A 72,089-nucleotide genomic window follows, 5' to 3' on the forward strand; every position below is an offset into this window, starting at 1 on the left:
TGTGTCTTGTAATAATTTTTTTGACTATGAGATTCTAAGATCATGTAACAATTTTTCATTATTTATTATTAGATATAAAAAAAAACTTAGATTAAGTTTCTATAGCCTTAACATTAAGTTTTCAATTTAAATCACGACCCGTGGATACTTTTTCTTTCTTTTTATTTTTCTAATGATAAATAACCTGCATTAAATATGCATTGCAGAATTTTCAGTAAACTGGAGAATTCAATGGTGAGGATATAAAGATTAAAGAATTTCCAAGGTTTGTCTTATTGGATATTTTGTAACTAATCTTTTGAACATGATGCAGAACCAACAAGAAGGTCAAAGGATGAGTGTGCAGTACTGAGGGGATCACTCAGAATGATTGAATATATTGGGCATGCATTTAGCCATTCACTAAAGTTCAGTTCCTTTTAATTCCATATCTCCTGCAATCAGGATACAACGTTCTTGCAATATAGATGTCAGTAAACATGCAAGACCTATTCGATAATACTCTTGATTTTAAAAACATTGTGTTTTTTTAGATAGATATAAATATACGGTTATAGACGAGTTGGATTATTAATCAATTATTAGAGTTTAATCAAGGGGATCTATACCTCACTTGATTAAGAAATTTGAATTATTATAAATCTCTAGGTATCTATTTTTTGATTGTTATGGATATTTTTTTTATTAGAGTTTAACTCATTAAAGTACTTATCAAACTTATTTGGTTAACTATAAAATAAAACGTTATTAGAGTTGAATTCATTAAGTACTATATCGAACTTATTTGGTTAACTATATAAATAATTTCTAGTTTAAAGTTAAGCTCAAACAAGCCTTGACATTAATAATTTTTGCAAACAGCTCGTATATGTATATATTATCTGGATAGTTATAATTTAATTTATTTATTATATTTAGTTGTCGTTTACCTAAGTTTAATTTTTAAAAAATATATTCCACAGGTGTAATTTTTCTTTAAAAATTGACTTAAATATGTTTTTATCTCTAATAAATATTTAATTTTTGTATTTGTTTCCTGATAAATTTTTACTTTACGTTGAATGCATAGTAAAATAATGATTTTATTTTTGGTTTTTGATATTTTATTTTAGTTATTGATAAATTAATGAACTTTGTATTTACTTTCTAATAAATTTGTAAATTTTATTTTAGTCCAGGCTAATAACAAGTGAACTTTTTTTATCACAAAACAAATACAAAATTCATTAATTGATCAGATATTAAAAAAAATGTCAATAATCAAAAATAAAATTATTACTTTATTAGTGATTCAATGCAACACAGAAATTATTAGGAAACAAATACAAAAATTAAATAATTATTAAGGATCCAAATCATATTTCATCCTTAAAAATATCATCTTGTTTGTGAAAAATTTATTTTCCGATATGAAGTTTTTTTTATAAATAAAAAATATTTTTAATATTATTTTACTTCACTTTCCAACATGAAGATATTTGTTGAATACTAATAAATTGGTAAACAAGATTTTATTCAAAGAGATATTTGATATAAAAAAAGACAATTTATACAAACTAAATGAGTCAAACTCAATTTTCGTAATTTTTAATAAAGGTAATCTCAAATTTTAAATATAGGGTTGGCAAGGAAATCCATTTGTCTATAATTCATTCATGTGAAATCCAATCCAATTGTTTGTAAAAAAAAATACTTATAAATATTTAATTTGAACATGAAAGTTATATCGTGACAATTTTAAAGGAGGACATGGCTGGAATATAGTTAGTTCATTCCTAATTAATACTCTGTATAAGAGACAAACAGTAAGTTAACAACAAATTCTACCTGTTATAGAAATAGGACAATTCAAACATGTTTAAAATGTAATAATAAGAATGTTTGTGAGAGTAAAAACAATAAGATTAGAGGTTTATCATTTACATCACATCCTCCAACAATATTTGTTATTGTTAACCTAATCTTCATAAGTACTCTAGAGATCTTATTAGAATCTCTTACAAATAAATCTCATTTGACACTCATTTTTGGTTCGAAAGCATTTCACTATTTCACTTAACCAATAAAAAAAAGGAGATTATTAAATCAAAGGACAATTAAAGTAGTCCATCTTCAATCAAAGAACATAAGCAACATCGCTATCCATACATAACATGTGCATTTGACATCAAAGTAGTTTTCACCCTCTTACACTTGGGCTAAAACTTCCTACACCTCTAATTATTGCTTCTGGCAACGGCCAGTGGCCAACAGGCCATGTACATGCTTCCTTCCCTATACCGGTCATAGTCATTTGGTTCCTCTAAATTCAAACCACGACTCTTTCAACTTTTGCTGGTGTATATATGAATATTATATTAGCTACATAAACTTCATTTATATATATAAAAAAATTCGAATTTTAAACGCGACTTCTAGATTGGAAAAACAACATCATGCAGAAGCATAGTTTTTCTAATATGGCTGCAAGCTAGAGTTTAACAGATAGGACATTTACAAATGTGAGGAGTTTTAATCTTTTAAGACAATATTTATAGGTTGGGGCACTTTGTCCCGAATAATAATTAATTTGATTTCCAAACAGCGTGGAAGGTTATGAAAATAATACCTATGTTTAAGATCTTATTCAATGACCAAGAAAATAGAGATACAACTAAGGCATAAAAAAGATCATGAAAAATTGCTTTGAGTTTAACTGTATAATTTTTTGAATTTTTTTTTCATTGTTGATTGATTAGGTGATATGTTCTATATGACTCAACATGTGAATCAAGTCTTGCAGAATTGTTCTAGTAGTTTGGATACATATAATTAATATAACTACGTTAAATATTTCAAAGTTTTATTACATATAATGATTTTACTTTACTTGAGCATATCTAAAAGATATATTAGGTGGATCAGAAGGTTAAGAGAAAAAAGAAGAAGACGAAATTTCATCCTTTATATTAATAAAACTAATAAATCAACACTAATCGATAAAAAAAATTATAACATGATTGTTTTGAGGAAAATATATACTTCTGTTCTTATAAAAAAAAAGTTGACTTCTATGAAGTTGATCCAAAACTGAAACATGATGGACCGCACAATATTATTAAAACTTAAACTTCATATTTATTTAAACACTGCACACCAAATTAGAGCAAGCTAGAATCAGTTACAAGTATCCTATAGTTAATATTGAACTTGTTTTGCAGAGCCATGGACCCGGAAATAGTAAAGAAGCTAGGAAGCTCTCTTCTGGTGCCTTCTGTGCAGGAATTAGCAAAGCAAGGCATCACCAAAGTCCCAGAACGATATGTTCGACCCAATGAAGACCCATGTGTTGAATATGACACAACATCGTTGCCACAAGTCCCAGTTATCGACCTGAGCAAGTTGTTGTCTGAAGATGATGCTGCTGAACTAGAGAAGCTGGATCATGCGTGCAAAGAATGGGGTTTCTTTCAGGTTTGGATGATTATTATTGGATTATTGTGTGTGTTCCTTTGTTCTATGTCCTTTTTTATAATCTACAGGCTTGACTGTTTTTATTATTTTAATTTTCGTACCTATTATAAATAATATGCAGAATCACTCACTTTTCAAAGACACATCATTATAATTAATATATTATATATTATAGAGATCAAAGTTTTGTTGTTCATAATAATTTTATCCAACTTAAATAAAATTATCCCTAAAGAATAATTGTAAAGTGTCTCAAAGGTAATCGACTAAGAAAAAATGACCATATATGCAACTGTGGAAAGTTAAATTGTGCTTCTAATCTTTTATAGAGTTAATAGACGTGTAATTTAAAACCTTGCCACCGTATACATTTTCCTCTTCGGTATAAAGTTTAGATTAAGGGAATACTCACCCTGAGATTGATAGTTATATCAGTTTAATTAACTCAGGTCTTATTTTGATATTTACTCGTACAAAACAGGGTTAATGATATGGTAATACAATAATATTTTGATAAGAATAATACAATAATATATAACAGTATAAGTTTTGTTCTGTTTTTTCTTCTCTAACTGTGTATATTAAAATTAAATAATCAATTAATGCCTTGCGATTGCAGTTCATTGTTCTACCCTCGATTTTACGTAGATATTGTCATAATTCAAGAAAGGATAAAACTTACATACAATACTTGTAGCACAGTTGGTGCTATTTTTCAATCAAATTTAGAGTTTTACCTCAATAATACGTGAAACAGAGGAATTCATTAAATGTCATTATGTATTATCGAGGTATAACTTCAAATCTGATTGGAGAACATCAATTCCTGCATAATAGCATATATTGCTTTTTCCAATGAAGAAATTGATTTTTATTTGCTTGTTAATATTAATGACAGTTGATCAATCACGGAGTTAATCCTTGTTTGGTGGAATATATGAAGAAAAATGTGCAAGAGCTCTTCAATCTTCCACATGAAGAGAAGAAGTTATTGTGGCAGAAACCAGGAGAAATGGAGGGATTTGGTCAAATGTTTGTTGTATCAGAGGAACACAAATTAGAATGGGCAGATTTATTCTACATTTCCACTCTTCCATCATACGCAAGACACCCCCACTTGTTTCCTAATATTCCCCGACAATTCAGGTTATTATACTTTTCTCTCTTTGTATGTAAGCACACTAATGTTTTTGGTATTTTCTGCTGGGAAAATCTCCAAATCATGGTTTAGGCAAAAACTATAAGATGAGTTTTTACCTCAACTATGTTTTGGGGGGTTTTCAAACTGAAAACCAAACATGTGTTTATCTTGCTTCCACCTTAGGTGCAACATCATTTGGTTACTAAGGTAATCAAAGTCTAAAACAAACTTTTTCTTCATTGCAGGGATAATCTAGAGAAATATTCTTTAGAATTGAAAAAACTTTGCATCCTAATCTTTGAATTTATGACAAAAGCTCTTAAGATCCAACCCAACGAATTGCTAGATTTTTTTGAAGAGGGAGGGCAAGCAATGAGGATGAATTATTACCCTCCATGTCCCCAACCAGAACAAGTCATTGGACTTAATCCTCATTCTGATGCTGGTGCCCTTACAATCCTTCTCCAAGTCAATGAAATGGATGGCCTTCAAATAAGAAAAGATGGAATGTGGATTCCTATCAAACCCCTCTCTAATGCTTTTGTCATCAATGTTGGAGACATGCTGGAGGTAACTTGCAAATATTCATTTCAAATATCCTTAAATCATGTATCATTCAAATAATCTTACAACAATATAAGAATAGGAAAAAAATTATCATAGCGAGTTGTGTCTAATTTCCTGTAATGTAGTGAATCAAGGTTTGAATCTACACTGAGTAAGGTATCTATATTTAGTTTTCAACCGTATCTTAAATATGATTGTTTCCAAAAGAAAATGTCCATGAGAACATTGGTATTTACTTAATTTTTTTATACATATCCTTAGTGATTTAATTTGGCAGATAATGACCAATGGTATTTACCGGAGCATTGAACATAAAGCTACAGTTAACTCAGAGAAGGAAAGGATTTCCGTTGCTACATTTCATAGTCCAAGATTGACCGCAGTTATAGGTCCAGCACAAAGCCTCATCACTCCTGAAAGACCTGCAACTTTCAATAGCATTAGTGTAGAAGATTTCTTCAAAGGGTACTTTTCACGCGAGCTGCAAGGGAAGTCATACATTGATGTCATGAGAATCCAAAATGGGTTATAGTAAAAGGATAATTGACTTTATGGGGCAGAAAAATAAAACAAGAACACAACAAACAATTGTGTGGCATGTGGTACCTATGCCAAATAATACGATATTCATCGTGCAATGATTGAAGCTGAACATCTTACCTTGGTAGGTGATTTGGATTAATACATTTACATCGTTGGTTTTAATGTTTGTTATTTGGCCACGGGTCATTACACTTTTAATATTATTTAACAATTCTTCTAAGCTTACTAATTCAGACTAGGTAATTTAAATTACGTATCTCACTTTATGATACTCAAAGTTGTGGCTTCCAAGCACTTCCATATATAGCCAACATTAATTTTGCTTTTTCTCTATCGACCAAATTATCTAACTTAGTCTATGTTCTGATGTTTGTACCCAATTTATTTGGTTTAGTTTCTCCCTAAATTTCCTAAACCTAGAACACTTGAGTTTATAGTCTATATATAGTTTAATCACTGTAACTCTAACATCTTAGTTTTCATGAATGTTAAGCTACCTGAAAAACAAATCTCCAACTCTAAATTTTGATCTTAAGCTTTATGTGCAATTGAAAGACGTAACTTCTCTCTTTTTCCTTCTCCTTCTTAGTAGTTTTCTTTGTCCCCTCCTCCATTATGTTTACATCCGAAAATTCAACTCTGACAAGCTCATTTATGTTAAATAGGCAGGACAAATTTATTTTTTGCATCTATGTTTTTAAAATGTTGAATTTGATTTTTATTTAATTTTTAAAAAACTTGTTGTAATCTTTTTTAGATGGATAATGACGTTGACAGTCAAACTGAACACGTGTCAATTTTTACACTTTTGTGCCAATAAGTGGTTTTCAAAACCATGGTTTTAAGAATGCCACTATAACAATTTAATAATTTTTAAGTTTAGGAATTTACTTTTCTAAATTAATTTATGAAATTAAATTAAAATTTTTGTATTACATAATATTTAAATTATATTTATTGATATATTATATTATGTTATATTTAATATACAAAATTTGATACTAATATATCATATTATAATATATCTATCTCTATTATATAAAAGAATAGGTGGGTGAAAAGTCTAAAATAAACATATATTATTGACACTTGGTATAAACAGAAATAAAATGAGAATTTTAAAAAAATTAATATTGAATGTAAAAAACGGGAGAGAAGAAGAGAACAACAGAAGAAGTTTGTTTATGGGACGCCGCGTATGCAGCTGGTGAGGAAAGGAAAATTGAAATGGAGATGCCTATTTTTTTTAGTAACGGAGAGAATTAAATTCTTTTTATTCACCAAAAAGTAGTTAAAAAATACTACAGATGCCCTTTTATATATTTTTTTACAATTTTTATACTTTTTAAAGTGTTTTACTTTTTAATCTAAGTGAAGGGTATGCACGGTATATTTAAATTATATTATATTATATTAAAATATTTTGTTATATTAATATGATTACATTGTATAAAATAAATATTAACATTTTTTATATTAAAACAATGATTGTTTTTAATATATTATATTAAAATAATAACAAATATTTATAATTTATTTTATTTTCTAATAATTTAATAAGTTATAGTAATTTATAGTTTAAATTATATAATATTTATCTTGTTATTAGCATTAATATTTATGTTTTACAAAAATTTAAATTTATTTATTTTTGGATTAATTATTTTTTAAATATAAATATTATAAACTTTGTAATAATTATTATGTTATGTTATATTTTTATAAAGCGTAATAAAATAATTTCTGATATATTTATTTTAATTATTGAAATTATAATTATATTATAATTATTATTATTATTTTATTATCATTTAAATAAAATAATTAATAAATAAATTCAGAAATTATTATTATGATTTATTTATAATTGTTCTAATTTTATTATAATTTATGAGTATTATTATAGTGACGGTTTAGAATTTTTGGTATATTTTATTATATTTAAAAAGTATAATTTTGTGATTTTTTTTATAATTTCCGTTTTATGTATATTGATTAGTTTGTGTTTATAATCTCCACAAAGTGTGTTGATATCACCGTTAGATGTGTATTCCCAAACACTTTTAGTTTTATTTAGACAGAAGGGTAACATTAAAACTTTTTTTTAAATAAGCGGAATAAATGGAATACTTTTTAAGACAAAAGGGGGGAAAGCAAAGACATCATTCACAATAATGAAAGAGATCCCAATTATATTGACATCAGGAATAAATTAAATATTTTAAAAATTTAAACACCAAGTTCAATTTCATAAAATGAATAGATGGACAAAAACATAATTCAACCCTTTTTTTTTAGAGAGAGAATGTTGAAATTTTAAGAAAAAGATAAAAATAAAATTAAAACAAAAGCCACTATTTTTATAGATTCTCTAATTTAAGTTTTGGATTTTTATTTTATAACAAACCAAATTAATAAATTTTGTATTCTATTAAGTTGAAGTAAATGGATTTTTATTCAAATATTATTATTATTCCTTTTTTTTAGAACTAATTTTAGAACTAAATCATAAAAGACTCAAAAGAAATAGAATTGGATTATATCAAACTAAATAGAAAAAGAGCTTTTTACCATTTTACTTTTGTCAGACTGTTTTTATCATATATTTTTTCCTTTTTTTTTGGTTAATTTTTGTACTTCATTTTTAACGAAATAGGGTGGTCACACTTGGATAAGACTTATAACAAGCTTGAAAACTGTCAACAAAATCTTTCACCTCCCATTTTATATAACTTTTGGCTAAACTAATACATCATGTAAGGATCTTTATTATGTTTTAAACTCGTTATAATTATCATCAAAATTATTTGTATCTATTTCAATAATTTAAGCTATATATATCAACAATACAAACCATCTATTTCATTCGAAATTAAATAAATTAACATACATTTCCCATTTACATGAATTTACAAGGACATATATTGACTACATTATGTATTTTTAAAAGTTTGAAGCTAGAACAATAATAAGCTTCCCATCATTTTTTTTCCAAGGACATCACTCAATTTTAAAATGCCCAGTCTAAAACAAATAAATTACAAGACACCAAAACTCAACAACTTGAGCAATCTAGTATTTTTCTAATTCACCATCCACTAAAATATGGGCTGCATTGCCATTCCTCAAGTCACACAAAAATATGTGGTAATTAATTAGACTTTGGGAGTTGGAGGAGGAAGTAGCCATTTGGAGCCTTCAATCATCCCAAGTGTTATGTAAGGTTTGACCTGCATTTCATTTAGTTGCGTAGTTATAGCAGCACGTCCTTTGGGGTCTGCACCAGGTCCCGTATTCTGATACTCTCCAAAACGAACATTTCTGTATGGATAGTCACGTATTGTATAGATGAGTACAACACCAAATTTAGTTTAAAAGTTTTATAAAATGGAAAGATGACAAGTATTGTGTGTAATGCAACATAATTATACACTTTTATGCATTAATTAAAGAGCTACATGTTTAGTATTTTTTTGTTCTAGGTCAGAAATCATGGATATTTCTCAATCCATTAAATCAGAGACTAATCTTGCTTGTAGTGTATAACTGTCCGTTGGTCTAAGAAAATTTTGCACACAATGAGACTCAAACATGTATTTTTTTCACTAAATAGATCGTTCTGAGTCACGTGAATTCATTGGATTGATGTATATGGTTAGATTGATCTAAGGAGTTAAATTAGAAAGTTACTTGTCATGTTCAGGATGATTGTTGTTACTCCACCCTTCTTTTTTCACAACGGCACTCATGGTGCTGTATGCAAAGACCACTCTAGGATGAGGCATCCATGCTCTGCCCAAGAAAGTGCCATTCCCAGTTCCAGTAACGTCACAATGTACAAATGAGTAGGCATTATCCTCTGTAGGACTTTTTCTTGCTTGCGCCACTATAACAGTAATCCCAGTGTCGCCAAGCGTTCTTAGTTCAGTACTCTGTATCATAAAATAAATCATAAAAACTTATTGCAATTATATTTAGTATATCTCAAATTAATTGAAATATACAAATATTATAGTTTACAAAGTTTTAGATACCAGATATAGTGACTTCCCACTTCCAAAAATATAATCCATGGTGCCTTGAATTAAGCAGTCTTTGAAAAAATGTCTATTCCTATCATCGCAAATTGTGTCCTGGAATCCAAAGAACTTGCAATTATAAAATGCTGCTTTGTCACCAGAAATTCGCAATGCCACTGCTTGACCTCCTTGTATTTTTCCATCAGGTCTTGGTGCAGAGTTCTATAGCATCAGATTCACAAACCACAAGCACAAAACATGATAAGAAAATACAAACCCAAAAGATAAGGCATTTTCATCTTTTAATTAACATGACTTTAAAGGAAGATTGCATACAAACCGAGATTATGATGTTAGCTGCCACAAAGTAATCTGATTCAACAATCAATGTAGCACTATCAACAGTGCCATATTTTAGTGCAGTTCCCCCGAATGTCAAGTTTGGCATTTTCTCTGGTACCCCATACAAGGTGATGAAAGGCTTTGTCTTCTCAATTTTTATTTTCTCATTATAATTTCCAGCTCCAATGTACACAATTACACGTTTAGTGTTCCCACTAGGTATGCTGTTAATGGCATCAGTGATGGTCTTGAATTCCCCACTTCCATCTTGCATTACCTTCACAACCTTAGCACCTTCTTCAGCTGCCACCAATGCAGGGTCCATAGTGCTTTTTCTTTGATCTAAAGGCCCTACATTAGTACTAAACCATGTGCCCAATTGTGCCTTGTTAGCAGGAATTGGCACAGTGTCATCAGAGAAAACAACCTGGGTTGTTAGAAAAGCTACTATGAGAGTCACCTGAATGGTAGTGCATATAGTTTTTGAGGCCATATTTCCAACTTTTTCTTTTTGGATTTGTCTCTTAGGTTATTACAATTGTAATTTATAAGAAATACATGATAGAGATTTCTAAATTTGAGACTTTGTTCATTTTGAGAGGAGTTAATTTGAATCAACAATCTTTTCCTAGGAAGTTAAAATTAAGCAAGGAATTTGAAGTTGATTGGTTTGAAGTTACAGTTGCATAAATATAGACTAATTTCAGTTGAGGATATATTTTATAAGGTGTTTTAGTCTATAATCATTCAAATGTGTAACCTAAAATAGAGAAGAGTTTTTCTACCGAAAAATTGAATACAATTTTAGATAATCAATTTAGGCCCTGAATCAACAAGGAAACATTGATAGGTAATTTAGCATGGATCCGTAGGTTGTGCTGACTTAGAAGATTTTTATTTTAATTAGGATTCATTTGTTTGTATTTTAACATTGAAAGATAAATACATTTTTCTTAAAATAGTAGGGTTGGAGATAGAGTATGTTTACTTTCAAATACAGTTTTGAGCTTTGAAATTTTGATTATAGTTTGAACATACAATAAAAGACTTAACTCTAGTATATATGGTTGATGATTGAAATTTTTCAAAGAGATTTCAAAATACATTTATTAACACATTTTTTTTCAAATTTTTGTTTATTGATTAAAATGTATTAAATTGTTAAGTATCAAGTGATTGAATCTTAACAAAGGAACTTAAGGATTTTTTTCTCCTAAGAAATTAGGGTATGAGCGATTTTTCATGATTGATGTCAACATTTTATTAAAATGTATTATTATGCTCAATCATTTCACACTAAACAAAAGGACTAACAAAGTTTTATTTTATTATATATATATATATATATATATATATATATATATATATATATATATATATATATAGAGAGAGAGAGAGAGAGAGAGAGACAAATAGGAGAGAGAGGATTGCTGATGCACACATATTTTTTATTTTATTGAATTAGCATTCGATAATTGTGAAATTTGGGTTTAATTGATAGTCAATTTTGACTAGGAATGACTATAATTTCTTTACTTTATTATTATTTTTTAATGAAATAATGAGAAATTTAATATCATGTTAATTTTTTACCAGCAAGGTTCAAAAGAAGAAAATTACAAGTGTTTTGGAGGAGAATTGATGCAAAAACTTGGAAGAAAAAAGATGAAGATTGGGATAGCTTGCTTAGCACACAAGACAGACCCAGCATGTATACTCGCTCAGCGATCAGCGCAAGCTTAACGAAAAGAAGACCCACGAAGAAGCTCCAAGGCGTGCTTAGCAGGAATCCCGCGCTAAGTGTGTGATCACTGTCATACTCGCTAAGCCCAGAAGGCTTGCTTAGCGCGAGGTCACATGAGTTTTAAGCTACCTTAGGCATTTAAAAGAGTACAAAGCAAAGGAGAAATACACACAGAGATTGAGAGCTCTCTAATAAATACATCCAAAGCCTAAGCATCTATAATAGGGGAAAACCTACCTTCTATAGCCATTTCCCCCTTCTCTTCCTTTATCCATCCATCTTCTTCTATCCACATCAACCCCTAGAGTGAAAAGACTCTCATGGTAATGAGAAATTGAACTCCATTATTGGAAACCTGACAAGCCAACTCTTGTAATGTAATTCTTTCCTATTATCTATTTAATGCAATCCAGTTTCTATTGCTCTTTTCTATGCTTATTTGTTTATTGATTATGGTTTGATCACCCATGTCTATGCTCTGCTCATGCATTGAAAAATGGTTATTTTCTAAGAACTGAAAAAGGACATCTAAATGAAATTATTGCTAGAAATAGAGTGAGATTTGTTTAGCCTATTTTATGCATCTATAATCTTAATGTAATTTACTATTTTTATCTTTGTAAAAAAAATTGAAAGAGAAAGATAGATAAATTAGGCTCTTCATGCAGGACACCAAAGATAGAGTATCATAGTAGATATGGGTGGAAACTTAAATAACATTAGATAGAGAAAAATTATTAACATTACATCACAAGTAGTTTTGGCATGCTAGGCCCCAACACATTTTAAATTCTGAATTTACCTTTAAGCATTCAAACGCATTATCATCATCTTTATCTTCTATCTTTATCATCTTTTACTTTAATTCTTTATCTTATCTTCTACCTCTCTTTATCTTCTATTTTAAATCTCTTATCTTTCTTATTCTTGATTTTTCTCCAAATTTTACATTTACAATTCTTCATTTATTGTTTCTTCTATTGCTTGAAAATTGGGTTAGCATCAATTTAAGTACAAACAAACTTCTTGTGGACTCGACACTCGAACTTTCATTTTACTTTGCTACTTGTGACAAATTGGTACACTTACTTAAAGTTTTGGACACAAAAATCAGCAACCTATTTTGTTTAAGGATATTAAAGTAATTTATTGTTTAATTTTAAAAATTAATATATATATATATATATATATATATATATATATATATATATATATTGCTAAGTCAAAATAAATTTATGTCTTAAAAGAGGAATTATGACTCTTAATTATTTTGATTAGATGTAAATAAATGCAAAATAATAAAAGTTGTGTTTGATATGCTATTAGATTATGATCTATCTTTGTGCATCTGAAGTTTTCAGACGATGCGAGACAATTTGATATGATATTTAAGTAATGTATTTAAGACTTTCATTTAATACTCTATGTATGAGATTCTTTCATGCATAAAATATTCTCTTAGGATCTGTCAAAGTCCTGTGAAGAATAAATGAAGCTAACAGTTTGAAAGACGCTAATCCTCATCAAAATGTATGTTTTGTTGTTGTCGACCTGCTATGATGATGAATGAAGTGACTTTCTTACTGAAATACAAGACATGCTATCTAGTCTTTGCATGAAGAAGAGGCGTGCATTTAATACAATCATTAAATGTTCCAATGGATGGACTCAAGACATCAGAGGAAAAATAAAATGGAGAATCCAACCGTTGAAAGACAACAAATACTTGAAAATAAAGATTATATATAGAAGAAACTTTGAAGAAAAAAAAAATCATCTTCACGAATCATTTCTTTCTTTTTGTAAAGCTTTCTATAAATTCTTATAAAGATACAAAACTCTCAAAACACCTTGTATAGAAAATAAAAGTACTAAGTGATATATCTGTCTATTAGAAAATTATACTTTAGTCAGTGAACAACATTCTAACAAATCTTGTTGATTTGTTTAGAGCCATTAGTGACTTCATAGGACAAAGAATATTTGATTTAAGGATAAAACTTGTAAGTGTAAGAATCATAAGGGTTGTCACTGAATGTAATCTTGAGGTTCAAACAATACTTATAACTTTTATAAATTAGTGAAAACTTAATGATTGTTACTAAATGTAATCTTGAGGTTGAAACAAATCAATATAAATTATCTATGTGTTTTTTTGTTTAAAATGATAAAGGATTTTTGATTTTTTTTTAAAATTATATTTTTTAAAGAAAATTGTTTTTCTCATCGTCTGATCTATTTATAATTATCAGACTATAAGAGTGTTTTATATATTTCTAAAAATACAACTCAACCGCTTCTTGTATTATTTGCTTTTATATATATATATATATATATGAGTACGTACCCTTTTAGAGGTTTTATTATTTTAGGTTTTAGAAAAGGTCTAGTAGGTCGTCCTTTACCTTTATTTCAGTAGTTGCTTCTATATTGAGCACATGTTCTTTTATATATGTGGTTCTATATATTGTTTATGTTTATAAGCACTAATTAATTACTAATATAGATTAAACTGATGATGTTATAACGAAAAGATAATTAAAGTAAGATTTGTTTCGAAATCACGTTTACAGGAAAAAAGAAGAAGTATAAACTAATTGAAAAAAGTAAAAGACTACAAAGAATTTTTTTAATTTAGCATAAAATTTAAATTAAAAATTGAATTCATATCCAACATTATATTTGCTGTTCCAGCTTAAGAAAATTATATTTACTGTTCTAAAAACTACAGTGATCGTGTGGATGACTAACATACTCGGCATTCATCATTCATGTCATGCATACAATTTCTTAAGAAAGAGTATATATTAAAATGGATAATTTATGTCAAAGTCTAAAAGATATTAATATGATTAATTTGCTCATAGGTTTTTGTTGAACTTGCCTGAAAATTAAGTAAGCTTGGACCATATCTGAAGCTTTTAATAAAAAGGAAGTTCATACTTAATACCACCTACCTAAGCTCATAGTCATTTTTAAAAAATTAAATATGATATACGTTGAAAATAGTATATTGAAAAATGCTTAGTTTTTGACTTTTTGCATGTATACATGCGTTATATATATATATATATATATATATATTATCGTACGATCGCGATTAGACTAAGAATAAGGACTAGTACTCTAAACGTGGATTTGAATTTTATTTTTGATTAAGCAGAGTCTTCAAATATATATATATATATATATATATATATATATATATATATATATATATGATGCCTTCTTGATATGTTACGTTAGAGGGTTGAAGTTTTTGTTGATGATGATGGTGATGAGAAATGACCGATATCTATAAAGATTTGACGCTCAATCAAATATATTTGAATTAGTAGACTAACAGTATATAAAATAGACTTATGATAAAAAAAAAAAAAAATAGTGTGTACTTGATACTTCTACTACCAAACTTTTACAAAGTTTTCTATGCGTGAGTCACGTACACCGAGGTCATATAAAAGTTAGCATAACATAATCCCCACAGAACGTGTGAACCTCCAACAAATAAATCTGCACCCCAGTGGCTTAAAGGATTTAACTGTATTCGGAGTATTGTCTATTTAAGTAATCGATCGATTGTTACAGTTTTATTTTTGTCATGGTTTTAAATGAATTAAGGTCGCGGTCGCAGTTATGGTTACATTGCGATGAGTCAAAAAAACTTATATATTGTGGAAAAATATGCAGGCCACAATCACGGTTATAGAGAGTCAAAATGTCTTAACGCTGTGAATGGCTATTTAAAGTCATAGTTCATATAAAAAACATATCAGTGGATTAAAAGAAGATGATGTTTATAAATAACTTTTAATTGGTGTTAACTCTTAAATGATGCAATGTAAGAATTTATGATGATGGGAATAGTTTATTTGAAATATATATATATATTAAAAAACGCATGTTGCATGGACCCGGAACTTTGAATTTGAATTGCGTTATTATATATAATTACAATGTTACTCAACAAATTAACCCAAGCAAAGCATTAATTGATAATTAACAGAAAGACAACATCAAGGTGTCTCTGTAATGGATCCCCAAATAGCCAATAAGCTTGGAACCTCTCTACTACTGGTGCCTTCTGTTCATGAGCTAGCCAAGCAACCCATGACCATAGTTCCAGAACGATACATTCATCCAAACCAAGACCCTCCTTCTGTTGAGTTTGCTACTTCACACCAAGTTCCAGTTATCGATCTTAATAAATTGTTGTCTGAAGATGAAAATGAGTTAGAGAAGTTTGACCTTGCATGCAAAGAGTGGGGCTTCTTTCAGGTTTGCTTAATTTATTCTCCTCCTTTATTTGTATTTTCAAAATTAAAAAGGAATATATATATATATATATATATATATATATATATATATATACACTGATCATTATAGTTATGAGTTCACATCTTTAAAAGTTACCCTGGCCATATAGCTAGCTAGCCATGGTATTCTCTTGAAGTTGCAATTAGGTATCCAAATATAGTTGTGATCTCATACAAAAGATTTTTTAAGAAAAGTTGATGCTGTGACGTTTATTTCTAGAGACAGGGCCATCAAAACACATGTTGTTATAATTATTCAATTTAAAGTTTAAAATGTGATGCTTTGTTTTCAAAGTAATAAATATTTTATTTTAGCTGAAAAAAAAATAATTATTTTATTTGCTGAACATTAATTGGAAAAAATTGAAGCTGATAAATCATGGAATCAACCCTTCAACACTGGAAAAAGTGAAGATAAGTGTTGAAGAGTTCTTCAGTCTTCCAATGAAAGAGAAGAAAAAGTTTTGGCAAAATCAAGGAGATTTGGAAGGATATGGTCAGAATTTTGTTGTATCTGAAGAACAAAAGCTTGAATGGGCAGATCTATTTTATATTTTCACTCTTCCATCGTACGTGCGGAATCCCCACTTATTTCCTTGTATTCCCCAACCATTCAGGTTCTCTCTCAAATCTCTCTGCAACTTTTTTGAGATTAATTAAATTATGTCTTTTTACATCTTTAAATTATGGTTTTAATCTCTATAAATATGATTAAATTATTTTTTCAGTCAATCTTTTCTAAAATCATCTTTATAAAAAACATACATTTATACATGTTATGTAACATATACTACTTCAAAATGGTCACTAATATGTTACACGCCTCATCATTATATGAAAAACAAAATCAATAATAAAAAAAAACTTTTGGATTACGAAAACCTAATATTTAGCCATATATTTTGGGACCAACAAACATATATTTTAAGAACATCTACATCTCTTAATTAATTACCACTATCACAAATATCATTAATTGATTATGAAGGTTAATTAGCTCAAACATAATTTTTCATTGCAGAGAGGCTGTAGAGAGCTATTCTTTGGAGCTGGAAAAGCTTTGCATGACAATCATCAAACTTATGGCAAAAACACTTAAGATCAAACCTAACGAATTGTTAGAGTTGTTTGAAGATGTAAGTCAGGCTATGAGGATGAATTGCTATCCTCCTTGTCCCCAACCAGAACATGTCATTGGCCTTAATCCTCATTCTGATGCTGGTGCTCTTACCATCCTACTACAAGTCAATGACACAGAAGGTCTTGAAATTAGGAAAGATGGAATGTGGGTTCCCATTAAACCCTTTTCTAATGCTTTTGTCATCAACATTGGAGATATCTTGGAGGTAATTGGAAGCTACTAATCACTTGACACACAAGTATGTTTAAATGAGAAGTTGAGACAAAAATTGAATTTTTAACTGTATTTAAAATACCACATATCAAGATAACTTATTTGGATATTAAAATCAAAGAACTTTTAAAAAGAAAATAATTAGGAGACTTTTTTCCAAGTAAAATAAAAAATTTAAATAATACTTAAGATAAAATTTATGTATGAGAGAAATTAAATTATTATATCTATCCAAATAATTTAAATTGTTTTATCCAAATAAAATATTTTAGAAATAAAAAGAATTCACTTAAAGTAATTAAATTCTCATATATTTAAATTTCTTTAAATTTTGAAATTTTTTTTTATTTCTTGAACTTTTGTTACTAATTAATCTCAGATGTTTGCAGATATTGACTAATGGCATTTACCGAAGCATAGAACATAGAGCAACGATCAACTCGGAGAAGCAGAGGATTTCCATTGCCACATTTCATGGGCCTCAAATGAACAAAATTATAGGTCCAACACCAAGTCTTGTTACTCCTGACAGACCTGCATTGTTCAAAAGGATTGGCGTGGCAGATTACTACAAAGGATACTTCTCACGTGAGCTAAATGGGAAATCATATCTTGATGTTGTTAGGATCCAAAATGCATAGAACTAATTTGCTTGGGATTGTAATTCAGGCTCACAACAAATCATTGTCACTTTATATATGAACATGAATAATTAGTAATAATAAGGGTTAATAGTTATTTTTATTTATGAATGTGTAATTCGATAATAAATGCGTTTTGGAAATATGAAAATATAAAATTTAATCTCCGAAAATGTAAAAAGTGTAACAAATATATCTGATTGATAACTTCCGTCCGTCACCGTTAATAAAATGGTCTACGTGACATAAAGGGGACAAATTTGTCACTAAAATAATTGTTAACTTGGTCATCTTTAATTGTCAACATAGAAACATATTTGTCATATAATATTTTCTTGACTTTTCGTATTCTTATTCCGCTGACAAATGCGTCCTTGAAAAATAAAAATATAAAATTTAATCCCCAAAAGTGTAAAAAGTGCAACAAATATATTCAGACGTTAACTTCTGTCCATCATCGTTAATAAAATAATCAAGATTTAAAGAAGTGAAATATGAGATATATTTATCTTTTATTTATAGTAGATTGTAACTAATTGTTATAATTTGAAAAAAATTGTAATGATTGATACATTGTTACAATGTTTATTTTGGTAAACTGGTATAATATTTATTTTAGATAATTTCTATTGTGACATATAAATTATGATTGATAATCAATATTATCGTTATTATTATGTTTGTTTTGAATTATGTTTGCCAATATATTTTTTAAGTGGTTATTGTAATGTTATATTTGTAAATGGAAAAAATTTATCCTAAAATTATATTTTACTCTTAAATAAAATGAAATTTTAGGTCTAATAAATTAGTCCAATAGAAATATACTAACATATAGGTTCAATAAAAAATTACTAACATTTTCGTCCAATAAGGGTAATTTATTGATATTTTGGTCCAATGAAACGTCTTGACATTTAGGTCAAAAACTTATTACTGATGTTTTTCTTCAATAAAAAATATTGACATTTTTTGTTCAACAAAAAATTAATAACATTTATGTCCAAAAATTATATCTTAGTGACATTTTCATTCAATCTAGTCCGCATGTCCACGTTGACATTATTTCAGTGACAAAGTCGTCCTTCTGTGTCACGTAAGCTATTTTATTAATAGTGACGGATGAAAATTAACGATCGGATATATTTGTCATACTTTCTACACTTTTAAAAACTAAATTTTATATTTTTATTTTTCAATGATACATTTATCAGTGAATTACACATTTATGAATAAAGATGACTATCTATGTAACATATTATCTCTCTTATAAGGATTGAATAAGAAGATTAAAAAACATAATTAATTAGGTATGAAAGTAATTAAGTAAAAATAATTTTAGCAACCAATTTTCTTAAATAGGGAGTAAATTAGTTTAAAAAAATTATATTTTGGAATCGAGGAGGTATACTTTGAATTATTATATTTACTTTTTCAAATCTCAAGAAATCCCGTGTTTCAACTTTTTGCTGCACTAGTCCTGGTTATCGTGTAAAAAGTCAATTTCGACAGTTTCGAAAGGTGACTTTTTGATTAATTGAATAAGTAAAGAAGGTAGATCAAGAAGTATATTTCTTGGCTTATGCAATGGGACGATATAGGTAGAATCATCGCACGACAGCATTTTAAACAATTAAAGCAACTGCCAAGATCATAGGTTACTTAATTCTTCACTCAAGGGTTATAAGAAAATATTTAAGTTCCAGTCTTGTGACTCAAACCTGGGTTCTCTAGCTTGTTGCCATCTACCACCATATATCATCTGACAAATTAATTAAGCTATTTTAACACTAATGCATAATTTTGACAAAAAAATTACATTACCTACTTATAAGATAATATATCTTCATTTACTAGGTTGGCTTAATGCTAAAACATTTGCAGTAATGAAAAATATTTTTACTAGGGTTTGCTTATTGATAAGAGGTTTGAATATCTTATATTTAATGGATTTGGGCTATGTAGCATAGGACTAGTGGGGGTTTTGGTACCAACATAATTGGGATGAGACCATCCACTTTGCTTAAAAAAAAAAGACAAGAAGATTGAATAAATTTTTATCAGTCATAGATTTAAATTTTATTATCATAAACGTACATAAAAAAAAAAGTTTAATGTTTATATATTATCAGTAAAAAAAATAATTCACATTGACAATAGACATGCAAATTGCAATGGAGGGGCGGGAATGCGTTTACCTCTTCTCATCTCTCTCTTCAAAGGAGGGACAAGCTAGCGCGAGTTCACAACTTAGAGTTTAAAATTTTAAAACCCAAATTTCCCCTTTATTGTATTTGATCAAGTTCAAGAAAATCCACCAAATACCCCTCACACATTTTTTTTTCTTTAAAAATTTAATTTACTTGTATATTTTATAATACATCATATATTAAGTTATTAATTGTATTTTAATTCAAACAATATATAAAAATTAATAAATAATGAAGTACTTCAAATAAAAATATTTTTTTACTTAAGTGTATACTTTCAAGTTTATTATTTAATTATATTTTTATATTATTATCATCATATTTTTCAATTTTCTCCTATTTTACTGTCGGTCAGATGTGTTCATAAATAAAGTTTTAAAAATAAAAAGATGTTTTTTTGCTACAAATTTTTGCAAAAGGATATTATTTTAATATTAATATGATGGTAAAATATGTAAAAATTAAAAAATATGAAGATAAAATATGCAAAAAATTTAAAAATATGGTAAAATGCCCAAAAATTCAAAAGCATTTCCCTTTACTATTTTTTAAATCACATTTTACTGATTTTGATTTGTCGATAAAAATGTTTTAAAAAAAGCAAAATGACATTATTTTGCTAAACGATCTCACTTTGTTACGTACTAACATGATGATAAAATACATAAAAAAAAAAAACAAAAACATGAAGATACAATGTGAAAATTGAAAAACATGATAATAAAATGCCCATAAATTTAAAAACATGGTTGTTAAATAGGCAGAAAAAAATGCTTAGGTGATAAAATTCACTAAATGATAATAATTTTGTGATAAAATATATATGCAAGTCCATAAAGTATTAAACTGAAACAAAAAAGATATGAAAACCAACTCACAAATTTTGTTTTTTTCAAAAGATTAAAATATATTTTCGATCCTTAATATATGTTTAAATTTTATGTTTATTTTTTGATAAAATTTTTTTATATTTAATTCTTAATAAAATAATAATTTTATTTTTGATTCTTAATATTTCATAATAAAAAATTCATTTGTTATTAGAATCTTTAATTTCAAAGAAACAAATAACAAATAATTTTTTATTAGAGAATAAATATAAAATTTACTATTTTATAGGGCCTAAAAAAGTGTAAGGTCAAAAATAATTTTTTTTACTAATTAATAAAAATGAATAAAAAATTTATTAGAGAATAAATATAAAATTTGAATATTTATTAAAAACGGAAAACAATTTAGTATTTTGAAAAAGGCAATGGGTTTGTCACTTCTGTGTAGCAAACGCAAGCATCTGACATTGACCCTCATCTTCATTTTCCTTTTATATACTTAAAGCACTAATCATTGAAGCCATATGATATTAAGCTGCAGAAGAGAATGTAAGTATACTATCACCCTTGTATCTGTTTTTCTACTTTGTTATGAATACACTTGACTTAATTAAATGGTGGAAAAAATATTAAGTGAAATCTAGCTAGCTACTTGTTGAATTCAGAACTTTGTCTGTAATTAAAAATCAAATCTGTGATTATGAAAATAGTATTATTAGATTTGCGTTGGTGAAAACAGCTCGGTGGTGTTATATATATGCACGATGTTTTGGATTATATATTTATATATAGATTTTGATAATTATTTGGTTATGCTGATCAACTGTTGAGTATCATTCATCCTTACATGATATTCTATGCATCGGTTGTTTCCATTCATATAGCTTTCTAACAAAAATCTAGAAATTTAATATTACAAATAAGAATCACTCAGCAAGTGTATCTCAACGATCTTCATTTTATGCAATTGAGCAAGAAAATTTTAAAGAAACTTTTTATATTTTTAATTCATATATAGAATTATTTAAATATAATAATTGAGGTAATTTGAATAATTATATATTCTGATTTGAAATAATTAAATTAATTATTGTCCGCACATATATATTTCTTAATTTTGATAATTAAGATTAATTTAAAATAGAAAAAAATTTATTGTATAAATGAATGTTGTCGGACATTATAATATATATATATATATATATATATATATATATATATATATATATATATATAATAAATATTTTTGTGTATTTAAATTTCCAGAAAATATACAGGGTTTCATAATTTAATGGGAGGTATATCAAAATTTATTTTATTTTTTTTTAAAATATAACTTGCATTTAAAATAATAATTTATAGACTTACTTGAAATCACTCCAAGTTTTCAGTCTCAAAATTGTGTTATTTTTATTGTATATTTTTTTTATGTAACCGTAATATAATATATAAGGCTAGGTCGTAATTTTTTTTAGAAAGGGATTAAAAATATAAAAAAATGTAATATTATTATTACTATTCAGAAATGAAAAATATATGATATCATTTATGATAAATATAAAAATATTGTAATATGTGATTAAATAATATAAAAAAAATTATATCACAATACATTCTAATTAAATTTCTAAAATAATTATTACAAAGTTTTATGATAGGATAGGATAATATATATTAAAAAACAATGATTAACACAAGGAATAACAATTTATATCTCATAAGAAAGTGTATAATTAAAAATATTTATTTGATATAAAAAAAGTTTAACACCTGTAACAAAAAAAAATGTTAATTATTTGATTTTATTCTAATGTTTTAAAATGGGCTGATACTAATGCAAATAGGTTAACTGGGCCGGGTTGGGTTGCAACTTAAAGTCTAAAAAACCCTAATTCTACCCTACTTCACAGCGTCGGAGACTTCACAGCGCCGTCGCAGACGAATCCAACTGCGCCGATCCTCTGAAACTGTTCGCCCGGCGCGTGAGGTAAGTCTGTTGCAACACTCAGAGCTTATTTTTTGTTTGAATTTTGATTTGAGAATTGTATGTAGTTCGTATGAATTTCATGTGAGTCAATAAAAAAATAATCCTGGTATACTATTATTTTTCTTCTCAAATGCATTTTATAATAATTTCCAACGTAAACAACAAAAATCAGTTATTCAATCATTCTTTGACAGAGAGTATTTGACTTTGTTGATAATAATGACATGTTTAACTTAAATAATGTATCAGTAAAAAATTAAAATTCCAAATGTGAAACAATAATAATGCATTCAAACTAAATTCCATTAGTATATTAGAAAATTCAACTATTTTGTTTTGTAAATTCAAACTTACAGTTCATTGTATTGAAAATTCACAGAATCCTCTCTCTGTATTGTCCAGAATATCCCGAAGTGAGACCAAACTACATAGTAAAAGAAAATGTTCGAGTTTGGAACTTCTGTACTTGTGCCTTCTGTTCAGGAACTTGCAAAGCAAGCCATCATCAATGTTCCAGAGAAATATCTTCGTCCAAATCAAGACTCTCATGTTATAGTAGACTCAACCTTAACACTTCCACTCATTGACCTTAGCAAATTACTATCTGAAGATGTAACCGAGCTAGAGAAGCTAAACAATGCATGCAAGGAATGGGGTTTCTTCCAGGTTTGAATTATTACTCATCCTTTATTACCTAAAATATCAAATCCAAGGCTGATCAAAAAAAAAAAAATATCAAATCCAAGAATTCAGTTCATTAAAATGAAGGTCAATGTAAATTTTAAGGAAATTATAGTTGATATGTAAGCTAGCTAGCTAGCATTATGTTATACAAGTGTCAATCTCTTAATGGTCTCATGAACATCACTGTAAGTAGCAACTAAAGCAAGGTTTTTAATGCTGCCATCACATTCACATGATTTTGGCTAGTAATTAACAACACACCATGTGATTTAAATTAAGAATTTGTGCACACTCTTGAGTCTTGACTCTTTAGAACATCTATACTTTCACGTACAATACAAATTTCTCCAAGAATTTGGCATTTCTGCCTATACAACAGGAAAAGAAGGATGTAGATCTAATTTTGCTAGATGACTATTTTGGTCTCTGAATATATAAACTAATGATAATTTAATTTCTAAATGTGTAAGAAATACGATAATTACGATCTGCATAAAACTTAATAATAAATTGATTCTTAAACTTTACAACTTAATATCAAATTGGTCACTAAAAAATATAATTTATTATTATCAAATTAATTCTTGAAAATTACAACTAAATAAAAAATTGGTCCCACAAACTTAATGGCACGACAAACTTATCGTACTTTTTACACAATCAATAACAAAATCCCATCTAGCACCAAAACAGCAATTTATTCTTTAATTTTATTGTTTTATATGATTTCTAATATAGAAATTATATAAAGGTGATTAATCATGGAGTCATCCCTTCACTGGTGGAAAATGTGAAGAGAGACGTTCAAGAGTTCTTAAATCTTCCAATGGAAAAGAAGAAGCAATTTTGGCAAACCCCAGATGAAATTGAGGGTTTTGGCCAGTTGTTTGTTGCATCTGAGGATCAAAAGCTAGAATGGGCAGATATGTTCTTGGTTCACACTCTTCCAATAAACGCAAGGAATCCTCGCTTATTTCCTAACTTTCCCCAACCATTGAGGTTATTTTCACTCTATGTGTATATATCCTTTTAACTACTACAATATTGAGTAATATGTTGATATATAATTCAAACAAACATTGTTTCATTGCAGAGATAATTTAGAGAACTATTCTTTGGAACTGAAAAAGCTTTGCCTCACAATCATTGAGCGAATGACAATAGCTCTTAAGATTGAACCAAATGAACTGCTAGACTACATAGTTGAAGATTTATTTCAATCAATGAGGTGGAACTACTACCCTCCATGCCCCCAACCAGAAAATGTCATTTGAATAAATTCTCATTCAGATGCTAATGCCCTCACCATTCTATTCCAAGTCAATGAAACAGAAGGCCTACAAATAAAAAAAGATGGGAAATGGATTCCTGTCAAACCACTACCTAATGTTTTTGTCATCAACGTTGGAGACATTTTAGAGGTAATTGGTGGAATATCATTCACAAACTAACAACATATATGGGATAATTGGTTGCTTATCTAAGTTGGAGCATTGGGAGAATGAGCCTAACTATTTAAATTCAAAATAAAAAGACATAATCTTCATCTCTATAAAGGATCATATATCAAATTAGATAAGCAACCAATTATCCCATATACGTTATTACAGTTTTTTTTTTACATCTAATTAGTTATATATATATATATATATATATATATATATATATATATATATGTAAGTTGGAACAGACAATTGTGGCTTAATTTACAACAAATTAATTGCATGTAGTGTGTGAGCAAATTGAATGTAGAAAGTTATAAAAGATAAAAGAGAAAATAAATTGATATTAATTTTATTATTTTTAATTTTTTTAATACTCTCTTAATAAAGCTTATATTATCGATTGTGTGAGAAAATATTATAATATTTTTTGTTCTCACTAAGAACATTTTTTGGATCCGCTATTGGGTGAGAAACAAATTAATGGAAAGAAAAATGAAGATAATTTTGAAAGAGCAATATAAATAATTGACAAAATTTAATGTGATTAATTACATTAACCAATTTACTTAAAGAATATGAATTAATTAAAATGTTGTTATATATAAGAATCAAGGTATGAGAAATTCCATGACCTTATCATTTAATTTATTATATCTACAAATGGAAGTTGCTAATATATATCCATTTGTTATTTAAAAGGAACATATTTGAAAGCTACAACTTTGAAATTATTTTAACAAATTCCAAGTTTTAACTTGGTAGCATAGTATTTTCTCTGTGTGGGATAATATTCTATGCATGGTCTATGTAGATATTGACAAATGGAATTTATCGGAGCATCGAACATCGAGTAACTATTAACTCGGAGAAAGAGAGAATTTCCATTGCCACATTTCACAGGCCTCATGTGAACAGAGTTATAGGCCCAACACCAAGTTTTGTTACTTCTGAAAGACCTGCAGTGTTCAAGAGAATTACTGTTGGAGATTATTACAGAGCATACTCTTCGCGCGAGCTAAATGGAAAATCATGCCTTGATTTCATCAGGATCCCAAATGAAATTAGTAAGTGATAAAAGTTCAAGTACGACTTTGCCTTGAGATGGAAAAATATAACTTGTATACTGAAGGCAGCTAGTGAATAATAGCACAATAATGCCGCCAGGTATAATAAATTTCTTTCCAAGGCTTTAAGCTGGTGATATCTATGGTACATATGGGCTTTCAACTCACAATCTATGGTGAAATCTATGGTACATATGTGCGGTTGTGTGTTGTTGAAATCTATGCCTCTCATAAGGCTTTAAGCTGGTGATATCTATGGTACATATGTGCTAAGAGTTGTGTGTTGAAATGTGCCTCTCATATGGACAATAATGCACACAATCATCCTTATATGTTGCTAAGAGTTGAAATGTGTATTCTTTCATTATACGATGATTGTGTGCGGTTGTGACATTGTTTTTAACTATACTTGATCAATTGATGTTTTTTAAAATTGGATTGATCATTAAATTAATTAAATATGAATTTAAATTTATATTTAGTTTTTTAGTCATCATGGCATTGATATTAATGTGAATAATGATTAATATCTGTTGAAAATTTTGATTAATTATCTTTATTAAGCTTGAATCCAAAACCTTTTTTGAGGACATTGAATCTAGTTTCACTCGATGAATGACATGTTAGTTGATTGAATCATACTTAAACTTATATGAACAATAACAAGTCCAAATGAAATATATCATAATATTTAGGTTAATTTAAAATTAAATAAAATATAACAATATTGTATCTATCGCCATTAAAAAAATCAACATCGAGTTTGAAATCGATGTTAAAATATACGTGATAATGCCAATGATCATGCATGTGAGAACGGATCCTCTCATGTGTGGAAAAAAAAAAAAACTTGACCATATCAAGTAAAAGGATCTTAGGGTGTTTTTTGTTTTTTATTTTAATTTTAGAATAAATTATGTTGATGAAATTTACTGAATGATTAGGATCTCATGCAGGTAATGCCAGCTTATATGGAATCCAATCCCTATGCATCTAATTACACTATCAAACACAAGCACAATTCTTTAAATTGGACTTCCTAATTTAAAGTCAATTCTTTAAATCTCATGCAAAGGTTTTTTGAGGCTTTTGATTATTTTGGTGAGAAAAGGTGATTTTAGGTAGCACTTTCTAACAAGGGAATGGAAGGCTTGAATGATTAGTGCGAGTATTAAAGGGTAATAAGGAGTGGAGTTGTTGGTACAGGACAAGAAGGAACAAGCCAAATAAGAAAAAGTGTAACAATAAATAAACAAGTAAATAAATAAATAAAAAATGTAAAAGAAAAAGTAAATAAATAAGAGAAACGTGTTTGCACCAGGAAAGGCTTGAATGATGGTGTGAGTATTTAAATACAGTCGTTGTAAAGCTATTTTTGTTTTGCTATATTAACACTAGCTAACTTAAGGGAGTTAATATTACCTATAAAATTGTATAATTATTGAAAACCTAATCGCAAATAAAATATATGGAGTCCTATTTCTTTTCTTAAAAATGTAATAAATTATAAACACGTGTAGAACAATTTAATCATCTTTGTAATCTGTCGTTGGATAGTGTAATCTTAGTACTAAGAACATTCTCAATAATGACGGAAACAGTGAAGGATACAAGCGGGATTGGAGATGAATTAATTCCTGTTTCATTTACATGCATAAGGATTGGTTTCCCACGGTGGAAGATATACCAAGGTCTTCCATCCTAATCAGATCCTTGTTTCATTTACATGTAGAGCATTCTGGTTCTTATACTTATAGCACATTCTTAATTTGATTCTTATTGTAGAGATCAGTCTAAAAATTAATAATGTTTTTTTTTTACAGGCAAACAATTTTGTATTATATATTAAAGGTACCAGTAGTACCATTAGCTTACATGTAACAAAAAATGATGCTCAAGGTTAATGAATATTTATCACACAACAAAAATAATAAATATCAAGTAACCAGAATCACTTCCCCTCATAACCTGCAGTTGTAAAGAAGTTACAGCATACTGAGCATAGTTCCCAAAAGAAGAAAAAATATTTATCTAATTCTAACTTTTCATTTCAATAAAAAAAAAAACCACCGAACCACCACCTTTATAGGAACTCTTCCCATCACTTTGTTACCCCTCCATTTATATTACTTGCCCACACCTCATTTAGATATGTAAAATTTTTAATTAGTATCCATAGCATATTGATTAAAGAATTAAAAAAATTACGATGATCACTGCCTCCCACGTACAACACCATATCGGCACCTCCCTATCGAGTTTCCCAGAGCATGACCTCTTTGCTGCATAACTATGACAAAATTAAGAATGTGTAATTGGGTTAACTATGGCAAGGATCAAATCGGTAATATTTACACATGTAAATTAAAGGATTGGTTTAATAAATCTTTAAGTATAAGAATTTGTGACACGGGTAAGAACCAAGTTAATTATATGTTTAACATTTTTTTTTAAAGAAAACAATACTTTTAATCTGTTCATAATATGAAATCAAATTATAGACTAGAAGTAGCAACTAGTGTTTGGTTCAAATTGAAACCAGAGTTATTCTTTTTAAGTGAATTTTATGAATGGAAAATATGTAATTAAATTAAAAGTAAATTTTTTATTAAACATGATTCGTCAAATTTTGTAATAGAGATTATTTATTAATAAAATTAATAAATATTATATATCAATATTATGATTGAAAAAATAGATAAGAAGTATCAAAATTTGACAAAAAAAAATTAACTAAAAAATCAACATAGAATGATTATTACGTTCCATACATATATACAGAGAATGCAGGATGAGTACAAAATCTGACCAGCATCATACGAGTCCCAAATAAGACAATCACATAGTACAAATGATGAGCGCGCACCCGTGAAATATTGGAACATTCAAAACAGCCCTTGTTCAGTTTATCTGTTGAATCCGTGATATTGTTGTCAGTGAGTATTCACCCCTTGTGTTATCCATCTTATTTTTTGTTTAGCAAGCGTATCAATTGATTTAAATACTATTTTAAAATAGTAAGATTGAATATGGAATACTCAGAATTTTAATTGTATTCAAAGTTTATGTATATATATTTAATTTTAAGCGATTAATAAATTGAATCAAATATTTGTAGCATCTGATATTAAATATAAATTTGACATAAAATTAAATTATAAAATTAGTATGTGTAAAGGCGAAAAAAAACAAATACTAAATAAAGTGATAATCAATGCAGAATTAATGACTGGTTGGGAACTCGACCTTCCAAAATTACTCTTGATGTAACATTAATGATTTTTTTTTTCTATTCAATATTATTTCAATCATTACTTACATCTACTTGTATACTTTAGCTATGATTGCTTACATAAAAGAGTCTAATCTATCTAATTTCTTCCCTAATCCCTTAATAGATAGACTACACAAATTACATTATAAACAAAGATGCATAAAATACGTTAAATAAAACCATTCTATTCCTAGAGATAAATTATTTAAATGTTTTTTTTTTCGTTCTTAAGAGATAAACATTTTCAAATGCTTAAACTCTATAACATCACATGAGCATGAGTGATCAAGCCACATACATGATAATAAGCTCAAAAAAGAGACAAAAATACTGAAATAACCTTAAATAGATAGTTAGAATCATTACATCGTGTTTGGTTGTTAAGTTTCCAGCAATGAGTGGTTTAGTCTCATTGTCATGAGAGACTTACAAATACAAAAAGTGATCAAGGTAGTGGAGGAGAATGGAGAGGACAAAGGAAAGAAAAACGACGGTGCCTTTTGGGTTTTCCATTTTAATAAATAAATAAATAAAATTAATTAGGTCATTAGTTCTCTCAATATATAAATTAACTTTTAACCCATAACAACTTTTACAAAAACACCTTTTGTTCCTTTTTTCTTCTTCTAACGCACAAGAACCCTAACAAAGCAATCGGAAGAAAAGCTCTAGAGAGCATCAGAAACGCCACAATTGCTAACGGAGAACGCTTGAGCGACTACATCGAGGTAAAAGATGAGTTACTCACGCTTGGGGATTAGAATGAACATGTATAGGGATCTCTAAAGGATCAATTATGGGTTATTTTTATAAAATTTTAATTCATAAACCCTTTCCAATTGAATATTTCATACGCTAAATTGAGTGTAATATCTATTATCATGAAATTGTATGATTCTGTTTAGTGTATATTGAAATAATATTTTTTTTTTATTGAAGGGGGTTAGATTTTTTTATTGTCAATTATTATCACTTGATTTTTTATTTTTATGTATATTAACGTGTATGATTTTCTTTGTTTTGCGCTTGTGATTTACCACCGTTTTTAAATGTGTCAGTGAATTGTTATCATTCGAATGAAAGATTTAACTCAAATAATTGCATTCCCTTTTGTTTGTAATTAGAATTTATGAACCACGCATATAGTATTACTTTGTTAAAATACAATATATATATTTCCCTTTTGCTTGCAATCAGAATGTATGAACCACACGTACTTTACTACTTATGAAGCTGACCATATATGTTTGCTTTGCATATATATATATATATATATTCTAAGAACATATAATAATAATAATAATAATAATAAATACAATGAGGTTATAGAAATTATTGCTTAATAGTGATTATTTTTGTTACTTTCTAAATTAATTGTTGTAGAAGTTTTTTTTAATTGAAATTAATATATTTCAATTCAATTTATACGTGTTTTGTGTCATGCAAATATTGCTATTGAATGATATATATATGATGCATGAGATGTGATAAATTATTTTATTGGCATTATCAAATTGCGATTGAGATTGTGTGTAAGTGATAATCATTTGGTATGTAATGAATTGTGAATTACACGAGTATTGAGATGTATGTATTGAGTTGTGAGCTATAAATTATGTGATCACACAATTGTAAGATCCTTTAAGGATGACGAGTTAATGTGTGATGAGTTGTGATGGGTTCCACTGTGGGAACCCGACGAGTTTAATCACTTGAGACGCGATGAGTTAAAATAATTTTGGAAAATAATTGAGATTTTGAAAACAATTAAGTAATTGTATGCATTGCATAGTTCATAAATAGAATATGTGTGTTAAAATATTTTTCTAGGTTAGACCTGAATCAAGAGGGAGAGACCCTAACGGACTCCTCAGAGTCTAGGCCTTGGGGTAAATACACCCGGTTTGAGTGCTCCTTTAAGCTTGTACTGATCCCATATGGTTGGAGCTTTCTCACAAAATAGAGTGACCTTGATTGGTCTCCCTATAATTTCACTTAGTGAGTGTGACCTGACTCGTCCATTGTGAGGCATGTCTCGTCATGTACTCCTAGGTGCCTGACAAAATTTTTCATTGAAAAATGGTACCACATTGCATGTAGGCTTGAGTCTAACATATTTGTTGCATAACGCTTGTGTTTGACTTTTATTGAGTTAACAATTGCAATTTGATGTTATTTTCTGGAGTGTGTGAACTTGAATGAGTGTGGATAATGTGTGTGATTTTGTGAAGTGATGTTATTTATATGAATTTAGCTTTAAGTATTATATGTTTCACATGCTCTAATGTTTTATTATATACGAATGTGACAACTCACTCCCGGTGTGTATTTGTGTTTGGGCTGATTGTCATTCTGTTTCAAGTGAGCCAGCATATAATGAGTTTCATGCTGGAGATTGAGAGACTTAGTCTATGATAGGGATATGCTCAGATAAGTGTGACATTAGGGCGTAGGATTTTACCTCATATGTTATAATTCCGTGAATGATATAATTGTGTTATGTTTTATGTTTTAGTTTTGTTTTATATTTATTCAATGGACGACCTTGTTTTGAGATGAGATAACTTTATCTTTTATTCAAACAATTTCTACTATGATTTCACTAAGTGGGTGTGAACCTTTTACCTTTTTGAATTGATTTAAATTAAATGTGTTTTAAAGAAGAAAAAAAAATTAATTCTGCACGATTTTATTTCCTTTTATTATGTATTTATATTTGTGAAGGTAGAGGGTGTCACATGCCTCAGCTCGTTATACTCTGTATAATGGATCATTCCTTTGTCCCCCCTCCCTCCCTTTTTTTTTAAAACGCAGCACGATCGTGTTTTTTTTTTACATTGACTATGCGCTGAGTGAGGGATGTGCGCTAAGCGTGGCTCGAAAAGGTCTAGTTGGATAAGTGACCATGCGCTTAGCGCACACCATGCGTTGAGCGCGCCTGCACGTGACAATTGGCTTCCCATGTAACTTTTAGCGCTAAGTAGGGGTGAGAATAGGTCAGGCCAGACCAGACTTTAAAAAGCCTGAGCCTAGCCTACGATTAATTTTTGAGGTCTGAGCCTGGCCTATAGCCTATCAAATGTTTTTATTTTGGCTCGGCCTGGCCTGATAGCCTATTTAAAAGCCTATTTAAAAGTCTTCTTCACATTAAATCTTTAATATTCCTAGTTGTTTTTACCAAAAAAAAAAATAACAAGATGAAAGAAAAAAAATGGCAAGGTTTTGAAGTTTTACCTTTATTAAAGCTTGAAGTGAAAATGATACGATTCTTGTTTGCTCTGTAGTTTTTGTTTGTTGTGTTCTCTATTTTACTTCAACAGAGCGAAACGTAATAGGAAAAGGAAACGTTAAAAGGAATAGGAAAAGGAAACGTTATAAGGAAATGAGAGAAAATTAGAGCATTACCTCGGTGGACTACACAGAATGTTAGTTACCTCTATCAAAAAACTTGAAGTGAAAATGATATGATTTTTGTTTGCTTAGGAACGTAATAGGAAAATTAAAAAAAAAAGGAAACCTGATAGAAAAAGGATATGATTTTTGTATAGGAACGTAATAAGATATGATTTTTGTATAGGAATGTAATAGAATATGATAAGATATGATTTTTATTTGCTCTAAAATACATGAACGTAATAAAAGAAAAAGGAAACCTAATAGGAATAGAAAAAGGAACCGTTAACAGAAATAGGAAAACTAATAAAAATAATGAGAAATATAAAGGAACACATGACTAACACCTTGTCATTAAAGTTTTACTTAATTATAGGAATGAGATTTGCTAGTTTTAAAAAAAATATTATTTGTACCCAAAAAATAATATATATATATATATATATATATATATATATATAGGCCGGCTTATAAGGCTTCCTAAGTCTTGGTCTATTTAATTTAATAGGTTTTTAAAAAAGTTTGAGCCTAGCCTTTTAATTAAATAGGTCAGGCCAGACCAGACTTTATGTAGGCCAGGTCGTAGGCCCTTGTAGACCGGCCTAGCCTATTCCCACCCCTAACGCTAAGCGAGGTTGTCACGCTAAGCACGACTCTTTAGTTCTTCAACTCTCTTTCATGCTTTATGTTATATCTCTACAAAAAGTATATCACCAAAACACTATAAATTCATTAGTTTTAGTACCTACCGGATAAAAACTTAGAAGATATTAAATTTCTAGTGTTTAACACAAAAAGAAGCAATAAAAGAGAGAAAAATTAGATAATTTACGTATACATAACAATTATCAATTGATCTAATCAAACATTATCTAGTCCAATTTTATTTTTTTTACTTTTATAATAATTAGTTTAAAAAGCATAGTAATAATAATTATAACTGGTTAATAATATACAAATTGTTTTACTATCGATCATGCATAAAAAATCAATTAAAAAATAAAATAAAACCTGTACATAAAAGAAAATAAGAAAAGATCCCTAATGAACAGCTAATTGCCAAAGAGTATTGACCCCTTTTGTATCGACTCATTATTAGGTGCTCCCATACCTAATAATTTCTGTTATGGTAACTTTCTTTTCACTACTTCTCTTATGATACCTTAAAAAAAAAAGCTAAAGTGGTTTAACAAATTTATGTCTTGTGATATTTGAAAAATAGGAACCTAGCCTAAGTTTTTTTATTGATTAGATTGTTGGAGATGAGAATTGTGATACTAAAAAATTTAGACAACGTGCAAGGCGAGGTTCATACCATTTATTTTAAATTCAATTCGAAGTACCAATAACCAGACGTAAATGGATACTGACAAAATTTTTGTAAGATATATGATAAACACTTGATACCACACTCTAACCCAAAGTCTTAAAGCTCAGGTTTATGGGTCTTCTCCTCACTTATATGGTGCTCAACCTTTCCACTTCTACTCGATGTGGGACCTCACCTCACATTTGTAACCCAACATTTTACACCACCGATCAAGACAAACATTAATAATATTAAGCGTCCTTTGATTAACTTAAAAGCGAGGTACTGCACCGAACAAAAATAATTGTTTTGGAATTAATTTGCAAACTGATTAAAGAATAACACAAATCAAATAAAAAGGACATTATAAAATCTTATTTAAATTTATTTAAATACTGGATAAGTATTAAAGTAATTAAATACATATTCGTTTCATTACAAGATTATAGAGTTCAAAGTAAGAGGCGATAGAGATTAAGTCCCTTAATCATGATTAGATCGTCAAATGATCTAGAGATGGTAATCACTCAAAAAAAGCTCAAGATCCAAGGTTCAAAAAAGTGTGTATAAATAGAAATCAGATTCTCGAAGTAACAACAACTATTCACCCTCATTTATTGTTGATATTAATTGTTGTGAGCCAAAATTTTACTTAGACTTTGGAATTTCCTTTACAAATACATTATCCATCGGAAGACTACTTCACCCAGCATCAAAGGAGGACACATTGAAGTAAAAGACACAACAAGTAGAGTGTTAATTCAGTCATCTTTAAGTCGATCGAAACAAATACAATTTTAGCCCTTACAAAATTATTTTATTATTTTTAATTATTACAAATTATATTTATTTTATTTTTTTCATTATAGGACCATAACATTTTAAACGATAAAAAAAAATATTATCTCAAGAAAAAATTACTCACTTCTCATGTATTTTCTCTCTTTCGCACCTCTCCTTTTCCCACTTTCTCTATCCCACTATCCTATTGAATAACTCATGATCAACTCTGCAACACATGAAACTGCTCTACACATAAAATTGTGTTTTACGGTGGAAGAAAGTGGCGTAGCATTAAGACTTAAGAGGAAATTGGAGAAGCAAAACAGTGGTTTGATTCGGGATGAAAAAGGTCAGATGAGAACTGATGAATTGCGAGAGGATACAACAAAACGACAATGTATGTTCTTCAAGCAACTTAGATAACTCCCCCTTGTCAATAGATATAGATTTCCTTAGATCGAATTGAAGTTGTACATTTTTTGAAAAAACATTAGGAAACTCTCTTTCAATTTCACCCCTTCTTTAAGGGCTTCAATATATTGAATTTGTTGATGTCACAAATAGACCTGACACTTATCCTTATGTTCAAAGATTTTCTACTATATCAAATATATATATTGTGTTGAAGGATCGTCTCTAGTGATTCCTTGTCAAAGCCTCTGGTGCATGTAAGTTCAAAAGAGCGAAAAATACCTACAAAAGGATTCTTACACTTAAGTTAGGATTTGGCTTACAGTTGATGATATATAGTAAATATTTAAAAATGAATTTGTGTTTTTACTTGGGGAGATTTACCTCTTTTAATACTAACCTTATTGGGTCTGAGGTTTATAGGTCTACATTTCTTGATTACTAGTTAAATAATACACCTTTTAATCATGCTTAGATAATTATAATCAAGTAATTATTCTTAAATGGATTTATTAGTGATAATTATGATTAAATGGTACTCGTCATTTGTATATGTCCAAAGTCAAGATGTGATGTGCAAAATATGAGTATGTGATTGAGAGGGTATTTAAAATATGAGTGCGTAACTGAGAGAGTATTCAATTTAAATGCATTAGGTGTCTCATTCTAATCAAATACTTTATCATGTATATTAGCCTTCCAAGTCCTTTTTTGGTCTTGACAAAAAAAAGAACTTTATAATGTGTCAAAATGGTTACCATTATTAACTCTTTTGATGAATACTCACTTTAATTATTAATTACTATTTGAATTAAGTTGTCAATATTTGAATTGGTTACAAAATGGAACTAGTATCATGCGTCCAAATATTTGAACCTTTTCAATTTTGAACATTACATATGAAGAGCAAAAATGAGCGGGAAAAAAATTTAGGATCACAATGCAACTAGCAACTGGAATGCATAAACATAATGTAAAAAATTTAAAAAGGGTATTTGCATAAATTTTGGAATAAATATCCAAATTTGTTCCTCAAAAGTGTAACTCGATGACGTATCCGTTTTAAAAAATGAAAAAAAAAATTAATCTCTAAAAATATAAGAATAACAACATATTAATTTTGTTATTAATTTAGTCTATGATACTAACTTGTTGGTTAGGTGGCAACTAAGAACTCAAATGTCTTGACAATAAACTGTCAACTGTGTAGTTGAGTCCGCAGGACTAATTTTGTCATTAGTATGTTTGCGTTTTCAATACTGACTGCTTCGGAAATTACTTAGGTTTCCCATGGTAAGAAACAATTTGAGACGGTTAAATTTGTCTAAATTTTAATCCAATGGTAAAAGAAATCAATTTTTTTTCCTTTTTTTTATATTTATTTTTACTTTCTCTTCCAATATTTCCCAAATTATCCCTTACTATCCCCCTTCTCTCTCACGGTGAAATCCCCATATCCTCCATCTTCATTGTTACCTCTTTCTCCATCACAAATGTAATTCCGCCATTGTCACAACTGCTACTTCACCAACACATCTATCGTCGTTCGCACCGTTGCAAAACCACAAGACACAATCCAATCTTCAAAGCAAAATCACCAAATAATAAAAGGAATGATCATAACCAAGAAAAGGAAAGACAGGTCTGAGGTTGTTTTGTTAGATCCAAGTTTTCCTTTTTCAGATTTGGGCGCATAGGTTGAAGAACGTTGATATCGCGTCACACAGAGACCCAATACCTAATAGAAGATCCAGCTTCTTTCAGATATGCTAAAAAAGAACGTCCGTATCGAAAGCAATTTCTAACAAACAAAATAGGTTTTCCGGCGAAGCCAGAAAGCGAAGGTTTTCATGACCTGACTTGTTTTATTGATGCAGCGTGAAAATCGTATGAGCGCCAGAGAAAACTTCGACAACACCATAGCCATCGTGAAGGAGGTTTTTAGTTTTGATATTTTGACAACAAATTAATCTTATCCATTTAACACTCCACGTGACACTCTTTTCCATCACAATTCAATTCTCAGTTGTGAATACCATGCACAAAACTAAGGACGTGATTAATATATTATCATTTTTACATTTCGAGACTATTTTTTTTTTTATCCTTTTGGAATTGATATGTCATCAAATCATATTTTCATGAACAAAATTGGTGCTTACCATAAATTCTGCTATGCATAGTTTAACATATCATATACAAAATAAAAAGTTGTCATCTAACTTGACTGGTTGTCGTGTGTTATTTTCTTTATAATGTACCTAGTAGGCATCAAACAAATTAAACGAACGAAAGAGAGTTATCAACCTTTCCAATTTTATCCAAAATTTAATTATGTACTTGTTGAATAAGTACTTATCATATAAGTTTTTATAAGTTATTTCCAAGACTGGTACAAGTGTTTGTCATAAAATAAATCTAAATAATTTATAAATAAGTTCTTTCAAATTCATTAATTTTTCATGCCAATTTCATATCATGGACAATAAATTGCCCTGTATATTGAATAACAATTTTCTTTCATTTCTTAAAAAAAAAGTCTATCACATTCTTTATATTTATTTTATTGTATTCTATTTCATTATCAGTTTTAATATATACGAATTTAATTAAAATGCAATGGCACTAAAAATATTTTTTTTTACGGTCATCTCATTGCAACAAATTATTATATATAATAAGTTTATTAAATTTTATAAAAATTAAATTAAAAGTTATATCAAGAATGATATCTCATTGATTAGTATGTAATTTTTTTTATAATGACATTGCATGACCATTACGCTTAATAATCATTTCTATAATGTCCAATTATTTTTTTTAAGTTTAATTTATATACACGGTGTAAATTATTTTTAGAATCAAATAAAATTTAAGGTGCCACCACATTATATTAATAAAATAGTGTGATAATAAATGAAACAGACAAATTATCTTATTAAACTAGAATCTTTATGGTAGCCCCACGAGTCTACGTTACAGAATAGGAAAAGATTTGTTGTAACTTGACACATAAGTGGGCCACAAGAGCAGGTACTGAATAATGAATATCTGATTCTTATCTCTTTAAATGTCCCTCTTCAAAGCAAAACAAGAATCGTATAGAACTCAATTGCAACTAGCTAATGGCTATGCATGGAACTTCTTGTTTGGTGCCTTCTGTTCAGGAGCTAGCAAAACAACCCATCATCGAAGTTCCAGAACGATATGTTCATGCCAATCAAGATCCACATATTCTTTCCAACACAATTTCTTTACCACAAGTTCCCATCATAGACTTGCATCAATTGTTGTCTGAAGATCCAAGTGAACTAGAGAAGCTGGACCATGCGTGCAAAGAATGGGGTTTCTTTCAGGTTTTGGATTATATTCTCCTCCTTTAATTTTTTTTTTTTTTGTTTGATTCAGGGAAATTCCCCTCCTTTAGTTTGTTGTGTGTAAAAGAAACCATAGTCAAATTTAATTCAAAGGTTGTAGTCAATAATAATAATAATAATAATTAACGCGGCAATCTCAATGTAGCACGATTGATTTTTCCGGATTCGGCTACTTTAATGAAAAACTCAATTTAGAAGATAAAGTAGCAAATCTTTGCTGTGTTGGAATATCAACTATTAGATTATTTCCTCTGCCTAAAAATAAATGTTGTTGTCCTAGTTGTTTTACTTAAATTAAGAAAAATTAATAAATAGATAAAAAAGAATAGTAATTTTATAAAATTAATCTTATTAAATAAAAAATAATAATATTAATATTATATTCAAAAACTAAAATAATATTATTAGGTTTGTTGATGGAAAAAAAACAATTAGTGTTATATTAAAAAGCTAAATATGACATTATTTTTTGATAAATTTTTTTCTAAATGCGACACTTATTTTTTAAGAGGAAGTATCTCAATGCACAATAAAGATTTGTTGGTTTATCCTTTAATGTAAGTTGCCGCTCACCTTAAGGGAGTCAAATCTGATAATTTGTAATTTGTCTAGGTTTTAAACTGGTTTCAATTGTAGCAAAATTAGCAGTTATTATGATTTATGACCTCGAATCGTGCAATTTAAAACTTTGCCATAGCATAATCTTAAATGATTTTAGATTGAAGTTGAATCAGGCCACAAATTTTGCAAAAAGGAAAATGTGCTGCATCAGTGTTCTACGTAATTAACAACATGAAATCTAACAAAAAAGCCAATGAACTGGTGCAATTACTTTTATAAAAAAAGATGTGTGAAAATTGAATTTGTGTATATTAAATTTATGGCAAAATCTATAGACTCTGATGCAATGCACTTTGGAGTATCTAATCCTCACACTTTTGCCAACAATTTGGTTTCACTTTCAAGATGAGTGTAGCACTCAAGGCATTGCTGCATACATGTAATTTTATTTGCATTATACGATTTTAATTAACAAATTAATTACAGCTTATAAACCATGGAGTGGACCCTCCAGTGGTGGAAAATATGAAGATAGGTGTTCAAGAATTCTTCAACCTTCCAATGGAAGAGAAGCAGAAATTTTGGCAAACACCAGAGGATATGCAGGGGTTTGGCCAGTTATTTGTTGTATCAGAGGAACAAAAGCTAGAATGGGCAGACATGTTCTATGCTCACACATTTCCATTACATTCAAGGAATCCTCATCTTATTCCTAAGATTCCCCAACCATTCAGGTTGCCTACTTCAATTTCTATGTGTTAACTACAACATAATTGACTTAATTTGTTATTACCTCAAGGAGATTCTGTTTCATTGCAGAGAAAATCTAGAGAACTATTGCTTAGAGCTGAGAAAAATGTGCATCACAATCATTGGCCTTATGAAAAAAGCTCTCAAGATCAAAACAAATGAACTCTCAGAGTTATTTGAAGATCCTAGCCAAGGAATTAGGATGAATTACTACCCTCCATGTCCCCAACCAGAACGAGTCATTGGAATCAATCCGCATTCTGATTCGGGTGCCCTTACCATCCTTCTCCAAGTCAATGAAGTGGAAGGGCTTCAAATAAGAAAAGATGGAAAGTGGATTCCTGTTAAACCACTCTCTAATGCTTTTGTCATCAACGTTGGAGACATGTTGGAGGTAACAAGAGCACAAAATCATTTTCATATCTTTTTATCATTTGGCATTTAAATAATCTTGGAACAATGCAAGTATAAGAAAAATTATAGTGTACACAATACACATTAAGTTTGATTTTCATACACCATTTTTTTTATACTGTCAATTAATCATAAATCATTTCTGATATGATTTTTAAAGTAATTATCATAAAAGTTAACAAACTTATCATACATGACAATATGTGATTTATTTGATGATACTGTAGAAAACCTTTATACTTACAGCACACTCTATTTAAATTAACATTTAGCCTTTAAGAATTTTTAACCATATGGTAAATGCTTTGACAGATACTGACCAATGGGATTTACCGAAGCATTGAACATCGGGGAATAGTCAATTCAGAAAAAGAGAGGATTTCCATTGCCATGTTTCACCGGCCTCAAATGAGCAGAGTTATAGGTCCAGCACCAAGCCTCGTTACTCCTGAAAGACCTGCATTGTTCAAAAGGATTGGAGTAGCAGATTACCTCAATGGATTCCTTAAACGTGAGCTAAAAGGAAAATCATACATGGATGTCATTAGGATCCAAAACGAGATTGGTAAATAATTTATGTTCATAGGACTAAGCCTGAAATTGAATGATAGAACAAGTACACAGAACAATAATGTCACAGATGGTAGCCAATGTGCAACCATTGTAGCAATAAAAGTTAAATCACTGTTCATGGTATCAAGCTGAACATATATACCTTGGAAGCTAATGTGGGTTAGTAAAAATATGTCATGGAACATCAAATGCATGTTCTTGAACTAATTGTCTGAATTGAGCTATAGGCGTGTCTCAAACATTTTAGTATCTGTATTCATTACTATATATAGAGGGCGAACCCTGGTGCAGCGTTAAAGTTGTGCCTTGGTGACTTGTTGGTCATGGGTTCGAATCCGGAAACAGTCTCTTTGCATATGCAAGGGTAAGGCTGCGTACAACATCCCTCCCCCATACCTTCACATAGCGAAGAGCCTCCGGGCAATGGGGTACGAAGTTTTTATTCATTACTATATATAAATTCTTTTAGTAATGAAGTTCAAGTAAACACTTATTCGATAAGTTGGTTGATTGTGAAGTTGAATAACTACATTTAATATGCAGTTTGAAATGCTTTCTTCTTTTAAAAAGATCTCACATTTTGCCACTTCTCGTTATAATTAGGAAGGAAAATGGGTCGTTGATAATCATTATGATGTGAAGAAAAACTTTATATACTTTGGAGTAATTTGAGAAACTCTTTTTTTCAGTGAATTCCTGAATATATATATGTATCTGTGTATGCTTGTGTGTGTGTGTAAAAGAGTGCTTTGTCCTTAAACTTAACGAAAATGTTATAAGATTTCAGGTTTTGAATTTGAATTGAATATGAGTATGTTCATATGAAATGAATGATACTAAAGCTAATCATCTCGTGGTCAAAGTTCAGCAACTTCACTTCTGGTTTTTGGCATAGAGGATTGTAATATGGAATTAGTTGAGCTATCTCTTCAACTTGTAGGCTTTGGTTTTAGCAAAACCAGCATAAATTTGGTTTAAGCTTCTACTTCCCCCAACTCTTTATTTCCATCTGCTCCTTCACTATCATTGCACATTAATTGTTCGAATACAAGTTCTTTAAATTGTGTCTACTCTACTTTCTTGCCTGAATCTACTTTTGTTTTTTATGAGAATTTCCTTGAACTTTCCTTGCTCTTTCTGTATCACTCTTCACTGTTTCATTGATCATCTTACCTAAAACTTTTATAGGCTTGTCAGCACTTAATCAACATTTTTTTTAGATAAAGATTGAAGTATTTTTATTTTATTTTGTTATTGTATTTATACGCCATCATCTCCACTGCTATACTTTACATGTTTTGCACTTCTAAATGTAAAGCATGAGAAAATTCTATGCTACACAATTTGACCTTGTGTCTGGCTGATTCCACCTTGAAAATATTTTTGGTGTTAGAACCTTGAATTTGATATTCAAAAGTCACATTGGACTCTGACTCTGAGTATGGATCGAACCCAGGAAAAAGGACAAAACCCTTCCACCACTTTTTTATTATTATTATTTATAACACTCAAAAATTCAAGATCCTAACAACTTGCACTAACAAGCAATGATTTTCGCTTTCTACCTTCAACATATATTATTTAATATTATAAACTTTTTTTTTTGGTTAATAGTGTTTACAGTTTCTAAAAGTTTTCCATATTTTGCTTTTACTCCCCAATTTTTAAAATCAGTAGTTTTTTCTCTGTAATTATTGAAAATACCCAAATTTTGGTTCCTAAGGCCTTTTTTAGGATGTTATAATATTATTATTGATTTTGTCAATAATTAATTTTTAAAAAAATTTAATTAATCATCTTTAATGAGATTTTTTCTTTTAATTATATTTTTTATTATTTACAAGACTCAAATTTAAAATTTTATTTAAAAAATCTAAGTCGAGTTTTACAGTCAAAAGTTTAGGTATTTGAAAAGAAAAAAAAAATAGAAAGAAGCTTTTTAAAGTTGGACTAGAATTAAAATTTGAGCACCATCGACCCAATGCTTTTATTCTTCTATATAGTATTAACTTGGTTTGTCATAATGTCAATAGAAATGGATTTTGAAAATGCTGTATCTTGAGTGGGGCAGGGGGGATATTACTGAGGCACTTGCCTCGATTGCAGATGGCCATGATTGGGAAACAGGTTGGGGGTATTTATGATGGACTTCATTAATCAGAACCCATCAAGTCATGTTGATTTGGATCTTTCATTGCCTAACAGATTTTGGTGTCAGCCCTGAGCCCCACATTAAACCTGAATTGAAATGGTCAGATATGCATGCCTCCCTACCAAATGTGCCAGAGCCTTTGTTTGGCTATGAAGTCATAATTCATTTGGTCTTTGATAAGTGTTGACCTTGGACTCATTGAACATGCAATCCTGGAGAACCATATAGAGATGCTAAAAGAGTGGTATAGGTGTGTCACTAGTTATATATGCTCATGAAAGATTGTAATAATTTTATGCATTTATCACTATGGGTTAGGTTATATATATTCCCAGATGTGGATATTTGCACAACCACACACCTCACATGAATTATGAGAAGAACTATACATCAACACTTAATATGCCAATAGATACCAAAAAAGTGAGAAAAATTTAAGTTTTATAGGTAATATAATTTTACATGAAGAAAGAGAGAAAGAGAATTGCTTTAAAAAAGAGAGAGAGAGAGAGAGAGAGAGAGAGATAAATAGTATTTATTAGGTATTTAAAAAAACAAGAATTTCCATGCATCGTCACTTTTATGAGAAACATTTCCGCTGTTACAAGTGTATGTATTCCTTTATTAAAGGAACTGTCTTTTATTAAAGTAACTGTTTTTTTCTCTCTTCAAATTGAAATTTCACTTCAGTAATATGTACAAAATAAAGATTTATATTAAATGTCAGTAAAACTTCATTTTTATTAGAAAACAACACTAAAAATATATAAAATTACATATAATTTTTTTTCCTTTATTAAAATGATGATACTTGACATTAAGGCTTTTCTCCCTCTCTCTCTATTCAACTATTTGAGATAAAAAAAAAAAACTGTCAAATCAAGAATACTAATTGTCAAGGTGTAACTTTTACTAAAAAATTATCTATGAACTGTTCTTACACAAGCCATTAACTAACACTAGTCCCGTTATTTATTTTCCTGAGTAGTCCCAATATTTTTTTTTTCACGAATAACTCATTATACACATCATATAATTTGTGGTAGTATTTTTTTCAAATAAGGCTGTTTACCTCAAAGCAGCCAGGGGTTCTATTGCAATTTTAATTTGTCAGAGGCTAAGGCAAAACGAAGTTTAACTTTTACAAGTAAAGATTTAATGTATGAGTACACTTAATATTTACCCCATATCGTGTACATATCCTATACAATACATATTAGATACGCATGACATGTACCTGCATGCTTATTCAGTATTCAAGTACATGTTATTTTTTGTAAAACACCAAGCTTTATTATTAATTAATTTTGATTTACTAATACCGGAAACAAACTCTTTAGTCGCTTCAAAAGTAGTTTTTTCTTTAAATAATTTTGCTTGAGCTAAAATAGAAACATTAGTATATCTTACTGTATCCTTAATAGTATCCAAACTTTTAAAAAAATTATTGTATCCCTTTACTCAAAGGCTGCCCCTCTATTCTTTATTCCCTCTCTTTCCACATGCAGGGTATTGACCAATGTCACGGATTTAAGCTCAATAGGCCATGATATAATAATTCTGAATGTGGCACTTGGTATCTAACTCAATGATAACTACAATGCAACGAAAGACTTTGAAGTTTGAACAAAAAGCTCCCTATATTGTATCCTCTAAAATCCCACCATGTTCCATGAAAGAATGTAACATAGCTAATTGTTGGGCAGAAAAAACATTACATTATGTGCAAGCAAGCACCTAGCAAGCATCAAATCAAAACCATGAACAGGTTCTCATAGCATTTTGTAGACTATGCCTCAGTCCAACTAAAAAATTTGCTTTAGCATTTCTCCTAGTTGATCAGACTCAGTGAGATCCTGTCTTTACATTCTTTAATATATTTAGTGCGCAAACCTATTTTTTGATAAAATAGACTTCCACTTCTAAACATATGATACATATATTCACGCTTGAAAAAAAAAGGAAACATTCATGAATACTGCTCTACATTCTCTAACCGAGAGTCAGTCCTCTGCAAGGATATGTGACTGCCCTCCAAGGCCTAAACACCAGAATATTACTCAGTAGTATCTCATCTAAAATATATTGCAGGGAATTGAGATTTGAGACCATGGCCTTCAAATTTGACAAGTCATGTGTAAAACTCTAAGCTTGGTTATTTCCATTTGACGAGAATGAAAGCCAAAATACGTGCTGTGGTGAAGATTAATGTATGAAGACTAAACATCAAAGTTCAACTTTCATCTGACTTGCTGGCCCAGTACCTACAGGAGCATGTAGCAAAAAAGGTTATTTGATTGAGAAAATGTAACTTTACCAAAAGGGGTTATTTGTTGGCCAATGCATACCATCAACATCTTGGCTAGTTGGGGGAGCCGTTGTTGCAAAGCTCATCTGTACAACATTGTGAAGCTCATCCTCCCATACATCAGGCAGCTATTGCACATGGTGTCATAGAATGAAAATAAAAGAATGCAAAATATAGTCAGGCAAAACATTGGAGAAAGTTAATTTCACATAAGCATAGGTAATTTGTTATATAACAGCAAAGGAAGGCCACAGAAACTCAAATGTAAGTTTGGAGGATGGAGGATTGAGGATTTTCAACATTCCTCATGTGCAGCAATCTACAGCAAAAATTATCCATTCACAACTTTGTCATTTTTAATTACTACTAATATATGGTGTAGCAGCCAAAGTGTTTGCTCACATGAACAAAGAAATAATGTGCATAGGAATTGAAATGCTTACAATTGCAATGGATCAATACCTGATTTGGTTCCTTGAATCCACCATTCAAGGGAGCTAACTGTGGATGGATGGTTCTTTGAAGAATATCAGATGAGTTTGTCATGTTGGGAATTACTGGATGAATCAGCCCTGGTTGAGGTGGATGTAATGGAGGAAAAGCCATGGACATATCTAGAGGAAACCCTAGTGCGGTTGAAGGATCAGGCCGTTGTTGAAGAATCTGATATAATGTTCAGAATGTACAAAAGTGAAATCAGGCATGTGTACTCAGTATAAGCCTTTTCTCATTGGTACATAAATAGATTAACAACTTACATCTTTAGCAAGAAGTCCTTCAATATTAAAATCCAGCCGTGGATTTACTGTAGCAAGTTTCATAGACAAAAACTGCCAAATGAAAAATGCAGTGTGTCAATTTAACTTGGAAGAGAATGCAGAGGTTTTCAAAAATATATGCCAATCATCAATTATATATAAAGAATAATTGGTAAAACAATTTATCTTGCATCTTTAATCAAAATGCAACAAAGATAACAGCAATCAGGAGTAATGATTCAAAATGAGGTCATTTCAAAAAAAGAGAAGAATGCTATGGTAGTAAAACATGCTAAATAATAAGTTCTATGGAAATAAACATTTTGTACTGAACTTAAGCAGAATCAAAATATACAGTGCAAATCAGTTACATGACTTAAGAATCACAAGTGGACAAATAGGGAGATAAGTTTTTTCATCCATACCTCAACCTGTCGTTGAAGTGACTGTACATAGTTGATGATTTCATCTAGCATTACTGCCTTGCCAGTGACCTAAAAGCATAGAAAGTAATAATAAACAATGTTAAAAGGAAGTGATACCTAAACACAAATAACAATATGACATAGTAAATTTTCTAGTTTCAAACTTAGAAGCCACCTTGCTGCATCCAGGTACAAGGTCTTGAAGAAACTTCATCCTCTCACTTATCTTTTCCCTCCTCACCTGCAGTGAAAATCCAATTTGAAATTCTTCATCCAAAAAACTTCATCTTCATCACAGATAAGTTCTCACAAAATCTTACTCTCTCTGCAAGGCTATGGCTATTTGTTGCTTGACCCCGGCGAGCCCTAACGTGTATGTATTCCTCCTTAGGTGGATCAGAAGCTTGAGACCCCAATTTGGCATTCTTCCCACAAGCCTTGTTGGCTGTTGAAATTGGTTGTTGGTCTCCCTTCTGTTGATTCTCAGAGTTCCCCTTTGCACCTTCACTAGGTAGTTCTTGAGCTCCATTGGCTTTATCATTATCACCATCCTACCACAAGGAAAACAATGAAATGGATAAGAAAATAGCATCACGGTGTAACACATAAAGTAGATACAGCTGAAAGTCTGAAACACAAGTTACAATCATACCCGTCCACTTCTTTTCCTTTTCTTTGAGTTTAGTCCTTTGCTAGAAGGTTCCCCACTAGTACCTTCCAACATTGGGGAATCATCCTGGCCACCACCATCATCACTAGATTCAGCTCTATCAGACTCATTAGCATTCCTAACAAGAGATTGCTTCCCTTCATCTTGGAATATAACATGACCTTCACTTCTTCTATCACTCTTGAGAGGGCTTCCTTTAGCAGCAACAAGATGCTCAACAGATGGAGGCACATCCTCAACTACATTCATATCACCTCCTTGAGATTGTCCTCCAGCTATTACTGATTTCAACCCATGGCCTGCAATAGCATCTCTTGCTCCATACAGCCCCATGGATTGAGCAATCCCATATGAGTTCACCATGTCACCAAAATTCCCTCCACTGAAGCACGAGAACCTTGCAGCTCTCTCAATGAATCCAGAATCAGTTGGAAACTGAGATAAACTGTGGGGAAACATCACTGGTCCATTTGGTAACATAGAATTAGCATGATTCCAACCCATTTCAAGTGTTCCATGATGATCCTGACCAACTCTTCCAAATCCAAATCCATCTTTTCTGATTGCAACTGTGCTTGAAGAGCCCCCATTGTTGTGGACATTATTAATGTCACAAAATCCCAACTTTTGGGAGCTGGTGGGGTTTTCCCAGTAATTTGGACTAAGTGAGTCCACCATTGAAGCAGAGGAACATGAAGAAGAACCAATCAAATCCCCTCTGCTGACATTCATAGAATTATTCCCCAAGCCAACAAAACCTACCGAAGAATTTGCAAGATTTGAACCCCCAAATCTCCAATCCGAGTGCATTCCGCTAGAATAACTCACATGATCCTCGTTTCTATCCACCTCAAACTTTTCTTTGTCACTCATAATATCTACCCCTCCTTAACAAGGTGATATCAAAACCACCCCACAAGCAGATTCTTTTCTATGGTCTCTTCAAAACTAAATGATAACAAAATCAGACAAAATTTAACCAAAAGTACCTCCAACAGTGGCCAAATGGTAACCACTAACCAGTACAGCATGAAACAGTGATCAAACGTGGGGGGAAATTTCAAAGAAACCAAACTAACAGATGAAGCCTGACAACCCCCAACATGAATTTATGACATTCATCAACTAGAATCCAGGACACCCTTGAGAAACTGAAGGAACTAGAAAACTTGTCCAAGTTAGTGTGTGAGGCAAAAAAAAAAAAAGAGAAGGCTAGAAGAAGCAGAAAGAAGGAGATAGAGCAGCTTCAGTTAATGATGCTGAGAAATTGCCAAAGGGCTAGAACAAATTCCAAGTACCCAAAAGATGGTACCAAAGGCTCTCACACGAGTTTCCAGCTACCATTTCCAAAGCCAACACTGAACTTGGAAGTACCAAAAATCATAAAGGCCCCCCCAAGAGAAAAAGAGAGAGAAAAAGAGGCTAAAAAAGACTGTTCAAAGAAAGAGCTGAAAAGAAGTCCATGGAAGCAGTCAATTATGCAAACAACATTGATTTCAGCATAATAAATACCCCCCATTCAAGCCCTAGTCAGAGTTACAGAACCCCCCAACCCTGCAAGACAGAGAAAGAAAAATAAATAAATAAAAAAAGGACCCAACTTCAAAAGTGGGAAGAGAAAGATACCAATTTTTGATCCTCCTACTTTTGGAACCCTGCCTTCCATTCAAGCTTTTCCCTCAAATCAAAACCACTTTATTCAATTTGGGGTTTCTTCAAACTCCCTCCTCCTTCCTTCCATAACAAACCTGCATTTCACTGTGCCACAGAGAGAGAGAGAGAGAACACAAAATTTCAAAGCTTTGATTTTTAGAGAGAGAAAAGAGAAAATAACATAAAGGGTGGTAGAAATTGGGGAAAATACAGCTAACAAACCAATGTGTACATGAAGGAGAGAGAGCAAAGCAAAAGGGTAATGGCAAAAAAGAGCCTCCATTTATATACCTCACGCTCGCATCAAAAAGAGAGCTTTTGATGATTAACCACCGCCACAGCTACGGTAAAATAATACTACTAATACAATACTAATATAATTAAAGACCTGCCCCTTAAGCTCCTCTTCCTCAACTTTGAGAAATTAATAATCATTGTTTTTTATCCCACTTTTTTTCTTCATTTTTTTTTTGGGCAAGTTGGTGTTTTTCTCTTATCTTATTGAATTGTCCTTTATTACACCTTTAAGGAGGGTTTTTTTTTAAAAAAAAATTTTCCTTTGTTGTTTGGTCAAGGCCCCCAAATCTAGCTGGGGTCATCTACTCATTTCTTTTTTGCCTCAACAATATTAAAAAAAAAAAAAACTCCATTCCAAACCAAAAACAAACCATATGGGTCTTGCACTAAGGATTATTATTATTATTATTATTATTATTATTATTATTGGATGCATTGTCTAGGTTCTTAGGGAGAGAGAGAAGGGAACATCAAAAGAAGATACATTGTCTATGGCAATGCCACCCCCTTTGCGTAAATAACCTCAACGTCTTATGCATCATACTCTATTGTTTGTTTGTAGTGCCTATGAAATGTGAAAACAAAGGCGAAAAAAGCATCGGTTTCAAGAGTTAATGTCCAACATAAATTATTGCAAATATATATGATATTCGAATTTGTTTATGTCTTCTCTTGTCAATGAGAAAATTATGAAAGGTTATTCATGCCCAAAAAATTTAAAGAATTTTATAAAATAGCCTGAAGTTAAGAATAAGTTGATATGAATCGATAGAGATAAATATTCTATATTAATGTTATGTTTGACAAAAAAAAAGTGTAATATTTAGAAGGAGTAAAGTTTAACTAATTTTAAGGTCAAATTATATAAGATTGAGATTTAATAAGGGTTTACAATTGTATTAATACCTATATATTATTTCATATGAAATAGGTAAATAATACTAAAATTAATTAGAATGCATTCATAGTGTTTTCAGAAACATGGTTGATTTTCATAATAATTATTTTAAAAGTTATATTTAAAGTGGTTTTTAATTTATCTAAAGTTCAAAAGTATTTACACATGCATGAAAATTAAATTCAAATAATACTATCTTTTAATTTCTATCTATTTATAATTGAATTCTTAAATTTAATTATTAGATGAATTAATTTCTATATGTATAGTTAATGGTTAGTTAATCTATTTTTTAGGAAATAAAAAGAGATAGAAAAAGCTTATTTGAACAAGTATTATAAATTCATTATAGCCTAAACTGTAAATGAAAAAATCATTTAAAAGATTAAGTCTATAACTTATTCCTAAGAAAATTAATTAAAACAAAAATAAGGCCTAAAGTTAAGTGAAAGTACTACTATCTTTAGCAATAAAAACAATTGTCATTGCCCCGTCATATTCTTAAATGTAGTACTCAAGCTGGTTTGAAAGAGATTGAAAGTAATCAGTTCTTATTTATCTTCATAATGTATTTTCTCATTTAGTTTTAGTGTTTTATTTGTCGATATCTTTTTCTTTAGAAAGTTATCGTATTACCATGACCAAGTATTTGATAGTTGATACTATGAAAATAATTCAATGGACACAGAGGAGTTCTAATATAGGAAATATTAAAAACATGTAATGTTTAGGCTCAAATATTAATATTTTGTATTGGCTCAAAGACAAATACTGTATATTTTTATAGGCTCAAAGATTAATATTTGATAGGCATTCTTTAGATTTGGCAATAGATTATATACTATTAGGATATATTCGATAAATCACTTGTAATATTTTTATTAACCGAAAAATTTATTTGATTATTGTAAATAAGTTTTTTTTAAGTAATTTATAGTATTGTTTTAGTAGTTACTAGATTTTTTAAAATATTACTTGAAGTAACATCTTTTAAAATATAGTTTTTAACTTTTAGCTTTTTATAATTTATTTTTTTTATCCTTAAAATATTTATTTAATTTCTTTAATATTTTTTTTAAAATATATCATTTTATATTTTTCAGCTACTTAATTTTATTAAATATTTATAATTTAATAAACTAGCTTAAAAACTCCAACTATCAGCTTTTAACTTTTTACTATCAGTTAACTTTCCGTTTTCGACTAATTTTTTAATTAGTTTTGTTGAATATAAGATAGGTTTTGGTACTTTTTGTAATTAATTAGGTTTTGTATTTTCAATATGTACAAATTATGAAATTAGGTTTAATAATAAAAACTCAATAGTATTATATTCATTATTTTCTCTTGGGATACAATCATTTTCTTCACAATTAATTGGAGGTGTGTTATTTGTCAAATAATGTTAAAACGGATCATTTTCGTCTCAGATGGAAAGCTTAAAGTTGAGGGATACCATTATCTATAATTTCATTTTAAAAACTTATAATTTTATCTAAATGTTGTATGTAATTATTCCCAGCCCTTTAATTACGTTAGCTTAAACTTGCTTCCTGTTGTGAGCCAACAACAATAACTAACAAGGTGATGAAACAATAACGCAACAACATTAAATTTACAACTTGCATGTTATAGGTTCTAACTACTTTGGACCGAGAGTGTCATGAGTCTTTACCAGATCATTAACTTGGTGAAACTTTTGAAGGACTAGGAGCTAACACATAGATCTTCATGAACAGAAGAAAGTAAGGAAAATCTAGTAAGAATAACAGCACTTTTAAATGAACATGTCTCCATTTTTAACAAGCAAGGACTGACCCTTTTTTATTTTTCTTTACTCTCATGTCATTATTAGTTCACATTGGAAACTGTAATAACAATAGACCTAAGATTTAGAGTGGTGGTGGAATCTCTTATATTTATATGTAAGTGGAGTAACTAGTAACACGCACGGATCAGTGAGGTACTAACCCTTAGATTTGAACGGGATGTTGTTGTGATAAAAAAGTATTTTTTTTTATGGGTAGAAATCGAATAAGGTATTTAAAGATTTATAATATTTATGCATTTTGTTCAATTAATTAAAATAGATTGTTGTGATAAGAAGTATGATGTACTAGTTAAGTTACTTGTCCACAGAATGCAACTTCCAAAAACATAAAATATTAACATTTATAAATGAATATTTGAAGTGAATTAGGCCGTATGTTATATTATTTCTAATGTAAATTGGTTTGATAAATAAATAAAACGTCGTACAAACGAGATTGGGAAGTTGATTTTTGCTTTAATTAGAAACTGTGTAGGTTCTCAACTTCTCGTTAGAGATGTTATAAGTTAAAATAAATACTAGACTTTAAAGCTCTTTCAATGTTTTTATTTATTGATGCGATTTCTTGAATTTTTTACCATGTATATTTCATATATATAATACTAAGGGATCTAATTTTGTTGGCTAAATAATATATATGAATTGTTATAAATATTCTCATATTGATATTGAACTCTTTTCTCTAAATAAAAAAGAAAAACTAAATCTCTCTCTCTCACACACACATATATAAAGTTAATGTATAGAAATTAAGTAATATTTAATGAATATAAATTATTACTGTATTCAGATTAAAATATTTATTTAATATCTCATTTGTGATAAATTACTAGTAGTATAGTAATTATTAAGTAGGGAATAGTGGAATAGGTAGAAAATATAATCAATAATACTTTAAATTTGTTTAATATTAATAATTTTGGGGTAAAAAAGCTAAAACTTTAAAAAAATGTGGAAGCCGGTAATATAAGAAATTTTTTATGTGTACGCAAATCATGTTATTAAATAAAATATTGAAAGCGACAAGTGTACAGTTGGTGTTTTATGTTTGAGAAGTAAAAAAGAGTGGATGTAGCACAGGAACCTAACATGGGAAATTGTTAATTCTACAAATTAGTGGAAAGACTCTCTTTTTCATTAAATATATTAAAAATCTCGTATGATTATACAAATGAGTCCAAGTTATGAGAAACCATGGACAGACATGGAGAGGGATATAGTCCAAGGAAGTAAAGATTATAAAAGCCAACAGCCTTACAGAGAAGGGATGTGATTCCTTAGTACCATTTCTCCTATTTATGTATTTTGGAAATGCCAAGAACCAAACAAATTGAGTGTTGCCACCTGTATATGATTTTGTACCCTTTTATGTGGAGGCCCTATTGATTGGTCCCATGTTATAAAAAATAAAATTAAGTTCTGAACTTTAGAAATATGATATGAATTTAATAAATATTGTTATTAGTGGCTAGTAAGAGTTGGTTCATGGTTGGCATGGCTCTCCTTTTGGAAAAGTTAAATAGCAAGCAACCAAATCTCATCCAAATCAACGTGGGATAGGAGTTGGGGATTCGAGATCTCATAAGCTGAGCCCTGCAATTTTTTAACCTGAATCAAATACTGTTGATGAATTATTAAATCTTCTACCTTTTTTTTCTTCTCTAGCATTGTATAATATTATTTTTTTAAGATGTTATTAGTATGAAATATTTATCAATTTTATCGATAATTAATTTTTATTAATTTTTTTTATTTTTAATCATATTTTTTTCATCTTTAAAATTTAAATGTGAGATATTATTTAAGGAGATTAATTTTAATATGATTTGGACCAACCAGTTAGTTGTTGATGTTCTCATATAATATATGTTAAAATAAAAACAATTAACACGGTTCAAGGCATGATGAGATTATGTCCTAAAAATACCATACACTCTTGTGCTATAATCATTTGAAAAACGCATGTTTGGAACTTTTAATTACGTGCATTTTTTTATATACGTGTACGTCTTACCCAGCTTCAATTATATAAACATGCTTCTGCAGTGGTTTTATCTTCAACACTTCTTTCAAAACCAAATTATTAGTGTGATTGTAACAGACACATTTGGTCATTCTTTGAAATTCAATTGGAAGGTGACTTTTGTCTTTTAATTTCTTGTATATGTTTCTTCCTTTTAATTATGTTTCAGACATACAGAGATTAATCTTATAAAATAGGAAGATTTATTTATGAGAATAAACTTTTGACCACGTATTTAAAAAATATAATTATTTGTCCATCATATCACACAATAGATATTAGTAAAAATAAATTATCACATAAATATTTTTACTCAAACAAGTAGAGGATATTTATGATTTTAATAAAGAAATTAAGGAAGAAAAGATATAGCACATTTTTTGTGTGGATTGAGGTAGCCTGCCTACCTAATTTTTCATCTAGTTTTGGGTACTTAATTATAATCACACAACCGGAACATAATGATATTAAGTTTGATCGAAATGTATACTTGATTAGTAGGTGTGTCTTATTTTGTTGTTTTTTGGCTTGTGGATGTGGCCACAACAGAGTTAACAGTTCATTATACTATATCATTTTCTTTCTTTGTGAACAAACCCTGAGCTCTCATTAGTAGATGTGACCCTTGTTATTCCTTTTTGGCCTTGTGGATGTGACCCCAGTTAATGCCATATTATATCATCATTTTTTTCTTCTTAGTGAACAAATCTGACACTCAGGATTTGAATGAATGAATGGTAGCAAACAAAAATGCCTATTGGTTTAATCTTGTGGCAAAATGGCATGATACATATTCCTTAAAAAGTTTGATGAATTTCAAGCAGAATGCATGATTGCACTGGCTTGACGAGAGTTGAATAATTATTGCTTTCAAACTTTTTTTCCAACCCTTTTCTGGCCTCATTTCTCTGCCTAAATGTTAATTCATTCCACTGGAAAAATCAACTTTTCAAATTTGCAGAATGCACTATAGAAAATGTGCAAGGTTCTTTCTATTCCTGTACTTTATTTCTTCATTTTCATATCTCTCTTTCTCTCTAACTTGTGAAAGTAATGTAAGATATGGGGACCCCTTTCCCTGCTTCTCTTTGCTTGAACATTTTTTGTGGTAAAAGAGTACTTCAATTCCAAACTCTTTGTCCCTTGCAAGCAAATGAAAGTCTCAAAAGTTATTAAAGAGCAGACAATAAGGCATAGGTAAGACTACCTTTTGCACAAAACAGGCATATATAGTTCCTTTAAATGTGACATTTTGTTTGGTAAATGTCAATTCTCACTTACATAAGCCTTTAGCTTAATTGTACACTGGTGATTAATTGATTACTGAAATAATATATGTATGGTGGGTGGATAAAAAGACTAGCATATGTAGCCCTTCTCTTTCTCCCTAATTGTGCTGCCTACCGTGACAAACCCACCTGCATAGAAGATCTCAACTAGTGAAAGTTATGTGGGATATTAGAGATAAATTACTGTTGTTTTCCTCACTATTGTTCAAACTTGGAAGCCTAAACTTGTCGGTGTGTGGAAAATAGATAGAGATAGCAAGTGAGAGTAGAACCTTAGTGTCAATGTCATTAATGCTTAATTGGCAACAATGGACCATTTATATGACCAATGGCGCATCAATGTTATGACATATATTAGTTTTAGTCACAAGGATTTATCGATGGTGGTACTGTATTTTGGCCAGACAATTTGTCTAGTATCTGCAGCTTCTTATTTTTTCTTTATTAATGAGAAAACACTTTGTTCACCATATTTAAACTACGTGACAATCCTAATCATAAACTGTTTTTTAATGCTTATCACATATCTATTATGAGAAACCAAACAAATTATGCTTGGAGCATAAACCTCTCTGGGTTAAATTTTCTTCACATCAATGATTTTGCATGCTAGTTAGTGCATTTATGCTGTACACTTAGTCCAAAGACTTGCCCAATATTTACTTAATCTTGCAATGTAATGGATTGCACTTGGAACCTAGAAGGAATGTTATGTTCATATGATTCTTCGTTTGATATGATACAAGAAGACTAGTCCAAATTTAAGATTTGCCCCATAATTAAGGATCATTGTCAAAATCTCACCCATCATTAGCTCTTAGATTATGAAACCACATAATCATTTTGACCATATGCAACACAAATAGACCTTTTTTTTTATCCTTTTAAAAATGTTTCTCGAGTTACACAATAAGAGTAATTCACTTGAGCTAAAAACTTAAAGACTTCAAGAGAATTCGATTAATTGGTGTTGTAAAATATTCAATATCTTTTTATGTGCATGATACATTGATCAACTATTAGAATTGTTGGTTCAATAATCAAACTTCTTGTCTAAGATGAGCACAAAATTCAAGCAACATGGTCAAATATAGAATCATTTGAAGAATATGCCCATTTTGGATACAAGGTTATTTCAGTTTCTTTTTTATTGACAAATATTAGTTTATTAGTTTTTGTTAGAGGGTTTACTTAATTAGTGATTGTTCCAACACATGTTCTTTTGTTAGAAATTATTCCAACACCCCCCTTCTTTTCAACCATTAGGCTAATATATAAGTTTCAGCTTAAACAGTGATTTTAAATTAGATTCCTAATATACAATTAGGTTAAATATTCAAAATAAAATATTAACACTCATAATGATCCTATATTATTTGAATAGAATTGTTTTCCATATACAACAAGTATAATATCTTGGCCATTATCTCAGTAGCCCATCTAATGAAAAGTCACCCACATCTTTTTTTTTTTTCGGTTTTGGTGTATTCAAACGAATCTTTCTCACCAAGGTGAACCAGTGAACATTTTGACAGCAGGTTTTGTCACTTTTAATCCACCTTGGAGCTAAGCCAAGAAAATATAAGAGTCTGACTAAAATGTTTGCACGGATATATGTATTGGCAGCAACTAAAATCCAAAGGGACTTCTAGATTAGGATTGTTGAGTGCTAGGTGTAGACTTTTCAATGTCATGGACTTTCCTTAAATGGTCCAGGATAGTGACATTCTGTGCTAGCTTTAGAATCACTTCTTCATAGGAATTGGGGGTATCTTTTTTCTAAAAGATCCCCCTCATAGTTTCAACTTTCACATTAGTTCATCCATGATTTGTCTGGACTCATTTCCATGTGCTAACACAAAGCCTTCAATCATCAGCTACGTGTCCGCAACACCCTTATTTGAAGAGGGGGCTCACATGGCCACACCTCCTCACTTTTATGAGCATATATGAATGTGACATGAGGCACATATGGGTTAAGCAATGACTAGTTTGGCATAATATTTTCCACTTTAGTTACATGGTTTTTATACATAAATTTAATGCACATTTGAATGAAGACTTTGTATTCTATTTATAAAAAAGATATACATTGAAATTTATTATAGAAATTGATTCTTTTGTGAATTAGCACAAGATTCTTTTAGTTTAATAAGTAATTTTAAATATGTAGTTGTGTTAAGTATTTAGATAAAGAATTTATTATTCATCCTACTTTTATAAGATCTGAACAAGATTATATTTCATAAAGAATACATATAATTTAAAAATGAAAAAAAAAAAAAAACAAAGACACTGAATCTTTCTTTTGATTTTTTTCCTCCCTTTATAAATTCTACCTGAGTCGGTGCTCTTTTGGCCTTTTTTCGTTAAGAGGGTGGGGCAAGGGTAAAAATACATCAATAGAAGGAAAATGAATAACGAAATCCTCATTGTAACAATTGGAAATATTTGAGATCCAATGCCCAGTTACATCCTTTAACTTATAATGATTGAAGAGGTTAGTGTTGGCCTGGTGAGAATGCACTGTACTTAGCACTAACAATTTGTTTAATTTGGGTTGATTAAATCATATATGGTGGGATCCATAATCAACTAATAGTTGTAAGGATTAACCAACGCCGACGGGCTCTTAAAAATAGTATCAATATTTTTTCTTTGGTAAAACGTTCCAAGGACTTCATAGAAAAGAATGAGGAGTTCAATAAGTGAAAAAAATGAAAAATGAATACGCTTTTGGAAGTTGTGTGATCGACCATTTGGTAATAAACTATCTAAAATATGCATTTCTAAAATTTCACTTTGTGACAAAAAGGGAAAATAATATAATAAATCATCACAATACTATTTTGTAAGAACATATGATTGATGACCAATGTTGGATCTAGTGACAGGAGATTAATTTTTTTATAAAGAATTTTGGGTTTGAGTTGTGTGGCTAAAAATGTATTAAGATTTCAAATTGAACTCTTGTAAATAAAAAAATAAATATTAAGAAAGCTGTGCACTTTTAAATAGGACACTTTAATTAATTGAAGTGTAATGTGACATGAGATGCAGAAAGTATCAAACGAAACAAAATTGAGTATAATTGATGAAGGTTGCTATAAACAATGTGTTTATTGAAAATACATTTGACAAAAAAAGGCGATCCTTTTTTTTAGACTATATTAAGCTTTGAAAGTAATAGTATTTGAGCATCCATTAGCAGATATTTTTTATACAGAACAAATATAGTATACTATGACTAAAATATAAAGATACCAAATGAATTCAATTTTAAATTACTTTAATTTAACTAAAGCGTTCTACTATCTTGATAATTTATTTTATCATAGTTGTTAAATAGGATAGAATTAGCGTGTTGGACCAAATATTAGTTAGATCACCGATCTGGACAGTTTAGAAAAGTATTCATTCTTCGCGAATGCATAGAAATCAAGGTGCTCTTGGCAATTTCTCATCTGGATTCTTATGCGTGAATGAAGTTCAACAATTAATGCATTATCAAAAGTTTCCTTTTAGGGCTGTTTCATAGAAATCAAGGGCTGTTACATACGAGGACCAAAAATTTATGGGCCATGAGTGATCCAAATAAAACCAAACAAAGTCTTAAATTACAAAAACATGATCAACTACGTTGACCAAACATTTGTTTCGTGGGTTCTGACTATTGAATCGTACCCTCCAATCATATTTCGGAAAGTCCTGAATGAGATGCAATGGAATGTGCATGATTTAAATAAGAGGGTGTAAGATTCAAATGCCCTAGTATCCCCTTATATGATCAAACAACTTTCATCTATGTAGATCCTTAAATTCATATTGGGAGAAATTTTAATTCGATTAAACACTGCCTCCATTTCTTACACAAACGCTCTTAACACTGGATAGCAAGTGAAGATTTTTTAGTAAAAAAAACACGATAAACCTATTTATATGATTGAACTCAGTAGGAAATACATTTCTACAAATGCAATGTTTTTTCAAAGCCTTCACAAGTCAATTTAAAAAACCATTATAAAACAAATTCCTTCTAGTAATATTGTTTTAAAAGAGATGCTTTCCAATAAATCCTTCTAAAAAACGAGTATAAAGTTAGAATATTCAGTCCAAGGGATCGAATATTCAGTGTGAAATCTTCAATGCTTTGTAGGAGCTAAGCTCTGGTGGCTATTTGCAGGAGGAGATAAAGAGTATAAAGTTAGAATCCCCTTACCTTATGTGTCTTAAGCTTGTTTATGAGGTTTTCATTTGGTTATGCGGTGTTTCCAACATGTTAATGTGTGAAAAATACTTGTATATCCATCCCCTTGATTTGTGGGGCTCGTTGCTAAGTGCTAACGGTTTTGTGATCATCTTCTTGTGCTTCGCACCTACATTAAGTTTGATATAACAGAAGGTTCTCAACTATGAAGACTGTTGTGTTTCTACTTAGATGGTTGGGTTTTTAACTGGGAGCCTACATATGCTTTAGTAGCTCATTTGGACCTGGGTAGCCAAAGTTGGCCGAAAACATGATCTATTACCGTGTTTGCTTCCGAGTAATTGCTACTTGTCCCATTGTAATTACTTTTGGCTTTATCAAGGGGGGATCATTTTTTATTTCAAAATTATCCTTTCCATAAAATCATGACTTCGTTGAACAAAATATACAACATAATCATGAATTTGTTGTTTGAACAAAATTTGCATCCCCCTTATCACTGTAGAATCACGATTTTGTTATATACATGTATCATGAAATCTCAATTTCGTTGTATATTTTTTTATCACCAGAGTTATAATAATAAAATCATGATTTTATTGTTATATTTTTTTTTGGCACCCCCTTAACACAATGGGATCTAAATTCCATTGTTGTTTTTTTTTTCACATCACAATGAAATCTTGATTGCATTGTGATAAAACAAAAGTTAAACAACAAAATCTTGATTCCATTGTAGTGTTTTTTCAAAAATTGAAGAAAAAAATATATTTTTAGTTTTTTTATTGATTGAACACCATAACACTGCATTTATTAACTAAACATTATTTTTCTCAACTGTTAGTATGATTCACGAGAGAACAATAAATCATCTAATATAAATAACAATATGGGTTTGATGCAACTCAACACCTATGTTTGATATTCACCATATTGCTTAAAACAAGAAGAGTGTATATGTTATTGTGTATTGCAATGATGACATGATTTCATCATCTAAAATGATAATGTTTGAATATTCTAATGGTCCTAAAATCATTACAATAGGTGAGAACATGTTGCTTTATGCTTTAAGGAAAACAATTATGGACGTCATCGGAGGTTGCAAAATTTTATCTCTTCTTTTTTATCGTTAACTTGTTTACATAGGTGATGGTTGTGTTGAATATGAGTGTATGGAGCTTAAACACGACGATGATGTGGCAAAAATGTTTTCATCTTTTTGGAATTTAGTAACAAATGTCCAATTGAATTGAATGCAACTTTTGGTCGATCTTCAAATGAAATCCTTGGCCTGTTGCACCAACTAAGGAAACCAAGATAAGCTGATGAGATCATTACTTTGATGTGTGATAAATTTGTGAGGTCATGTTTTTACTGTATAAAAATTGTATGTTGTTTGCTTTTTTTAAGAAAATAAAAAAGTTTGCATTATGAGTGTTGATGTTTGTTTTGTGAATCAATTGTAGAGATCATTGTTATTACTAGGCATTGTGTTGTTTAAACGGTTAAGGAACACAAAAAAATGTGTTTGATAATGATAATAATAATAATAATAATAATAATAATAATGATGATGATGATACAATAATCATAATAATAATGATAATAATGTGTTTAAACAACAAAAAATGTACATACTACATCAAAAGATAATAATAATGATAATAATACAATAATCAGTGTCTCTACCACCTTTCTTGCCACCATTTTTGCTAGGCCTTTTCCTTGGTTTTTGTGTGTCTAAGTTGCACCCAACTGCTAAGCCTTCCTACAACAATTACAAAGCTTGATGTATGAGTTGATGATGACTCGTGCCCTTTGGCACAACTCTGAGGTCCAACAAGCTCTGCATAGCTTCTGATGCCATCTAGAATCGATCATGCAATAACAATTATAATTAGTAGTTATATTTTTAGTGACAATTTAAGAAAAAAAATCAACAAAATTCAATTTGCACTACTCGACAAGAGTAGCCTCCACCTGATATATAGTCTATCAGTGGCTGCCTAGGTTGTGGTTGTAATGGGATGGATGGTAACCTTACAGAACCACGTGGTGGTGGTCCATCCTTCGACGGAATGGTATAAGGGTGGAAAACCTTGTAAAACCAAGGTAGGAAGTCAAAGGTGCAAGCCCAAGGACCACTAGGTGGCACAACATCGCCCAAAGGAATGATATATTGTTGCCCTCTACCCACACCTTATCACAAAGTTGATGCATAAAACGAGGAGGTGGATGACGTGAAATCCTCAATACATGATCAAATTGCCTCAGCACCCTCTTCGAACGATAAGGCCACACATCAGTCTCACATATGATGAATCTAGAGAAAAAGGGTTTGTTGTGCGAAAGGCCTCACACCCCTGTTCGAATCATATGGACCCCAAACGACATCATCCATTAACAACTCATCCAATTTCTCCTTGACTGGAAGAGCACACCCGAAACCTCTCAATAGCCTTCATCTGCTGGCTATTAGGTCCTTCACATCATAATTTGTCGACTATGAATAGGCAACACTAGGCAGATGCACAAACATATATGACTCTAAAAAACATTAAAAGATAATTATAGTAGTAAAGAAAATAATAATAAAATAATTTACTTACCATGAGTAACGTCATGTAACCTCCACATTGTTTGCTGGTGTATTGGCTTCCATAGGAGAGATGATCGTAGAGGTATGTCAGTGCAACTACTCCCCATGCATACTCGTGGCAAGCATCCAGGTTGTCGATGTACATGAGGTAGGTGACATGGATGTGAGTCGAAGACTTGTTGGCAAATATCGTATTGTCAATCAAGTGCAACAAATAAGTTGTGTCAACCCAAACACACAACCCTGACTCACCATGCCAATGATACAAGTCTGCCAACCATGTCAACTTCACACTGGCACCTGCCCTTTTCGCCATTGTGGCCTTTCCTTTGTTAGAATGGCACGGTGATGCATTAGTAGCATCTTCACCGCATCTTTGTCAAAGGTGGAAGGGACATGATCAATGGGCTTGGCGGTCGTAGGCAAGTGCAGCAGACAAGACGGATCATTCAGACTAATGATCATCTATCTGACAGACAGGTGGAAAGAAGACATCTCCTGGTGTCACTTCTCTAGAAATGCATTCATAAAGTCTTTGTTTGCAGCATGATACTGCGTCGTAACAAGGTATGATAACCCTAATCGCCCCACGTAAGTCTTTACCTACAGATGGGTAGGGAACGATAACACTTGGGCACTGGGGCTGACAAACTTCACCTCTAGACACTCTTGACAGATCTAAACATGACCAACACAATGGTCTCTGTAAGATTGAATCAATGACAAATCAACTAGATCTCCTCCAAGTGGAGGTCCAATCATCTTATCAGCAGCTAGCCCTAGCCTTGGTTGTGGCTGTTGTCGTCACTAGTCAACATGACACACACATCTCCAAACTCTTTTGCATGTCATTTGATTTCTTGAGCTTTATCACCACTATCCATCAACTGTCTTTCACCCTTCTCAATGTTATTTCTCCTCACCAACTTGAGTCTCTCCCCAAACCCAATGGTGGTCCACTTGGTTGTGCCCACCTCCACCCCAATCTCCCTTCCCTTACCTTAGTTATCAATTTCTCATTGTAGAAATGTTCTCCTTACACCGACCATATCAACATCAAAATCATTATGACTTAACATACTCTTTTTTTCTCTGTTTGAATACTCGTACTCTTTTATATTTTTTTTAAAAGTTTAAACAATTCATTATATTTTTTTCAATATATATTTAATCTTTTTATGAGACTTTGACATTTTTTTACTGTCAAAGATTAAGTTTATGTTTTGAACCGTTGTGTTTTATATTATGAATTATTTAATTTAATGACATCTAAAATTAGTTTTAAATTTAAAATTAGACAACAAATATCTACAAATTTATTGTTTCATAGCAGTAACCACTTTTAGTAGACAAGAATAAGCAGAGGCAAATATACCTGACCCTAAACGGGGAGGAGGTAGGCACAAAATTTTATCTCCAATAGATATCTCGAATAAAGACAATAATGTATTATGATTTTCATATGAAATTTAATAATTTTTTGAAGTAAATAAATATTTTTTTAAAATGATAAATAAGAATTTAAAATATTAAATGTAATTAATAGTTTTAAATGTGAGTATAATTTTTTTCTTATTTAAATATATATAGAACATAATTTGTAATGAGAATTAAAATATATTTAAAAACTCACCCAAAATAATCTTATTTAAAAGAAATTTGATAAGAAATTAATAGAAATTCTTTATATAATAAAAATCCTGGTCAACATTTGTTGATAACTGATATTAATGTGTTTAAAACTTACCCAAAATAAACTTATTATTGTATATATATGTTTGTTTAAAACTGATAAAAAAATACATTTTTAGAATTAATTAATAGTGCCATTTAATTTAATGAAAATGTTTGATATAAAACAAAAACTCAAAACAAATGTTCATGGTCAAATAAAATGTTCGATTAAGTAGAGTTGAGCTTGTGATGTTTTAAACTTTACTCTTACTTGATCTAAAATTTTGATTGGATCATTTTCTTAAACTTAAACCTACCTCAATTAAGACTTGAAATATGTGTGACATTATCGGGTCAATTAATTTTTTTGGTGAATATGTGTATTATCTTGTATGAATTTTAACAAAATAAGATTCTAAATCTCTAATATACTTCTCAAAACCATATTATAATCAAAGATATATTGATGTAAATGTGATCATAACATACGAGGTTGTTGAAAATATTGATTATAAAATCGATCCCTTGCATCATATCAAATATCAAATACCAATACTCATTATCACCTTTCGTGTAAATAATGCAATAACAACACGAAAATTAAATGAAGTTAGTTGGTAAGTATAAAAGAGCTATACTACTTCTACTCCTATGAATTTACCATTAAAACTATAAAGAAGCTACAAAACCAACAAAATAAAGAATCAAATATATTTTTTATTGATTCATGATACGATGTAAACTTTACATTGAATAATAAACCTATTGGATATCTTACATGTGTCATCATCTGGAATTTTAAAAAATTAAAATAAAATTAGAAAAATAATATCTAAGTCATCTAATTTTAAGCCACTTATTTAGATTTCTCTATGTCCATCCTATCATTATATTATTTCCCCCCTCCCCCTAAGAAAAGAGAAATCAACTTTCAACATTTTGTTTATTCTTGAATTAGCTCTATCATTTAACATTTTTGCCAATATAATATCATATGATTAGTAGATAATTTTATTTGTTCAGCATGTAATCATACATTTTATTCCTGATCCATGCAATAAAAACATATCTATTCTTAGAGATCAATCCCTTAGATTCATTCACAAGTCTTAATTTATGATTACTTGATTCACCTAAAAAAAATCTTTTTTTATATTATCCGTATGATAATTTGTCCATCCCAATTCAATAAATAGACAAAGAACTTAACTGGAAAGAATATTCTGCCAATAGAAATGTCCAAGAAGTTGTTAAACAGGTTGCCAAAAATGCGTTAAGCTAGTAGCAAGAAATGGAACTCACTACTAATGAATGAGAATCAAATAATTCAGAAAGAGATGGAGCGCTTAAAATACTATTTTTGTCGTCAAGCTTTTATTAACCAAATCATCACACATTATATTTTAACAATTAAGAAAAGTCTTTCCATTCTTTAACAAAAAAAAAAAAAAGAAACAATATGAAATTGAAACATCATTTTAGCATTAACAAGAATGATAATTCTCTCTCACAATACCAAGTTGTCTGAATCGATTTTTATGGACCCACAAAGACAAAGACACTTGAGCTTTACAGTGTCCTAAGCCATTGATCTGTGTCTTATCTATCTAGTTGTGTGTACAGTGTTGTTGTTTTCTTTTTTGTTGTGTCTCGAACTCAATTATTCAAAGTCAATATCAACGGTTCAAGATCAAGTTAACGTGCACCCCAATTTAAGTCTTTGATTTTTCTTTGATTTGTCTTCCCACAGATCACAACAACGCTCTCACGCACTAGTTTGACCTCTTTGCTGTTTGCACTTTTGGTTCCTCCTCTTCCACCTCACCGATCCACACAGGTTGGAGACCAGAAAAAAAGGATAAAAAGTTACCTTTTATTTATTTATTTTGTGTTGGGGAATGAGAAAAAGTGACCCTTATATTTATATAACGGTAATTTGGAAATGAGTGGTAGTTAGGAGGCTCAGAAAGACTATCCAGCTGAATTTTGCATGTGGGGGTTTCTGTTAAGTCAAGTTTCTTCAAGATCGTTGTCAAAGTGAGGGATAGGAAGACCCAGAAGCGCTTTGAGAAAGGTATGACTCAATTTCTGAGTTCCCATTTGAGAATTTAATGTGAGTTGAGGAATTTTCTTTGAGTGGTTCCTTAGTGGAAATGGGGGAGGTCATGTTTGTTCTTTATTGTGGCATTTCATGTTTTGGAATGGTAAAGTTAGGAGCTTTGTTGAGGATACTCAATGGGGTGGGTTTGGTGTTAGAAACTTTATGTTCTGATTGATGTAAGCTGAATGTGTAGTAAAATTTTGGTGATGTCTATGTTGATGTTATGATTGATGGTTTTAGGGGGTTATCTGTCAAGGATTTCCACGGGTTGGCGGTGTTTTGTGTGTTGAATTTGTTAGAAAACTCTGGATCTCGTATGCTTTCTGTTGTTAAGATTGGAATAGATGCTTCATTTGAGGAATTAATTACCTTTCTGTTGAAATAAAAATTGTATTTTGAAATGAACTGCTATTGAGTTTAGCTTTTCTAGTGGTGATTTATGCATGTATAAAGAATGTGGAGAGGAAATGTCACGGATGTTCTCTATTTGTATGTGTGGGAGAAACATGGAAGCTTTGATTGTGGTGTTTTTTTTTGTTGTTGAGTAGATGTTGATGAATTTGGAGAGTGGAGGAAAATGCTAGTAGTGAGTTGTAGAAAAAGATGTTTCAATCTTTTTGCTTCTTGCCATACACTCTTGAGGTCTGCAGTGTCAGGAAAAGTGAGAGAAGGTGAGGTGAGGAAATTAATATAAAGATGAAATGCTACATGTTTGAGGTCTTGAAATTCATATAAAATGAAAAGGTGAACGAAAGAAACTTGTAAAAAAAACAGACTAGGTTAATTGATCCTAAAAATATAAATACCCTAATGCCATTGAAAAAAAAATCCTACAGTACCTTTTATTTTGTACTTTCTTTTATTTGCATTTCTTCAATTCCATATTCTTTTGTATACAGCAGCAATTTTTTGTCTTTCCACCGTGGAATTGAAGGGAAAAACATAAGCATACCAATGCTTTCTTTTTATGTTTTCAGTGAACACTGCCAATAAAAGAGAGCATACAAATTCTTTGCTATTCCTTCATCAATTCCCTCCTCCTCAACCTTCTATAAATGATCAAATCATTCTAGACTCTAGAGGAGTTGTGTGAACTTTAGAAGTAATCTATGCATAGGAAGTAGGAACTATAGGCCTGCTAATTACTAACTGCTAACTATTGTTGTTTTCCTTTAGCAGCATTCATTAATGTTAGAGATTCCCTTAATTAGCTAGTGAATTATACACTATCTTTTTTATTTATGTTGTTGTGTTAACACACAAAATATAGTTGTTTTGTTTCTTCCACAAAAGATCTCATTTTTACCTTACTGTTGGACCAGCGGCCTCAATAACTTGCACTTACTTTCAGGACTTCCTGCTAGTTGCTGAACCACAAGATACAGACTAGCAATGGATGAACTAGCTAATAAAATTCAAGATGAATTTTATGGTATAGATGCAGCTTTTGGAGAACCCTACTCACTGCGGGGGTTCTCAACTAAAGAAAATGATGTGCAAGAAATATCCCTGCAAGCTTTAACAGATATAGACCATCGCTTAGCCTATTTTTCGGAGAAGCTGGTGAACTTGCATGTGCTTTATATTTATCTATTGGCCGAGGAAAGTGATCTTGAAGCAATGGATTCAACGAATAACTGCATCTTGGCCAACTTATTTGAGAAGGCAATGACATTTGATCTATTGTCTGGCATTTTAGATTCTGAGGTAAGAGAGCTGGACAGTTTCATGGACACTCTCCAAGAAGAAATTGTTGATGCTCGTCATAAAATATTTTCATGCAAACATTTGACTGAGGTTTTCTTTATGATGGACAAAAAATTGCATGACTCTGAAGAGTCTGTGAAGCAGTTTCAACAGCAGTTATTGGAGTTGAAAATGCAGTCATCCCAGTTACAGAAAACCATTGAGGCTTTTCGACATGAGAATTGTAAGTTGAAATTTTTACTCAAAATATTTTTGTTCAACATATTTATTCTGAGGATACAGTCCTTTTCCAAGTTTTGGATGACTGTTTACTTTTCTTAGTCATCCATGTCAACAGGCGAAGCGGGGAAGGCCTTGAATTTATCAGGAAATGGTCAACTGACAAATGTGAAAGCAAAATCCAATGAACAGATGGTTGAACAACGAAGATATATTCTGCGAATGCTTGAGAAATCTCTAGCAAGGGAACTCGAGCTTGAAAGGAAGTTAGCAGAGTCAAGAAACAATGAAGACCTAAAGTTGAAACTCCATTACACAGAACAAGTGGCATTTTATATGGAAGAAGCTGCAGAAGTAGTTTGGGGAAGATTTCTAGAGGCAGACAATACCACAGAGGTGTTAATGGGGATTTCTAAAGGTATAATGGGACGCCTTCAAGTAACTGAGTTCAACCTCAATGGTTCTATGCAACGAGAAAATGAGCTGAGATCAAAAGTTCAAATTTTGATAGATCAACTCAAGGCTAAAGATGCTGCTTTAGAGAAGCTTGAGAAATGTAATGTTGAGAGTGTTAAGGAAAAATCTGAGGTGTTGGCTTTAAGGGAAAAGGTGAAATTTCTTGAGGAAGAGCAAAAAGAATTTGAGCTTCAGATAAATAATGTGACTGCAGAGAATGAAGCATGTCACGAACACCTAATTGAAATGGAAAATTTTGTTGACTCTTTGAAAGAAAGCATTGACATAGCAGAAAATCGGGCTGAGAGTGCAGAAGCAAAGGTTACACAGTTAACTGAGACCAACTTGGAACTTACTGAAGAGGTGAGTTTTCTTAAAGGGAGTGCCAGTACTGCAGAGAAAAAGGTTGGTTCACTTGAGAAGCAACTAAGGGAATTAGATATCCAACTACAAAATGCAAAGGCATCTTCTGAAGCAAGTCAAGAACAGCAGAACATGTTATACACAGCTATATGGGATATGGAAATATTGATTGAAGAGCTAAAATCAAAGGTTGCAAAAGCTGAAACTAATAAAGAAAGTGCTGCAGAGCAATGCTTTGTGCTGTCTGAAACTAACTTGGAACTTAATAAAGAATTGGATCTCCTTAGGTCCAGAACAGTAAGCTTGAAAACATCTTTGGATCAAGCTAGCAATACAAGATCATCAAGGGCAAAAGAAATTGATTGTAAAGCTAAGCTTATCATGGATATGGTAATGCAACTAGCCTCTGAAAGAGAGCGCATCAATAACCAGGTAATGAGTTGATAAATTTCTAATTTTGAACTCTAGCTTCGATGTTTCTTTTAACAAAAAAACTAGTATTTTGGGCCTTTAAGGATATGTGTGTACTCAATTGAGTTCCCTAGAGATTGATTTTATAAAATGAAACATTTAATTTATCCAAGTTTGGTCCTTCTGTGCTTATTTCGTGCAATTTTTTGTTATCTCAACTGGTTATGCTAGGACTGAATTGAAATGAACTAAAATATTTAATGTCTAAATTGTTGAAAATTATACCCTGCAGAACACAATTGAGAAAAGTGTAGATGACATATACCCATTACTTAGTTAGATACTATAATAATTGGAGTTAGTTAGTTAGTTGAGGGCTGGAATAATTAGAAAAATAAGGAATGTTTCCTATAAATAGGAAGAGGGGTTGAGAGGAGTAGTTAATCAATTGGAGGGTTAATATTGCGTCTAGGGAGAGTCCTGGATCTCTCGAATATCCATGAAAATTGTGCATTCTTTCTGTTCATCAATAACAGTATGTTCTTTGTGTGCTCAACCTGAACAAGTTTCTATCAGTATATTGTAAGGACCAAAATAGTTTCTCTCCATCTTTATAGTTTCCCTAGCATATTAAAATGTATCTAAGCGAATTATCTTCAGTATACCTGAATCAGAATTTCCAATCAGGACTGTAACGGTTTATGGGTAGTTATACTGAAAGGAACAAGTGGAGATAGTTAACTTTATGGTAGCCATCAGTTTTAATCTCTATATTTTGCATAATTAATATAGGGAATAAATTAGTAATTTTTCCTTGAAAGAAAGAAGGATACCCAAAAAGTAACATGATCATTTTCAAGTTATGATTGTGTATTTAGTACAAGTTTTAATTTTTCTTCAAAATAGTATGGATTTATTATTCAACTTTTGCTGAGCAATGATACACTAACAGGGATATTAACACTCTTATCACTATGTTCATCCTGCAGTTACATGCTTTAAAACAGGAAAATAAACATTTGGTAGAAAAGTTAAAGAATACTAAAATTGATGCCTCTTTAGATGCATCCAACAATGGACTAAATAACAGAAATGAAGATCAAGCTTCCAACAATGACTCGAGCAATGATAACTCTGCTAAATCATCAGATGAAGAAGGAATAGATCACTTTAATAAGACATTTCAGGCAGGTACTTTTTTTGTCATCCTAATCTCTTTAGTTGATACTTGATATGCTTATATGATGCTGATAGGTGATAGCTGGGTGTTAAATTTAATTGTTCTTTTAATGACGCTGCATGTAGGACTAATGCTTTTATTTTTACAAAACTAGTGCCTTGACAAGCATTTACATACATGCCTATCGTCTCAATCCATGTTTTTATTTTATTCAGAGAGTAAAAATTGGAAACAAAACTAGTAATAAAACCTCATAATTATTCCACTAACGGCCCACTCTTTTGGGTATGCTTTTGCATTTTATAGGTAGGGGGGACTACAGACCATACCAAAGTTTTGGTATATCATGGTTATTTCATAATTTTCGCAATTAACTGAAGCTTAACAAAATATTATCTATACCTGCATAATAAAAGAAAATGTAATACTTAACATATCATTATTCCACTTTGCTTTTTATTTTTATTTTTTCTATGTGCTAATTACATGATGCACTCTGGTTGGCCATATATGAAAGACATGATTATTTAGAACTGTATTGGTGATACATAAGTATACTTTGAGCCTTCCGGGGTTCTTCTACTTGTCCATTATTCTATTGCATGCATATTGGAATCTCTTGGTGGTACCCAAAGATGAAACATATGGTAAATGATAAAAGGAATATTCTTTTATGTATGTGATGACTGATGAGAATATAGAAACAATTGACCCTTGTTTAACCACTCCAAAGTAACTTAAAGCTAAATAGTTCTTGGCTAACACCTGATTTACCATACACAGGTAGAATTGATGAATGCATATAAGCTGTCTCTAGGTTTCTATGGTTTTCAGTTATGTTTGTTTAAGAACTTGGATGAATATGTAAGTCAATGAACTTTCTGGTCATCATTGTAGATTTTGTCTCCCATTTAGTGTTTTATTTTATTCAACAAATAACTTTACAATTATTAAGACAATATAATGTTTGTATTAATATTGGATTTCCTCTATTTCTTTATTTCTTGTCATTCATCTTTCTTTGCCTCTATAATATAATTACCCTCTCTGCCTGAATACACTAGTGGCATGACATGAGTCTACGAACCCTGGTTCTCCCTTCTCAAACTATTTTCTGCCTCTCATGCTATAATCAGAATATAAACATAAGAAAACTTACTTCGAATTTTAAATTATCTGTGAAAAGTTAAACAATTCTTATCCTGATCGCATTTGCATTCTTTAAATTAATGGTGCTTGCAATGGTAATTCACAGAATTGAGCAAAATGCCCAGCATGAATCAATAACTAGTCATTTCTCTCAATCGTTTACTTTCTACCATCATTGAAATAGCCACCCTAAATGGATTTTGTATATTGCTGTGGTCAGATCACAAAATGGAGAATTTAACCTTGCAATTGCATTGATAGAATAAAAAGCTAATTTAGAGGTCCAAACTTATTTTTGCTTAGATCCTAAAACCTTCCCCCTTTCTTGGTTTCTATTTTTAGGTGGATGAAGAAGGTGCAAGCTCCGTAACTCGAGTAACATCATCTATTTCAGCAGATAAGCCTGCAAATTGGAGAAACTTGACATTTCTTTCAGTAGCAATGTTTGTCCCACTGATTTCTGTGCTAGCCTTCTGGTGGTTTGACAAAGGAAACATTTTTCTTTCCAAAAGCTTTTGATTGCTAAGTTAT

The 72,089-nt window shown here is 30.3% G+C and overlaps 7 protein-coding genes and 1 pseudogene across 17 annotated transcripts in view; 6 read left to right on the forward strand and 2 right to left on the reverse strand.

Annotated features, from left to right (window-relative positions):
* The window catches only part of LOC114388001, a 3,759-nt gene extending 3,163 nt beyond the window's left edge, over positions 1 to 596 (forward strand). Inside the window, exons 5-6 of one of the 2 annotated variants that reach the window (XM_028348334.1) lie at positions 207 to 234; positions 314 to 596. In XM_028348334.1, the coding sequence (XP_028204135.1) occupies positions 207 to 218 (12 nt within the window). In that variant the 3' untranslated portion in view covers positions 219 to 234; positions 314 to 596. The remainder of the gene's footprint in view (positions 1 to 206; positions 235 to 313) is intronic. The other variant, XM_028348326.1, reaches the window with a different exon arrangement.
* A 2,373-nt stretch (positions 597 to 2,969) lies between these two features.
* On the forward strand, positions 2,970 to 5,981 carry LOC114388019 (protein SRG1-like). The gene is made up of 4 exons (XM_028348357.1): positions 2,970 to 3,453; positions 4,352 to 4,599; positions 4,840 to 5,164; positions 5,439 to 5,981. The coding sequence occupies exons 1-4, from the start codon at positions 3,205 to 3,207 to the stop codon at positions 5,691 to 5,693; spliced, it is 1,077 nt and encodes a 358-aa protein (XP_028204158.1). The 5' UTR covers positions 2,970 to 3,204; the 3' UTR covers positions 5,694 to 5,981.
* Positions 5,982 to 8,569: 2,588 nt separating this feature from the next.
* On the reverse strand, positions 8,570 to 10,578 carry LOC114388011 (putative pectinesterase 63). Its single transcript, XM_028348347.1, has 4 exons — positions 10,064 to 10,578; positions 9,739 to 9,945; positions 9,395 to 9,636; positions 8,570 to 9,025 (listed from the first exon to the last, which is right to left on the reverse strand). Exons 1-4 carry the CDS (start codon positions 10,556 to 10,558, stop codon positions 8,860 to 8,862), a joined length of 1,110 nt encoding a protein of 369 aa, XP_028204148.1. The 5' UTR covers positions 10,559 to 10,578; the 3' UTR covers positions 8,570 to 8,859.
* A 5,218-nt stretch (positions 10,579 to 15,796) lies between these two features.
* LOC114388026 (protein SRG1-like) lies at positions 15,797 to 18,227 on the forward strand. The gene is made up of 4 exons (XM_028348368.1): positions 15,797 to 16,087; positions 16,495 to 16,742; positions 17,147 to 17,471; positions 17,869 to 18,227. The coding sequence occupies exons 1-4, from the start codon at positions 15,842 to 15,844 to the stop codon at positions 18,118 to 18,120; spliced, it is 1,071 nt and encodes a 356-aa protein (XP_028204169.1). The 5' UTR covers positions 15,797 to 15,841; the 3' UTR covers positions 18,121 to 18,227.
* A 3,457-nt stretch (positions 18,228 to 21,684) lies between these two features.
* On the forward strand, positions 21,685 to 26,773 carry LOC114388045 (annotated as a pseudogene).
* An 11,808-nt stretch (positions 26,774 to 38,581) lies between these two features.
* On the forward strand, positions 38,582 to 41,434 carry LOC114388035 (protein SRG1-like). The gene is made up of 4 exons (XM_028348374.1): positions 38,582 to 38,866; positions 39,935 to 40,182; positions 40,268 to 40,592; positions 40,925 to 41,434. The coding sequence occupies exons 1-4, from the start codon at positions 38,636 to 38,638 to the stop codon at positions 41,183 to 41,185; spliced, it is 1,065 nt and encodes a 354-aa protein (XP_028204175.1). The 5' UTR covers positions 38,582 to 38,635; the 3' UTR covers positions 41,186 to 41,434.
* A 3,571-nt stretch (positions 41,435 to 45,005) lies between these two features.
* LOC114388052 (transcription factor bHLH49-like) lies at positions 45,006 to 49,600 on the reverse strand. 6 transcript variants are annotated; one of them, XM_028348391.1, is made up of 10 exons: positions 49,363 to 49,575; positions 49,125 to 49,256; positions 47,481 to 49,052; positions 47,149 to 47,379; positions 47,004 to 47,069; positions 46,829 to 46,897; positions 46,404 to 46,475; positions 46,108 to 46,308; positions 45,686 to 45,773; positions 45,006 to 45,601 (listed from the first exon to the last, which is right to left on the reverse strand). In XM_028348391.1, the coding sequence occupies exons 3-10, from the start codon at positions 48,369 to 48,371 to the stop codon at positions 45,564 to 45,566; spliced, it is 1,656 nt and encodes a 551-aa protein (XP_028204192.1). In that variant the 5' UTR covers positions 48,372 to 49,052; positions 49,125 to 49,256; positions 49,363 to 49,575; the 3' UTR covers positions 45,006 to 45,563. The 6 variants fall into 6 exon arrangements, with proteins under 6 accessions (XP_028204192.1, XP_028204215.1, XP_028204201.1 ...); XM_028348414.1 differs by having other exon boundaries at positions 45,234 to 45,601; positions 49,144 to 49,256; positions 49,443 to 49,600; XM_028348400.1 differs by having other exon boundaries at positions 45,234 to 45,601; positions 49,443 to 49,600.
* Positions 49,601 to 65,568: 15,968 nt separating this feature from the next.
* The window catches only part of LOC114388091 (WPP domain-interacting tail-anchored protein 2-like), a 6,726-nt gene continuing 205 nt past the window's right edge, over positions 65,569 to 72,089 (forward strand). The window contains exons 1-6 of one of the 5 annotated variants that reach the window (XM_028348437.1): positions 65,569 to 66,046; positions 66,622 to 66,749; positions 67,425 to 68,003; positions 68,118 to 69,250; positions 70,219 to 70,416; positions 71,901 to 72,089. The exon at positions 71,901 to 72,089 is cut by the window's right edge and continues 205 nt beyond it. In XM_028348437.1, coding sequence (XP_028204238.1) covers positions 67,466 to 68,003; positions 68,118 to 69,250; positions 70,219 to 70,416; positions 71,901 to 72,077 — 2,046 coding nt within the window. In that variant the 5' untranslated portion in view covers positions 65,569 to 66,046; positions 66,622 to 66,749; positions 67,425 to 67,465 and the 3' untranslated portion in view covers positions 72,078 to 72,089. Of the gene's footprint in view, positions 66,047 to 66,621; positions 66,750 to 67,395; positions 68,004 to 68,117; positions 69,251 to 70,218; positions 70,421 to 71,900 lie in introns of all 5 variants that reach the window. The other 4 variants (XM_028348444.1, XM_028348431.1, XM_028348449.1 and 1 more) reach the window with 4 other exon arrangements.

The sequence above is a fragment of the Glycine soja genome, chromosome 2, assembly GCF_004193775.1.
Source record: "Glycine soja cultivar W05 chromosome 2, ASM419377v2, whole genome shotgun sequence".
NCBI classification, from domain to species: Eukaryota; Viridiplantae; Streptophyta; class Magnoliopsida; order Fabales; family Fabaceae; genus Glycine; species Glycine soja.

Excerpts from the sequence above, each read along its gene's own strand:
- LOC114388052 (XM_028348391.1), bottom strand. The coding sequence starts at position 48,371 with ATGAGTGACAAAGAAAAGTTTGAGGTGGATAGAAACGAGGATCATGTG. Across the intron at positions 47,380-47,480 it reads AAAGGAAAAGAAGTGGACGG|GATGGTGATAATGATAAAGC; the intron begins GTATGATTGTAA and ends TCCTTGTGGTAG. Across the intron at positions 46,476-46,828 it reads CACTTCAACGACAGGTTGAG|TTTTTGTCTATGAAACTTGC; the intron begins GTATGGATGAAA and ends TTCATTTGGCAG.
- LOC114388019 (XM_028348357.1), top strand. The coding sequence starts at position 3,205 with ATGGACCCGGAAATAGTAAAGAAGCTAGGAAGCTCTCTTCTGGTGCCT. Across the intron at positions 4,600-4,839 it reads AATATTCCCCGACAATTCAG|GGATAATCTAGAGAAATATT; the intron begins GTTATTATACTT and ends TCTTCATTGCAG. Across the intron at positions 5,165-5,438 it reads ATGTTGGAGACATGCTGGAG|ATAATGACCAATGGTATTTA; the intron begins GTAACTTGCAAA and ends TTAATTTGGCAG.
- LOC114388011 (XM_028348347.1), bottom strand. The coding sequence starts at position 10,558 with ATGGCCTCAAAAACTATATGCACTACCATTCAGGTGACTCTCATAGTA. Across the intron at positions 9,946-10,063 it reads CAGCTAACATCATAATCTCG|AACTCTGCACCAAGACCTGA; the intron begins GTTTGTATGCAA and ends CTGATGCTATAG. Across the intron at positions 9,026-9,394 it reads AATCATCCTGAACATGACAA|AAATGTTCGTTTTGGAGAGT; the intron begins GTAACTTTCTAA and ends CTATCCATACAG.
- LOC114388026 (XM_028348368.1), top strand. The coding sequence starts at position 15,842 with ATGGATCCCCAAATAGCCAATAAGCTTGGAACCTCTCTACTACTGGTG. Across the intron at positions 16,743-17,146 it reads TGTATTCCCCAACCATTCAG|AGAGGCTGTAGAGAGCTATT; the intron begins GTTCTCTCTCAA and ends TTTTCATTGCAG. Across the intron at positions 17,472-17,868 it reads ACATTGGAGATATCTTGGAG|ATATTGACTAATGGCATTTA; the intron begins GTAATTGGAAGC and ends AGATGTTTGCAG.
- LOC114388035 (XM_028348374.1), top strand. The coding sequence starts at position 38,636 with ATGGCTATGCATGGAACTTCTTGTTTGGTGCCTTCTGTTCAGGAGCTA. Across the intron at positions 38,867-39,934 it reads AAGAATGGGGTTTCTTTCAG|CTTATAAACCATGGAGTGGA; the intron begins GTTTTGGATTAT and ends AATTAATTACAG. Across the intron at positions 40,183-40,267 it reads AAGATTCCCCAACCATTCAG|AGAAAATCTAGAGAACTATT; the intron begins GTTGCCTACTTC and ends GTTTCATTGCAG.